Source organism: Microtus oregoni, unplaced genomic scaffold (assembly GCF_018167655.1).
Source record: "Microtus oregoni isolate MIOR12 unplaced genomic scaffold, Mior012 000030F_ref0000283, whole genome shotgun sequence".
Lineage (NCBI taxonomy): Eukaryota > Metazoa > Chordata > Mammalia > Rodentia > Cricetidae > Microtus > Microtus oregoni.
In genome coordinates this window covers 1,523,856-1,595,944 of record NW_024543089.1, presented here as the reverse complement: position 1 = coordinate 1,595,944, position 72,089 = coordinate 1,523,856, and the positions used below count along the sequence as shown (strand labels likewise).

The following is a 72,089-nucleotide window of genomic DNA, read 5'->3' as shown; positions in this document are numbered from 1 at the left end:
CTGCCATGTGGCAATACAGAGATTAATAAAAATGCACTAAATTAAGATGTAAGAGTTAGCAAATAAGAAGCCATAGCTAATGGGCCAAGCAGTAATTTAATTAATACAGTTTCTATGTGATTATTTTCTGATCTATACTGCCTGGCAGCCGAGAAACAAGTGGTCTCCTCCCTCCAACACCTCTGTTGCTAATCTTTCCCTTTCCAGTGTCTTCATTCTCATTAGGTTTAATTCCCCACTCAGCCCTATAAACATTATCAACCTTTTTCTGTGCTGAAGCTTGAATAGTTTAAAGAAGGACACTAAAAATCAATCCTACACTAGCTCAGAATTGAGTATAATAAAGGGTTATTTATTGAGGGGTGGACTCACAGATCACAGTCCTCTTCAAGAATGGGGGAACAGTAACCTAATCATGACGCGGAAATGCCCAAACACACACTTTACATCAGCATATATAGTATAAGAGGTAGCACCCAAGTGGGCGGGTAAATTAAAGGCTACTAGCTATAGAAACTCCTACAACAGTAGTGTATCTTTCTTTTTTATTTTATTTAACTTTTATTGCTTTATAAATAATACCATTCAAAATTTCCACTTCTTCCCCTCCTCTCATTTCCCTCCCATTCCCCCACTCACTCTCCCCTCTCTCCCTCCAGTGCTAAGAGAGGGCAGGGTTCCCTGCCCTGTGGAAACTCCAAGGACCCCCCATCCATCCAGGCTTAGGAAGGTATGCATCCAAGTAGACTAGGATCCCAAAAAGCCAGTACATGCAGTAGAGACAAATCCTAGTGTCATTATCATTGGCTTCTCAGTCAGCCCCAATTGTTAGCCACATTCAGAGGTCCCAGTTTGATCCCATGCTAATTCAGTCCCAGTCCAGCTGGATTTGGTGAGCTCCCATTAGATCAGGCATACTGCTCAGTGGGTGGACCAACCCCTCACAGTCCTGACTTCCTTGTTCATATTCTCCCTCCTTCTGCTCTTCAACTGGACTTTTCTTCACAATTGTATAATCATTTTCTTCTAACTCAGATTCTCCGGCATTAGGAAACCAACATTTGAAGACTCCCTTTATATTCTCATTAATAACCACTATATTTCTATACATTTAACATTCTTTTGACATTGCCCTGGTTATTTAGTCATGGCTTTGAGCTGCCAAATACAATGATCATTTTGTATATGGTGGCAAGTGACCTTTTAACCACATCCATGGTTGTGGGTGGGTCCTTAATCTTGTGAAGGTGAGTTCTTAACGCTGCAGCATGCTTATGTGTGATCTACTTCTAAATCCTGGTTGTATCTAATTTTCATTAATTCTTTCTTGGTTTTAATAAGGTTTCTTTTAAAATCTTCCTGAAGATTTGAATTGTTTAGACATAATTTTTTTATAAAGAAGATATATGCTATCACTTTCATCTAGGATATCCTTTGTTGAAGACTTTATCTCCAGATGCTAGCACTATTGGAATGTGGTAAAAATTTCTGGGAGTAAGGCCTAGTCAAAAAAGTCAGACACTCATGCTGTGCCTTTGAGAAGTATGTTGAGATTGCTCTCTGAAATCATTAAGCCTTTCCTTACTTCATATTCACCACACACAATGATAAAATGGCTTCCTCTCTTATAAGTTCTTATTCTTACACTTTACATCCTAGCATTTTAAAATATATTATTTTCTGTATTCTAACCTAAAACAAGGCTAGTCAACAAGTGAAGTAGGGAGGTCACTTGCTTCTTCCCAGCTGCCCAGAACTGAAATAATTGCACAGAAACTGTATTAATTAAATTACTGCTTAGCCTATTAGCTTTAGCTTCTTATTGGCTAGTTCTTCCATCTTGAATTAACCCATTTCTATTATTTTATACTTTACCATGAGGCTTGTGGTTTACTGGCAAGATTCCAGCATGTCTGTCCACAGCAATGGTTATATGGCTTCTCCTGACTCCACCTTCTTTCTCCCAGCATTCAATTTAGTTTTCCCCGCCTAGCTCTACTCTGCCCTATCACAGGCCAAGGCAGATTATTTATTCATTAACCAATAAAAGCAACACATATACAGAAAGACTTCCCACACCAAAAAAAGAAGTCCATAAGTTTTCTAGCTAGCAAGTAATGTGTATTAACAAGTAAAAGAATACATTTTCCTTTATGCATGGATTAGTATGAATAATAATGCAACTGCATGTTTGATAACGTCATTGAACCACTCTGATCTAAGGACTACTCTGTGAGAGCACATACTTGAGTTACAGTCAATAAGATGAGAGTGCTGGTTATATAATGACTCTGTTCTCCCTTCTTCAATACTGAGTCCTCAGTTTAAGACAAGTCAAAGTTAATAGATGTTGCTCAAGAACTATGTGATGTAATTTAGAAAATTCATGGATTTATAATGAAGCCATATTATCTTTTTTCTCGATTTTCGCAAAACAACTTGTTGGATGTTTTACAATAGCATAGTCAGCAGCCTCTCAGCTGTTCTTGTCTCAGAATCACCTTACCCCAAACTGCTTCTGCTACTTAGTTTTCTAGTACATTTTGTCACCTTATGCCATCTGTGCAATTCTGCACATCTGGAGGATATCCACAGAAGGTAGTGTCATTGACTCAAAACCCTAAGCCAGGAGAACTGTAGGCTGTTTATACCACTAAGGCATATTGAGAATAACTGTTTTCTTGGCAGCATTCTTATATGGTTCTTTTTTTTTTCTCTTATATGGTTCTAATTCAGGTATTTCGCTTCTATAATTTCTGATACCTTCAATGTACTGTTATTTACTTTATGTGTCATTTATTTTACCCATCACAACACTTTTTCCTTTGTATTTCTCATTGATTTATAACATTTCCATTGTTTCTTTGAAGCATTAATGTAATTTCTTAATTATCGTATGCATCTTAGGCAAAGTTTTCCAGAAACAAAATCAATAGCATATATATCTATATTATATATGTATCATATAACTCATATATTGCACATACAGTATATATACATATGCAATAATATATGTATATTTTATGTGTTATAAACATATGTGTGTCATACATAATATTTAACACATTACATTAAAATATATTTTATATTATAGGATATATCATATATAGCATATATTTTATGTTATAAATACAAAAAGATAATATACTTTGAATATGCTCATGATTAATGGACTTTATTGTCTTTACTTATACAATGTGCATGGAGTGGTTCAACAATGGCCAGCTGCACTATGCAGAGGCAGAGGACCAGTAACTTTTCAGTTCAATGAGTTCACTGTGTCAGTAGCCACATCTTGTGCTAAAAGCCTGGGAGTTCCCTCAATAGTCAGTGGTATAAGTGCACATTCAAAAGCATATGAGACTGGAGCATGATGTCAGGGAAGATTTCAGCAGCCAGTGGTTAGCACACTCTTTCAGAACTAGGAAGTAAAATAAGTGTGGACACTTTGCTCTCTCCTAGATGACCTTATATCTGTGATGTCATTGGAAGAGTCCACCTCCATGGATTGTAGGATGTCTTCAGGCATTTCTGTTAGGAAATGTTCTCAGGAATAACTAGAAGTGCATATGCTACTTAATCTGATCAAATTGATTATTATGTCCATCTTATGCTCTGACCTCCAACTTCTGACTCTACTCTGGTCTTAGTCAGGGTTACTACTGTTGTAATGAATCACCATGAACAATGCAAATTGGAGAGGAAAGGCTTTATTTCACTTACAATTCCGTATCACTGTTTATCATTGAAGGAAGTCAGGACAGGAACTTAAACAGGGCAGGAATCTGGAGGCAGGGGTTGATGTATAAGTCACAGAGGAATGCTGCTTCATGGTTTGCTCCTCATGGCTTTCCTAGCTTACCTTTTAGTGAAATCTAGAACCACTATCCTAGAGATTGCATTACCCACAATGGTGTGAGCCTTCTCCAATAAATCACTAATTAAGAAAATTCCTGATAAACTTGTCTACACCTTGCTCTTATGGAAGCATTTTCTAAATTCAGGTTCCCTCCTCTCTGATGACTCTAGCTTGGGTCAAGTTGACAAAAGACTAACCAGCACAAAACGTGAATTTAATATCAAATGACTTCTTATTACTTTAATTCAGTCAATACTGAGGGCAAATAAGGACTAAATCAAGTCAAGAGTTTCAAAGTCATCATTAATAAAGTATAAGAAAAAAAGATGTCAGAAACAGAAAGTCCCATGCCAGACTACGGTGGTACTTGAAGCCATAGGGGGGAAATGAAATTTCTTCTGAGATAAAACAAAAAAGAAATAAAGAATAACAACAACCTCTTTAAAACTTCCAAAAATAACCCTAAAAACTAAATGTATTTTTAAAAAATTATGGTAATAAAATATTTCATTACATATTATCTTTAAGCAGAAACTACATGACTCAGTCTAGAAAAATTAGAATATTTTTATTTTCCTATTATTAGTGCAAATATTATTTTGTACCAAAAATTGATTGAGACTTTTGTTCATAGTTGTTATCTTAAATATCTCTTGCATTTTTAAATAACATATAGTTTATATATTATTCAATCTTTCTAAACTCCGAAAATCCCTAAATTATAAAACACATCTAGCTTCATCATTTTCAATAAGGGATCCTAAATATGTAGCAATGAAGACACATTTACAGATATTAATATGGAGATCACTAGCTCAAATTTACAACACAGAAGAACTTGGCCCTGATAGAAGTATGGAAAGTAAATTAGAATGCCACATAGGAGCAAGCACGAGTCCTAGGTACAAACCCAATCACTGTGATCTGGTAAACTGTTTTATTGATCACAGTGTTCTGCTGTCTCCTGTGATATTATTATTATTAAAATCAGAAATATAAGCACAGGTGTACTCAGATAGGATATTGAGGAGGGTCTTTGAGAAAGTCTTAAACTTCAGAAAGTCACACAGGACAGAAAGGCCATGAAAGGTTGAAAACAGAGAGTCAACAGGTAAAGGTAACTTAAAACTGTGTTAAAATTACAAGAAAGTGTAGTAATAGGAGTGGTGGGCATGTCTGACCTGGCAGCTTGCTTCATGGCGTCTGGCCCAGAGAGGGAAAGCATAGCGTCTCTGCTCCAGAGAGCAGAGCTGTCTAGTCTGCCCGGGAGAGGGGAGCATGGGTCTCTGCTCCAGCATGGCGTCTCTGAGCTCACTTCCTCTTCCTCCCAGCATTCTGTTCTGTTTACTCCACCCACCTATGTTCTAATCTATCAGGGCAAGCAGTTTCTTTATTTAATTAACCATTGACCTTCCTCCATCAAGAAAGCAGCCAGGCAGAGATGGCATGTGCCTTTAATCCCAGCACTCAGAAGGCAGAGTCAGACAGATCTGAGTTCGAGGCCAGCCTGGTCAACAAGGTAAGTTCCAGGACAACCAGAGCTTCACAAAAACCCTGGCTAAAACAAACAAATAGAAAAAAATACAAATAAACTGTCAAAAATATTCAGTGTCAGGTGGAGGCCATGTATGCTGTCCCATTTAGACTGAAACAACTGATTAACCACTATTATCAGAACGACTCCCAACACATTTGTTTCTCTTCATCTAGCATGACTAAGTAGAGAGGGGTATTATCATTTATAGTGAATACGTGGAGGGACTGAGAAACACCTGTATCATTGAGTAAGGCATCTCCCAATTTGTCTCTTCAAACTGAGAAATATACTAAGACTGTAAGTTAAAGGGTGTCATTGTCCATTAAATTTAATCCCTTTATCAATTCTGAAAAATTCTTAAGCCAACATATGAAGCTTAATAAAGTCTTGGATCCTTAGCATCCTCTGAACTATTTTAAAATCTAGTAATGGTTTCTATAGGGAATAGTAACTCTGTGTTTAGAAGGTATATTAGGTTGTACATTTTTTCCTGATTCTGCAAATATTCTGCCCTAAATGTGATTTATAGATTTCTTTTATACATTAAAAAATACAAATACAAAACAAAAACCAAATAGCAATTTGTCATACTCAAAAGTGCAACCCCTAAGTTAATAACTAAGATGTCAAGGGAAACTGTTTATGTTCAAAGTACGTAAAAGGTTAGTTTGTTAAACAGAAAAAAAAATCATGCCATATTGTAGAAAATCCAAGAGGATAGACTCTCCTGTTTGCATGATGGAGGCAATGGGCAGATTATTCCAAACTAGAATTAGGGTTTGACCTGGGTAATTTGACAGGCTGTCAAGAGGGTTTCATGGTAAGATGGTAGGGCTGTAACCCATGTTTGGAAACCATTAGATATGCAGTGTAGGGATACGTATATATTGAAATTAAACTGTAGGACCCTTTTTCTGAGGAATAAGAGCTTCATTACTGGTTACTGATGGTCCTAGAATGATATGTCTGCCAGTCATTAGCCAGGAACCGATTTTTGTGGAGCCCAGAAAAACTGGGATGATCAGGGTTGATAATGAAGCCGAGATGAAAATAGATAAAAGATGAGACTGAGTCATCCAGGAGCTTTGTAGGGGAACAGTAAGCAAGGTGTCCAATACAGCTCCTCTAATGTACAACCACGATGTGCCAAAGAAACCCAGAGACTGGATGCTGACTTAGAAGTGGATGGGCTTTCATGCTGGGGCTGTGATTTCCTCGACAGCCTGCTTTGGTGCCTTCGTGCATGACAACTTGCAAACAAGCCTGTCTTTTGTTTTGTTGTCTGACTTCAACTGAATCAGATACCTAGTATTTGTACCTAAAAGCTAGCTGACTGTTTTTCGCTTACCTTCCAATGAGTGTTGTGTATTCACAGCATTTGACCTTGGTCCTCAATTGTAGTTTAAACCATGACTTGAAGATTTCATATTAGATGGTAAGATTCAGTTCTTTGTTTTCTTCTTGCTTATAGCACTATACCACACTGGGATTCCTTTCTGTCCTTCCTAACATGTTTTGCCACATTATAAAGCACTTGCTTACACTGATTATCAGCTAAAGCTGTGCATGTTATAAATGGTGCATTAAATATGAAGATATCACCCTAACATCATGATACACCACAGGAATCAATTGAGCTTTATGGAAAAATAATTTCTCTGACCCTCTTCACCAGTTGGCTATGAAATGCCTTGTATAAGTGGACTTAAATTATATCAGCTCAGAAGATGGAAATTCTGGTCCAAATACTTAAAGATGCAATCTGCTATCAAATTTATAGAGTGTGATTTTTTAATGGCTCCTTAGGGGCTGTTTATAAGCAGTAAAGCAAATATCAAATTATTTTCAAGTGCCAGGAATATTATTAAACTAATAAAAAAAAGAGTCTCATCACAACTAGAGACAGAGTCACATTCCAATATGATGTAGGAATGTGCAGTGTGTCTATGGTGAGCTGAGAGGTAACCAGATGCCTTAGTAGGGTTTCTATTGTTGTGAAGAGACACCATGATCATGTTAATTCTTATAAGGAAAACATGTAGTTGATGTGGCTTGCTTAGAGTTTCAGAGGTTCACTCCATTTTCTTCATGGAAGAAGCATGGAGGAAGCATGGTGGTATAGAGGCAGTGACAGTCATCTGACTTCCTGTTGCCTGCAAGATGTAGCACTCTCAACGCCAGAACCACATTACTGAGGGAAGCTTGGGCAAAAGTGACCTCAAAGCCTATCCCTACATTGTGACACTTCCTCCAACAAGGCCACATCTCCTAACAGTGCCACTCCTTTTGGGGGCCATTTTCTTTCAAACCACTACATTGTTTGTTAGTATTAGACAAGTAGACACTAGTTAGAAGCCCAACTTACATAACCCAGAAGGATCATGGATTAAGAGAATATGTTTACAAATGAATGAGTCAATGAGAAGGCTCAGTGGATGAAGGTGTTTCTAATGCAAACCTGAAGCCCATGTGAAAGTGAAATGAGAGAAAATACTCCACAGACATGTCTCCTTACCTCCTCATGTTTACCATGGTGGCTATGCACCTGAATGTGCTTTCTCTCTCTCTCTCTCTCTCTCTCTCTCTCTCTCTCTCTCTCTCTCTCTCTCTCACACACACACACACACACACAAAACACACACATACACGTCATAAACAACAATATATACATCATGAATGTACACGATAAAAATACTTCAAAGAGTGATTAAAAAAACACTAAGGAACCTGGTACAGTGGCTCTCAGAGGGTCAAGGTACTTGCTGTCAAGTATAATTAATAACTTGAGTTCAATTTGTGAGACCCACATGGCTGTAAGTGAGGACTGACTTAATCATAAAGTGCATGTGTACACACATGTACATTCATGTATACATACATACAACATAAATAAATATAGTAGAATACATCAAGGAGATGCCTGTTTAGGCAATACTCAGGACAACTTGGTAATATTAGGTAATATTCAGGATACATAAAATAGGAAGATTAAAACATGTATTTACATATTTGTGACATTTGTAAGGGAATGATGTATACTCTTTTATATATTTAAAGTGCTTGGGTATTTTGAAATAATATCTAGTCATATAACACATAAAATAATTTATTTTATGGCTCATCCAGAAGATCAGGTCATGGCATTCATGACCACTCAGCTTTAGCCCCAAGTTATATACATTTATTTTCTACCAGTTGTTAACATTTAAAAGAGCTTCTTTATTCAAGAAATTTTCCTAGTTGCTTCATGTATTATTTTTCTCCAGGTCATCCTGTGATATGACTATTATCATTACCTCTATTTTACATCCCTAGAAATTGGATTTTTGTTATGTTCCATACTTTGCAGAAGACAAATGCCATAATGCTAGAGTTGGGAATGTCAAAATATGTTTCTTTTTGAACTTACATGCTTGGATGATTTTAATATGCTCTCTGCCAGGGCAGACAGACTAATATGTAAGTAAAATGCAAATAATTCTTATTTATATGCTTAAATCTTTAAACGAATAAAGTACAGCGTTCTAAAGCAAAATATCTCAAATGTTCCGATAGGTAGAGATGCTGAATTAGAGATCCTGAGTATGGCATTCTGAAGGCCAAACATTCTGCCCCCTGGAGGACAACATAGGAACCCAGACATCACTTACTAGTGACTTAATAGACCAGGACCCCACACTCATCTATTTTTTCAACGGTGCGGTTCATCCAGACTGTACTTCCCCTGAGAACATCTGAGTGCTCCTAGCATTCGAGGAGAAGGAATTAATTTCAGACTTCTATTATGTACCCTTAAGAACCTCCATCTATGTGGACACACTGGGCCTTCTCACAGGTAGAATTTCATTGGACAATATGAATACTACATGGTTTTACCAGCTTCAGGTCAATGTATTTTCACTGTCTAGCCATCGTAGGGAAACTTTAATATACATCAGAAAAGCAGTCTAATGTGATGAATATTTATTTGGAGTTCATAAAATTATGACTAATTAAAAGTGTGGCTCTTGGTAGTTAATCTATATTCCATTGGGGGGCTCTACACCCAAGAAATTGTGTGTTGCACAAACTGGAGTTGGTGGGTTGTGAGGGAGAGGGTGGGGGACAGAGAGAAAGTTGAGGAATATAGGAAAGTCAGGAGGTCAGTTTAGGGAAAATATGGTCATAATATATTGTATTAAATTCTCAAATAATTTAAACTATTATGATAAGTTTATTATCAAAACAATCATAAATTGTTGACAAGTGTTTTTTTATATCAGGAACAGGCTCTGTACCCCAGGTAAAGGATGATTTGCTGATAACTTTACTTTGGCTTTTATCCCATGTTGCTGTAATGTACAAGATTCTCTCTTGGTATTATGTTTCAATAAACAAAACACTTCTGAAAACACTTATTTGTTTTTGTTTTACCTGTGGTGTTATGACCAGTGAAAATTCAGAAAAGGCTATAGATCCATTTTATTACAAATAAACTTTTTTTTAAAAAAGATTTATTTTCACCCATACCAAAGAAGGAAGGACTATTCTTGGCTTGAGTTACTGATGTCCTATTGGGATCTCAGCAGTATCACATTCTAACCTGTGCTTGCCTTGCTCATTCAGAGGAGAACAATATATATCAATAATTTGCAAACTTGTGATAATCATGTCAGAGAGATGGAACTTTAAATGGCAAATGTGCATAAGGCATAGCACTGTTAAGAAATTAAATTCGAGAACCACTCCATTGATATTACACAATTCCCATATGTATTAACTATTATTTCAATTTTCAAATAGAAAAATGAGATCACCCGATTTGTTTAAGAGTGTCTGCATTAGAAACTCATAAAACCAGAAAGTGAAACTGTGTCTGTCTGAACATATTCTATGACTCAGTCCAATATGGAAACTGGAAGTCAACTTCTAATATAGTTCTTCCTTACGAACTACCCAATTTGGTTTATGTATTTAGTTTTTTTGTTTTGTTTTTGTTTGGTGGGTGATAAGAGTCTTTAATTGGGGCCTGGTACTCACTAAGTAGGACAGGCTGGTAGACTGGCAAGGCTCAGACATGCTCCTGTATTCATCTTCCCAGAACTAGGATTAAAAGCACACTATATCCCATCCAAGTGATCTCTGGGTCCTGGGTGCTAGGTATCACACTCAGGACGCAAGAAAGCACTTTACTAACTGAGTCGTCTTCTCAGCCCTACCGCTAATACTCTTGAACCACATAGGCAAAACTAACAAATATGTAAAATGCAAATAGCCATTTTAAATGAAGTTTTAATTAATACAATATTTATGGGTTTTGGGGGGGGGGTTTGAGAAAGGGTTTTGCTGTAGCTTTGGAGCCTAATCTGGAACTAGCTCTTCTAGACCAGGCTGGCCTCTAATTCACAGAGATCTACCTGCTTCTGCCTCCTGCGTGCTGTGATTAAAGGCATGCACTATCACCACCTGGCAATATTTATCATTTAAAGCTTGAAGCTTTAGCATTCAAGAAAACATTTAGCATTCAAACAAGAAGGAAATGGGGGCAAAATTATTATAGATATGCCTGGGAAGATGTTCTGTGAGTAAGAAAAGTCCTTGCTTTGAAGCATAACTTCTAATCCCAATATCTATGTAAAAAGTCAGGCAAGGCTGTACAATACTTGTAACACCAGTGCTGTGGGGAGCACAGATAGCTCAACGGCTGTCCAGCTTAGCTGAACTGGAAAGCTTCCTGTTTATTGAGAGATTGTGGTTCAAGATAGAACTGAGAGCAGCAAAGAAAACAACCACTGTACAAAACATCTCTCCCTCCCTCCTTCTCTCTCTCTCTCTCTCTCTCTCTCTCTCTCTCTCACACACACACACACACACACACACAAAGAGAGAGAGAGAGAGAGAGAGAGAGAGAGAGAGAGAGAGGAAGAGAAGAGAGAGAGGCCAGGTCACTTTGGAATCGTGTATATCCTTCTTTCAATAATTTGAAAATGACAATGTTGCTAGTAACATCCATCTCATAACTTCAGTAAAGGAAGGTTTTCTGCACCATCATTCCTGTCCCCTGTGTTGACCATCAATTAAGAAAAGTTTCTACCTTTTTTCCCCAAATAAATTTGCAACTCCCAAGGACTTATTAAATGTGCTCTATTTGTTACAACTCTTTCTAGTGCGCTAATAGACCATAGGAAATCACCCTGAAGTTGTTGAAGTTAAAGCATTTTTTAAATTTGGCTCATAAGTTGGAGAATATGAACAACCAATAACACCTCTTCACCTTACAATATCTATAGAGCATGAAAATGAAGTCCCGGGAATCAATTTTACAGTCCAGACATTAACCCTGGTGGTCATTTGCCCAGCGGGAAGAGTGAGCTGTTAAAAGCACAGAGTCAGCTATTAGTCACTCCATTTTATGACCGCCAGTGTGATAACAGCTTCCCCTTCAACGACATGGCTAGAAATATTCTGCCGAGAAATTACCAAAACAAGAATGTGTGTAAGAGGTAAATTCTTACAGTTCTCTCTCCCTTTGCAGATATTCTTCCCTGAAATAAGAATAACTCATTATTTTATATGAATTTTGATGAAAAATTGTTTTTAACTAAAAATTTCAATATTATCTGGCTCTAAGAAATTGGGGGAACTGTATGTTTCAACTCTTGAGGGAATTATATGTTTCAAGTCTACTGTCTGTGAGCTGCAGAGCAGGCTGCATCTTTATGTGTGTACTCCAGGGTGTTACACATTTTCCTGACCCTTATAATAGGTGCTCAATAAATAATTTTTGAAAAACAAACAAAAACATATTCTTTTATGTCATTTCTCTTGGAAAAAAAATCACAAAGACTGGCCCATACTTTAAAACGTTTTTAAACCAAAGTTTAAAAGAGGAACCTAAATTTGATTGGCTTGGCTAGTCAATTATTAGGTGTTGAGGAATATTAGTTTAAGATGTTATACATTTATTTATGCTGTGGAGTGTTTATTTGGTGATGTAAAGATGTGTTGCATTCTTTTATGATGCATTTATTTAACTCTGTGGAGTCATGTTACTTTCCCTGTCTAAAACAGTTGATTGGTCTAATAAAGAAGTGAATGGTCAATAGCTATGCAGGAGAGGGACAGGAAGGGCTGCCATGGAGAGAGAACAAATAGGAGGAGACACCTAAACAAAGGCAAGTGAGGAGTGAGAAAAGGAGAAGGAGTGGAGGATGCCAGGGGCCAGCCACTGAGCCACACAACCAGCCATGGGTAAGAAGGAGAGAAAGATGTATAGAAAAAAAGAAAGGTAAAAAGACCAGAGGTGCTTGGCTTCCTTGAGCCTCCTTATTCCCCAGGGAAAGGTGAGTGAGCTATCCACCCATTCCCTCAGCCCCATGACACAGGACAATCAGACAGATAGCGAGTCAAGTCAAAGCAGGAACTCAGTTTATTACTGTGAGCATCTGTTTATAAAGGTTAAGCAATGCCCTGTGATGTAAGCATACCTTCAGCCAATGAGAGACAGCCAACCCTCCCTCTGGCTGGAGGGGCCTCTACCTAGTTTTTGCTGTCTCATCCTCACTCAAACGCGAGCCAGGCTTTTCTCTGCACTACAGGCCTCAGAGTCTAGGCCCTGAATTTGAGCCAGGCTTTTTTTTTTTTTTTCTGTCCTATAAGCCTCAACGTACAGGCCCTGTGATAATTTTGGCCCAACACAGAGGTAAAATGTAGTTAAAGATAAATGGGATAATTTATGTTAGAAAAGCTGACTAGAAACAGACCAAGCTAAGGCCAGGCACTCATAAGTAGGAGTAAGTCTCCATGTATTCATTTGGAAGCTGGGTGGTGGGCTCTCCAAAAAGTAAAAAAAAAAAAAAAAGGAAAAACAACAACGACAAAAACATACAAACAAAACAACCAACTGCAATTAGAAATAAAAGTTACATTTTATATAACAACTTAAAATTTATATCTAATACTATTTAATGTATATCGATGTTGGGAAGTAGGGGCTGGAGCAAAAGCAGTTTTACAGTTCCATCAAAACAAAGCAACAATTAAAGGAGAATTGATATCATATGTAACGTGTGGTAAATATGGGGGAAAATAATGAGGTCAGTGTATATTTTGACTCATTACCTCTCAATGCCACCTTGTTGGTTAAAGATGCTGTAACTCAGGGGGAACTATGTCCTCCTGCAATGACAGCAGAACTTACTACCCAGAAATATCCCCTACAAACCCTCGAACATACCTACTTTTTTCTTAACCTACCTTTCTTTAAAATTAATTTTTGTAATTATTACATTATACACTGTCAGGAAGTTGCAAAGTAGTACACTGAATTTTTCTAAACCCAGTACCCAGCTTTTACCATTGCTAACATATTTCCTAAGCACTACAAAATCAAAAGGAGGGCGTTGACTTTGCTACAACACTATTACCTTAAATCCAGCTTGCCATGACTTTTGAGTCTAAACATACATGTCTTTGTGTATGTTCATACATATATTAATGAATATAATTTATTTCATGTGTAGATTCGTGTAGTCACAGTCATGATCTGCCCAGAGAACTGTTCCATTTCTGGTCCACTTGTCAAATGAAAAAATTTAAAAGTAGAGCTATCCAAGTCATTTAAAAAAATTCATAGTGAGTGGCTAAATACCAGGCAATTGTTTCTCATAGTTTTGAAGGCAAAGAATGTCAATATCACAGCCTTAATATAAAGAGAGAAGCTTAGTCCTACCTCAAATGGATATAACATGTTTTGTTGCTATCCATTGGAGGCCTGTACATTTCTGAAGAGAAAGAGAGGAGGAGTGGATGGGGAGGGGGAGCAAAGGGGAGGAAAGAGGAGGAGAGGAGGGAGGGAAAATTGCGGTTGGGATATACAATAAATAAATAAATTTAATTAATAAAAAAATTAGGAAGATAAAAAAGAATGTCAACATCAAGACCAGAGTCAACTGGGTTTTTCTGAGGGACCACGGATGAGTACTTACCTTCATGTTGTCACTTCTTACAATAGAAAAAGAGCTCTAGTCTCCTCTCCTTCTCCTAAGAGCCCTGTGATGGTCTTATGTAAAATCTAAACTGTAGAGCTCATAGATACAGAGAGGAGAGACGTGGGTATCAGGGGACCAGAGAAGGGGTCAGGCAGCCATTGGCCAAGGTGTCTGAACTTGCAACTATAAGGCAAGCACGTTTTCTGACCTAATGCGGAGCGTGGAGCTATAGTTAACACTGCATTGCTCCACTTGAAAGCTGCCAGAAGAATTGGTGGGTGCCCACTACAACAAACAAATAAATACATTTGTGGTGGAAACTGTAAGAAGATGAATTTCTTAACTAGTTTTACTGTGATGACTATTGCATATAGTTTGTGCTTTTGTATTCATAGGGGAAAAATAAAATTCTGGGACAGTGACAGTAACCCAAATTCACATGCAATGATGTCTTCATATAAAATACCATAGTGTGTGCATACATCCCTGACCCAGCCATCTTTATGTATAGCATTATCTTGCAATTGTTACAAGAGCAAAAACAATGTACCTACTACAGAATTTGATTTTTATTATTTTTTTATTTCTGAGGTTATAATATAATTACATCAATTTTCCTTCCCTTTCCTCCCTCCAAACCTTTCATTTCCATGAACCTCTGCTTGCCTTCTTTCAAATATGTGACCTCTTCTTTTCATTATTATTAGATGCATACATTTATACATATATGTATTTAAGTGTAGGTATAGGCATATCATTTATATTTCTAAATACAGCCCAGTGGGTTTGTATAATGTGACTTCTTTGTTTGTTTCAGAGCTAACCATTTGCTCCTGGATGTTCAGTGGGAGTTGTCCTTAACTCTCACCACAGAAAGTTCTCTTTGCAATGGAATTAGTTTTTATACTGTATTATTTTGGAGAATAATGATGGGAAAATCTTGTATATTTATAGGCTATAAGCAATTTTGTCCAAGCATTTTCAGCCCATAATTGAATGCAACTATAAAAATAAAACCTGGGTGATACAAAAAAGGCATATTTTCTGAAATATATATTTAGAATTGTACATTGTATTTTTTAACCATCTACAGCTATTATGTCTCAAAAAAAAAGCTAAATTAAACTCTCCCAAATAGGTTATTTGTTTTTCATGCTTGGTTGAATGAATCTACTTCAAGAAATGTACCAAGTATTTATTTGCCTTCAAATTAAAAGATATTAATTTTTAAAAAAAGCTTAATTTGTCAGAAAGCAGAAGAGTAACTAGATAAGGTATTTTTTATTTCTAAATAGGTGGTTATCTATTTTACCATATGTAATATCTTAGAATAGAATGGAAAGGAAATGCGCATATCTGACAATGACTGACTGAATAGGGAGAATTTAACTTTAGGGTCATGAAAATTTTGTTTGAAATTCACTAATCTGTGCTTCAATTTGACACGTAATCAATACATAGGCAGTGTGCCTGACAACCAATACATAGGCAGCGTGTCTGACAAAACCTGCAAATAATTTTCAGAAGTAAGCAAATTAAGTAGTAAAAGTAGAATCAATAGAGGGAAAATTACCTCTATAAATAGAACGTGTCTGTCACAAAAGAGTGTGCTCATTGCCCTCCTCTGGTGCTGTGGGGATCTGGTGGAACCTTTGAGAACTGTGGCTTGCTGAAAGGGGGTTAATGTTATGTGCCCTGGTCCTGGCTGCTCACCACTCACAGGCCAGTATTCAGGCAGTGAGTTGATTGCTGATTGGAAGGTATTGGATTTAATTATGATCTTCCTTCTTGAAAAAAATTAGGGCAATTGTCTATCTTTAACTCAGGAGTGCAGTAGGCTTCTGGAGGCAGGCAGAGGAGGTAATGAGAGACAATGGCCCGAAAAACAACATCCTGGGTAGGGGCTTCAACATCCATTCTCTTGTTCTAGCAGGAGTCACCCACATGGCTTGGATGTTCTTGAAACAAGTTTCCACAATCTTTTCTTTTTCTGGGATTTTTATTGATTTTATTGAGCTATACATTTTTTCTCTGCTCCCCCCCCCCCCCCCCAGTCACTCCTCTCCCATTCAACCCTCTCCCATGGTCCCCATGCTCCCAATTTACTCAGGAGATTTTGTTTTTCTGCTTCCCATGTAGATTAGAACCTAATTTATTGATTTTTTTCTAAAAGTGAAATCACACAAAAATATATAGGCTTGGTTAGTTAGTGAACAGAATTAATAAATGTGTTGTTATTCTCTGAAAGTCACCAGATGTTCAAATCCAAAGAAATAAAATTTAACAGATAAAATCTGATTTGGTATCTCTTCATAATTCAGAATCTCAGTCAAATCTGAATGGAAATCATCTCAGAAGAAAGGGTAAGTGCAAACAATTCCAAAGTTAGCAGCCACTGTTTTGTATCACTGGGGGTACATGCTTGAAGAGGATTTTGGAAACCCAGCCCCTCATCTCCCTGCACCCTGCAGCCTTGCAGGGGTGCCAGGTGCAGCTCTTAGCTGGTGTGCTTTTGATAGTGAAAGGAGGAATCACAACTTGGCAGACATTTCACAGATTTATCTCTTGTGTGGGAAATCACACCTTGATTGTATCTGGCTGTCCAGATTTCACAGTTCAGTAAAATAAAAAAGGAGCATGGCATTTCCTGCCCATGACACAGGATGTTCTTCCAGGGCTCAGTCATGTGCAGTGGCTGCTTACACCAACTCTTTCCACACCCATGTTTCATACCAAAATCATAGGACAAAACCCATTCTTCTCTCATATATGAAACAATTCTTTAAAGAGAAAACCTTTTGTTTTTTTCAACACCCCACATTTTCCATAAAAGATTGACATACAAAATTAAAAGTCAAAACTTAGGCAAGGAGCTGAGTTCAGAACAAAGTGCTCTTACATCACTTGATGTATTGAGAAAATGGGTGCCAGAGTAAGAGCAGATAACTTAAATGGGGTTGCAAACATTTTTCCTGGGTGAGTGATGGATCCGTTACGTTCCTGTCACCATCATCCAATCAGCCAGTGAAACAATAGCAGTCTAGAGGAGAGAGAACACAGATGTGGAGAGAGAGAGAGAGAGAGAGAGAGAGAGAGAGAGAGAGAGAGAGAGACAGAGAGAGAGACAGAGAGACAGAGAGACAGAGACAGACAGAGAGAGAGACACAGAGAGAGAGACACAGAGAGAGGCAGAGAGAGAGGCAGAGAGAGACAGACAGACAGAGAGAGAGACAGACAGACAGAGAGAGACAGAGAGAGAGATTGATTTACTGAAAGAAGAGTTGAAAAAGATCAGGAAAGCATTGTGCATTAGAGGAAAACTATGCAAACAGGAGCTTCTAGGTACTCAGAGATCAGAGGATACAAAGTATCACCATGTTGTCTGATGCCTGAAATCCTAATCTTCTCGTTGTATTTATAACATCTGAGGCTGGGTATGTGGCTCAGTAGCAGTGTGTTCACCTAGCATGTGCAAAGTTCAGGGTTTAAGTCCCAGAACCAAATGTGGTGTTGCATAATCTGTTATTTTGTCGATTTTCAAGTATCCTTGAATTATGTGCAGAAAGCCCGTCAGTCTTGTCTTTGTCCCTCTATCTCTGTCTCACATGCCCAGGCAAATGCATTTTTCTCCTATATTTAAAGACAAACATAATAATTTCTACTGCCCTACATTCCATGTTTTATCTGATCATGTCAGTATATCATGGTGTTTCTTTCAAAATTGAATGGTTTTTTTGTTGTTGTTTAAGGTTTCGACATCTAGTTCACATCTTCTTGAGGAAGCTCTAACTCAATGTTGTGTAGAACATGTAAGCTAAAAATCAGCTATGATTGTCAGCATAATGTCTCATTGAAAACAGGAGTTGGTTGACTCTCCTGTGGGTGTATTTTCAATGATACTGCTGAAAATTCCAGCAGGCTTTTACCCATCACATGATAGTCAGTGGAATGCTTAGAGAATATATATATATATATATATATATATATATATATATAGTGTGTGTGTATGAGATATGTATATATGTATATATCTCTATATACATATGTCCTATGTAAATGGATTTCCTAGGGAAGATAGTCGGAGAGCACCTAGTCTCAAAGATAGATCACAAATCAAAACTTGAGAGTCAACAAAGAATCAAAAGACGGTATTTGATGCAAGGAAAAAAATGATTTTATTAGGTCAACTATAACTGTACTTCCATAAACAGTCTAAGAATTTATGAATAGGTAATCAACTGTTTCAAAAGACATTTGAATTTATATTTTGGTTATTCATTCATTTCTTAATTCAATAGATCTAGTCTTTCCAGAGAAAAGAAGCAGAGAGAGATTAGTCTTACTAGGAAAGCACTATGTTAACTCAGACCATTCACTTATAATCAGGAAGTTCAGCAACTTGATCTGTAGATAGCTGATCCACAGATGGGCCTGTGACAAGAAGACTGGAAGTTTCTGGAAATCACATAGGTTGGGTGGCAGAATCTAGATCCATAGCCAGAGCAAGGGTAACCACGGACTCCATAACTCACAGGTCTGAAGCCACAGCCTGAAGTGTAGAAGCTCCTTGACCCGTAGCCCAGGGAATGGCAACTGCTGGACCCAAAACCCAGAGAGCCAGCATATGTGGTCCTACAGGGGCGGCAGAAGCTGGAGACCCTTGGGCGATAGCAAGGCCGCTGGCAGGAGGTGTGCACCACACGGGAAGTCTGGCATCTGATGGGCTGGAAGCAGTTCTGACGACAGCCGCTGTGGAGAGAGGAGCCCAGATGGAAGATCCTGGGAGGGCAGAAGTTAGAGCTGTTGATCAGGTGGCGGGAGTAGGAAGAGCCACAGGAAGAGTAGGGGTAGTGTAGTTGACCCCCGTAGGATCTAGAGGAGAAGCTTCCGGAACAGCAGCTGTAGGTCATTTTGACAGATGTGAGATCAGTTAGGTGTCAGTGAGACAATGCTGTGCGTTTGAATGTCACGGTCTGAACTTCAAGTTATATATCCTCACGTTGGGTGTGCCCACATGCCATTGGCTCCATTCACCTCACTCACCTTTCCCATGAAAATATTTCCCTGGGTTATTAAGTTTAATTTATAACACATTCATATATTAATTGCACTTTAATCACTTGTGGCATATAGTAAGAAAATGCTCATCGTTTCTTTGCCCTGGAATTTGCTGTGGTTTGATTTTCAGTGTTATACTTTATTACATTCCCAAGTATCTTCCTGTAAGCACTCAAGAATTTACTGAGACTCTGGCCCAATAGAAGAATTACATGAACTCTTTCTTCATTTTATTGAGACACTAAAAGTACTCAGAGGCTATTACTCAAAATCAGTTGTCCCTTTGATTTACCACAAGCACATGTAATGGAATTCCTCAAATCCTGTATTTTGTTTGATTTATTCGTGTGTTTTAATGAGCCATTAGCTGAGCCCCCTCTGCCTTGTTGAGCGGGCAATTAAGAATGTCAGCTGTAGAATTTCTATCAGTGATTTTCCTCAGCGCAGCGCTTTCTTATACCATGTTCACTTCAAAAACAATAAACACCACAATTTGGGTGGGACTTAAAAAGAAATGTCTTCATAGATTTTCTGATGAGCCTGCTTGGTAGCTGACGACTGTAATATTTATCATGTGTGCATGTGGAAATCTCTTTTGTTTCATTATTTTGGTAGAAGGGGACATTCTTAAATGGTATCATTTATGTATACTTAAAATGCAGTTTTAGGGATTGCTATTTCTTTTCTAATGTTACTGACCAGGTTTTAGAGCTAGATAGTTGAGCAAAGTCTGGCTAACCATGTTTTTGAATAGCCAAAACTGCTCTTGGCCCCCATCACAGCAAGGCAGAAGACTTAATCCTTAGCTGTGGCTTCCTTAACCAGAGCTAATATTCAAACTCTGCATACTCAACTCTAATTTGTCTCTGAAAAGTAAACTATAATGTTTGATTATACTAATCTAGAAAAGTTTTATTACCCTTCCTGGTTATATTTGCACCGGATAGTGTCCAACAGGGGGTTCTAATGCCTCAGTTGTTTTTGCACATGTCAAGAATAGTTTATTTTCTAGCCACAGACAGAAAACGGTTGGAAAATCCATAGTCAGATTAATGGGGACACAAGCTTCGTGTTTGCTTAGTGTCCATTCTTCTTCTTCTGAGCCTGACATTTTATGGGGCTTAACTAAGGGAGATGACATTCCCAACTGTCATTGTATAGAAGGCCCCTTAAATGCCTGGGAATTAACTTGGGTTATGCTAAGCATGCATGCTCCTCAAAGCACTTACTTACTTTGTTTTATGATAATCTCTCCCAAGCAGAATCCAAAAGGTGGCATGCATCACACAAAGTGACCTTGTGCAAAGCTCAGGCCGTCGTTCTGACTCACTTAAGTAAAGTAAGCTGTGCTTTATGGATGGACACCTATTGAATTTCCCAAAGCAGTGATGCCATTCTCACTCAGCAGGTGGCCCTCTTTCTAAGGTCAGCTGTAAACTGAATTGATCTAGAAATATCTCTCTATTCATATTAGAAGTTATCACACACATACAAACACACACCACACACACACACACACACACACAGAGAGAGAGAGAGAGAGAGAGAGAGAGAGAGAGAGAGAGAGAAAGTTTTCTTGATATCTCAAAGTTATTGCTTTCCAAGCCAGTTACTGATATCAGAAAATAAACACTAGGATTACTTGGGTATAAATCAATCCTAATTGACGCTGCCTCTACCCATTTGTAATTACATTATTATTTTTCATTAGAGTTATGTGCACACTGGGTAGAAATGCTAATAAACAACTCATCAATGCTAATAAATATGTCCTTCTGAATGAAAGTAAGGACAGGACCAAGCATTGCAGTTTTAACAGCTCCAAAACGGATCCTGGAAACACTAAGGCACTCTACACTTCCTCTATACACAGGCAAGATGTTTAGGAAATATAGTCCCTGTTTAGATAGGAAAGGGAAAATGCTACATCTGGGTAGCATTCATTTTGGACTTAACGATCTATCTATCTATCTATCTATCTATCTATCTATCTATCTATCTATCCATCCATCCCTCCTTCCCTCCCTCCCTCCCTCCCTCCCCCTCTCAATATATATTTATATATAGGCATGTAACTTTGAACATAATGTTGAGAGGGGGATGGAAGGAGATCTGGGGAGTGCAGGATAATGGGGTATATATCAAAGCACACTGTATATAATACGAAATGCTCAGAAAATAAAGAGCAATGTTAAGATGCTTTCTGCTTCTCTCCCTCCCTATTTACTAGTTTTTCCTCACCTCTCCCCCATGTTTGGAGAAATGCCAATATACTACAATAAAGGAAACACTAACACTCTGGACAGTGCTGCTGGTTGAAAGTTGCCTGGTATTTGAACTACTTTCAAAATTATTTCCCAGATAACTACACAAGCCACTTAGCCTTTCTAAATCACAGCACAATCCAACCCTTTCTTATTGTAGAATTAACTATAAATTAAATAAAAAACTTTCAAATTAAACAAAGTTCTGCAACAATGAAAAGAATATAATATTTGTGCTCAAATCCCTGTGTATTTCCCTCGTGTTCACTTTTATTTCCTCAAAACTGACTTCTCAAGGCTAGAGAAACTTCTTGCTGCCCAAGCTAGGGAGGTTCTTTCTCATAATAAATCTGGTTCCCTACTGTGCTTTCTCCATGCTTGCCCCCTGGGATTTATGGGTTGAACGTTGGTGACAGATGGAAGGAAGGACCCCAGGCAGAAGTCTCGATGATGCAGAGTCACAGGCCCTGCCCTTATACTACCTCCCAGATCCTTCCTGGGCTTTCTCCAAGGTCCTTTCTTTCTTTCTTTCTTTTTTTTTTTTGGATTTTCTAGACAGGGTTTCTCCGTAGCTTTTTGGTTCCTGTCCTGGAACTAGCTCTTGTAAACCAGGCTGGCCTCGAACTCACAGAGATCCGCCTGCCTCTGCCTCCCGAGTGCTGGGATTAAATCCAAGGTCCTTTCTAATTCTCCTTGGCACCCATAACTCCCCTTGCAGTAGCCGTTCTAGCTTAGAGCAGATTCAGTTTAAGACCTCAGTCCCATTCCACTCACGGTGTGTCTGATGTGAAAATGTAACTGGTGTCTAAGTTGCTCTTTTTGCACATCTGCTTCTAAGAGCCTACACTTTCGTCGGGCAAACCACTTGAAGAAATTCAGGGGTCTGCATAGAATCCCACGGTGTAACACAACAAAAATCTATAGTTTTCTGTAAAAAACTTCAGCATTTTGCTACAACTCCATCATTTCTTATCTCTCCTTGAAATACAATGGATTAGACATCAAAGGAAAAGTTCTGTGTAGGACAACTTCAGTATGATTTTTTTCTCAGTTTTTCAAGGGCATAATAATAGTAACATATTTGTTTTTAAATGTACTCCCAGGATTTTATTTTACAAACATATATAGATTCTTACAGCTGATATTGCTGTTATTGTTTCCTTGATAATAATGGTGCCATATACATATATAACTTTCATTTTATATTGAAACTATTGTAAGCACAGTTAAAATATGTGTGCTTACATATTTTATATTTATTTTTCATCATTATACTGTCATATTTAAGAGTCATCTATAATCACTTAACACTTTATTATTACTCATAGGCCAATTAATTTCCGTGACTAATCCTACAAGAAGAGTACCATTTTATTGTTATTTTATAGTTGGAGAAGCTGAGACATTAACAGGTTGGGTAAGTTTCCTAAGGTCACCTTGTATAGTTAGTAGCAGAGATGGAATTTGAACCCAGATACTGAAATGTGGGCAGTTTGTGCAAAGAGCAGCATTGGTAGATACAGCTTCTCCCAGTCTCTACTATGTAGAGGTCTCCCACATAAAGCACCACGTACTATATGTTTATCAGCCTACTGCTTTTGACTTTCCCTGTTACAGATTGTGCTTGTGCATGGGTGCCTGGATCTTCTGCCTTGGGTAGATATGTACATCAGCCTGAGATTACTGGGTGTTTGTGATTTTTAAAGGTTCTGTTGTTGCTGACAAAAGGATGGTGACCATGGACTTAGACTGTCCAATTTGAACGCTAACACTACTACAAACAACGGAGATTTTGTTCTTTTAGTCTTATGCATTTTTTTTCAAAACTCACCCCTTCCTTAATCCATCTTTTTAAAGATTTATTTATTCTTCTTCTGTGCATGTGAACTGATGGAGGAAGGTCATTGGTTAATTATAATAAAGAAACTGCTTGGCCCTCATAGGTTAAAACATAGGTGGGAGGAGTAAACAGAACAGAATGCTGGGAGGAAGAGGAAGTGAGCTCAGAGGCCATTCTCCCCTCTCCAGGGCAGATGCAATGAAGCAAGCCGCCAGGTCAGACATGCTGAATCTTTCCTGGTAAGCGCACCTTGGGGTGCTACACACATTATTAGAAATGGGCTAGTCCAGGTGCGAGAGTTAGCTTAGAAGAGGCTAGCTATAATGGGCCAAGCAGTGTTTAAAAGAATACAATTTGTCTGTTGTTATTTCGGGTAAAGCTAGCCGGTGGCGTGAGCTGGGTAGCGTAATGCAGCCCGCAGCTCCTACAACAGTGACATGTGTTACAGTAACAGCATGCATGTGGAAGTGTATGCCTGATGCTTGTGGAGGCCAGGAAAGGGGGTCAAATATTCTGAGACTGGAGTGACAGAGTTCTGTGAGTGGCAATGTGGATTCTGGGAGCAGACTCCAGGTCCTCTGCAAGGACATTATTTGTGTTTTCTTTGTTCCATGACTTTGTTTTCTCATATGTGTACTTTTCTAGTCACCCATTTAACTCTTAATTTTATTCTGTTTCTTTAGATATAATTCCCATGTAGTGAAAGTCAGCATTGACTATGTGTATGTGTGTGTGTGTGAATGTGTATTTGTGTGTTTTTCTATAGTGCTTGTGGGGTTGCATCTTCATAGATGCCAGACATTGACACCTGTCATGTGTCTTTCTTAATCTCTCTTCTTCTTGTTCTGAGACAGTCACCAAACCCGGGCATCATCAATGAGGCTAGAATGGCTAGCTATGAGCCCCCAATCATCCAGTCTCTATCTCTTCAGCATTTGAATTATAGATGCAAGTCACCAAAGCTGGCTTTTTGCATAGAATCTGGTAAAGGAACTCTGGTCCTCTTGATTGTGTAGCAATTTACTCCCCAGTGAAAAATTCACTTTTTAAAAACATACCACTGTGTTCTTAGAAGCATATGTAGTTATATAATCAAAAACGAAACAAGATAAATTATTTTCTTTACTAAAAGATGTTCTCAGACTCCTTTGTGTCTCTGCTGATGTATTTGAAAACTCATCCCTATAGTTCCATATTGCAAGGAATTATAACTCATGAAGATATTTTGGTTTGGATCTTGCAACCACCAGAATAATTTTGAGATGCATCTTTTCATTGCATGTTTCAGTAGTGCATTTTGTTGTGTTACTACTACTACTTAATTTGCTATACATTGTATGGCCTAATTGCATACTAATTATGACAGGAACATTAGTGATTTACTGATTAGAGTTATTAAGGATACAATCGTTCCACATAGTTATTTTTGTAGACATACACTTTCACTTATCTTAGGTAAACACCTTGAAACAAGACTGGAGACTCATAAGGTTTCACACTTTGAGGAAGTGAGGGACTGGTTTCCACAGGAATGTAACATTTCACATTCTCAATGGTAATTCCTCAAAGTTCCTGTTATTCTGAGTCCTCAGCATCTTGCATGCAAAATGATTATCATAATAATATAATTACTGTTTGGTTTATTTCAAGTTGGTATGTAATGGCAAACAACTGCGGTTTTGATTTGCCTTTGTGTGAAGAGTAATACTGCTGTGTATTTTCCATGTGTTATTTCTCTTCTGCTTGTTAAAGTCCCTTGCCTTTTCTTTTTCTTTACCCTTGAAGTCTATCAGTTCTTACACAAGCAAGGTTCAAATCATTGACTATGGGCTTTTTCAATATGTTTGTCCAACTGTGACTCACATCATTATTTTCTTGTTTTTGAAAGTTTCATTGTGTGCATTCTCTGCACATGGTTCTATGTTACACAAGGATGTTTTTATGCAATTATATACCTTGAATAAATTTTTCTCATGCACACAACTTCCATTACATCACTTCTTCCCCTCCTATATGACCTTTTACTTCCTAGGACAGTTTGCATCTACATTCATGTCATTTATACAGTCATGATTTTACGTATCTATATACAATTTAAGACACACAACCATAAAAACCATGACTATTTGTCTTTTAGAGAAGACTTTAATTCCCCTAATGTGAATATCTCCAGTTGACTCCATATCCTGCAAATGGCATTACTTTGTTCTATTAGGCTAAAAAGGACAATCCACTGTGGAGAGAGGGAGGAAGGGAGGAGAGACAGAGAGGCACGGGGAGGAGGCAGGAAGAGAATGTTCAGAGAGTCATTTTAAGGATTTGGCAATACACTTGTAGAAATGTCAAATAAGAAATCTGCAATTCAGGCCAGCCCAGCATGCTGGGAAGAGAGGAAAAGGTTGGGGACTTGGCAGGTTTCTGTTACAGTACTGAGAATCCCTTCTTTCTCAGGAAATTGAATCTTACTCTTAAGGTTTTAAACTGAGGGATGCGAAATAGATCAATGGATAATAGTGCTTGCTGTAAAAGCAAGAGGGCATAAGTTCAAATCCCCAGAATTCTTGTGAAATATGAGCCCATAATCCTAGCAGCAGGGGACAAAGACAGGCAGATCATCTCATGTGTTCTCTTTCTGTAGAGCCTAGCTAAATCTTCCAGCAAGTTTCAGGTTTGGCCAGCCATGAAGCATATTTGCAAGTAACATGATGCAGACTGTATTGTATGTACACATGTATACATGTATGCTGGCAATAATTAATGAGGGAGAACAAGGAGCGGTATGTAGGTTAGCAGAGAAGAAAAAAACAGGGAATGATGCAATCACATTGTAATTGCAAATAAACAAAAGAAGTGATTTAAAAAAAAACTGGAAAAGAAATAAGATTGAGAGTGCTAGAGGAAGGTACCAGATGTTCTCCTTTGACCTCTGTACTCACACCCATGGCATGTACTCATATATACCTGTGCACAAGCAATATATACAACAGCTCCAATCACCAACAACTTCTTTTTTTTTTATTGAGAAAAGGAAAAAAAAAGTTTCCACCTCCTCCCAGCCTCCCATTTCCCTCCACTTCTCCCACCCTTTTCCACCTCCCCTCACTCCTCTCCCTCTCCCTCTCCAGTCCAAAGAGCAGTCAGGGTTCCCTGCCCTGTGGAAAGTCCAAGGTCCTTTCCCCTCCGTCCATATCTAGGAAGGTGAACATCCAAACTGGCTAGGCTCCCACAAAGCCATCACATTACATAAGATCAAAACCCCATGCCATTGTCCTTGGCTTCTCATCAGCCCTCATTGTTCGCCATGTTCAGAGTCCGGATTTATCCCATGCTTTTTCAGTCACAGCCCAGCTGGCTTTGGTGAGCTCCCAATAGATCAGCCCCACTGTCTCAGTGGGTGGGTGCACCCCTCCTGATCCTGACTTCCTTGCTCATCTTCTCCCTCCTTCTGTTCTTCATTGGGACCTTGGGAGCTCAGTCCAGTGCTCCAGTGTGGGTCTCTGTCTCTATCTCCATCCATCACCAGATGAAGGTTCTATGGTGATATGCAAGATATTCGTCAGTATTGCTATAGGATAGGATCATTTCAGGTTCCCTATCCTCAGCTGTCCAAGGAACTAACTGGGGACATCGCCTTGGGCTCCTGGGAGCCACTCTAGGTTCAAGTCTCTTGCCAACCCTAAGGTGGCTTCTAAACTGATAAGGCGAAGCTTACACTACAAGGAAAGATAATTGACATTATCAAAATCTTAGCAATTTAAATGAAAGACGGTGGCTCACATCTGCATTCCGCACTCAGGAAGCATAATCAAGAGAGTCTGAACTCAAGGCTGGTGTGCGTTATAAGTTGCAACTATGCCCTAGAAATTGTCTAGTGATTTAAAAGCTAGTCATATTTTAGAAGTAGTTTTACATTTTACAGATGCATTTTCTCTGCTGATTGGCAGATGAAGTTGTGTACTATACATGACAACCATTGAAGGTGGTAACTCGGTGTCAACAAGGTCAGCAATAAACAGCAATAAACAGCTTTACAAATAACCTTTAATAAAAAAATATTATCCACCTTCCAGCTCATTTTCTTCCTGCCCCCCCCCCCCCATAACACACCTGCAGTTTGGAGGGAGCATAAGAAATTGTAGAAGAATAAAAGTTTCAATGACACATACAAGATAAAATAATAAGTAAGTATTAACACAGTGCTTTAAACAGTAATTCTATTATGTACTCTTTTGTTGGATTATTTCTTCATTTTGGTTCAATAACATTTAGATATATCTGTGTCTTTGAATCATCCCATATTAGCTATTATTTACATAATTTAAAACCTTATGAGCTTTCATGAGCCTTGCTGAATAGGGGAGGGATATTTATTGGAGTATAGGCCACACCCTAGTGACTATCTACTGCTGAAGAGAAGGACATCACTTTCCTAGCAACTATTAGCTGCAAATCACCCCCGAGTGGGTCATTGGCCACTCTGCCTTGAGTTCAGCCCCTCTTGATTATGCTTCCTGAGCCCATTTGCTATGTGTCCTGGCAGGCCCAGTCTCATTGCAGGATTTGAGCAAGAGACCACTGATACTATGAGTTTATTGAGGTAACAGTCACACGGTGGTCAGAAGACGTGATTTCATAACACTCTTTTCCACCTTCCAGCTCATTTTCTTCCTGCCCTCCCACAACACACCCTGCTGTTTGGACGGAGCATAAGAAATTGTAGAAGAATAAAAGTTTCAATAACACAGACAAGATAAAATAATAAGTGAGTATTAACACAGTGCTTTAAACAGTAAAAGCACCATCTGGGGAAAGCATCGGTCTTATTTATAAGAAAGATCATTACAGAGTATTCATTAACCAGTCCAATTGAATGCATGCTAAGCCTGTGAATGTTCTATGCTTCATTGTAATGTTGAGATACTGTCAAAATTTATGTACAGGAAAGCACATATTGATTTCATAAACAGTGAAATGTTTATGGTAATAGTTCTGAGGACTCTTTGACTTGATGCATGAGACAATGGATCCTAGTAATGAGAAGCCACATTTCCTCAGGAAATATTGGTTCAGTTAAAGTTGAGAATTGTATTTGCCATACAATGTGAATTTTCACTGCTAAACTTCTGGCTATTATTAACTTCTTAACCATGATGTCACTATATTTAACTCAGGGAGTTTGAAAGTTCTGGAGATCACTGAGGAGCCAAAACCTTTTATTAAAATTTCTTTTAGTACTCTTCCTTCTTCTAAAATCTTAAGTAAAATAGATTTTATGGACTATTGCTTAATTTTTGAGCAGAATACAGAATTGCAATATTCTTTTTTAAAAAATCACAGGAATAATGTGTATTTAACCCAATTCCCATGGGTCAAACATTGCACTAAACATCCCAGTGCATACATATATATATATATATATATATATATGTATATGTATATATATATTCGATTTGAATTTCAGTAATAATGCAATCATTTTCTATCCTTAAAAGGAAAGAAATAAAACAGAAGCTAAGTTAAACCATAGTTTTATTTGAGATTTCAAGTGTATTTTTGGCTTTTACTATTCATTATTGACAATAAATTTGAATTTCTCTGTTGTCCAAGTATGATGAACCAAGACCAGAAAAATCAGCGCCTTAGATCTGCTACATGCTACCATCATAGACTTAAACTTCAATATCAACAAAAATGTTCCAGCAATTTTCTGACATTTCTCTCTGAAAATCACCTCCTTTAATCTACAGTTTGATGCTGTGGGATGATGAATATTATATCAAGCCATAGAAAGGCAACAGCAAGAAACAAACAAAATTAAACTCAAAGGAGGAAGCAAGTATAATGCTATGCTGAGAAATATCAATACAAATGAGCTGCATGGATGAAAAAAATGTCTTCAAGGCAATGAAACAGCAGTAACAAGGTAGACAGAAGGGAAAGAGGACAATATAACAAATACCTATTTCAAATGTGTAGGAGCTCCTTCTGGTTATGTGTTGCTTTCATTGGTTGAATAAAGAAACTGCCTTGGCCTTTTGATAGGGCAGAACTTCGGTAGACAGAGTAGACAGAACTGAATTCTGGGAGGAAGAAAGTAGAGTGAGGGAGAGCCACCATGGAGCTGCCAGCCCTCTCCTCCTGCGGTTACAGAGTGGTGCCCAACATTGTAAATTAACTCCACATAAAACCTGAGGGGGCTTTAAAAGAAATTCTATACACAAATATAGAGTTTAACACAGCTCTTTTCTGTTTGTTGGCAGGGTGCCACAGAGAGATTTTCCTGACTCAGCAATAGCAGCAGGAAAAAAAAACTGTGATATTTTTTAAAAAAAGGCTTCCTAGGCCCTGTCGCTGGTGCAAACTCTGGCTATGGAGCATTTGTGGACTTGGGTGTTTGTATGCCTACCAAAGATCAGGAGGAAAGTATTCTGAGATCATGCCTGTGGCTCAGCTCTTCCTGCCTGGGCAGACAGCAGGATCAGGCTTGGGCAGGCAAGAGAGCATGGTGGATTCCTGCTGCCATGCATAGAGGTGTTTTCAGGCTGCACAGTGCTCTGCATGGCAGATTTGGCTGTAACTCAAATAAAAAGAGTTTATGGACTGCACACTCATTCTCAGAGTTAAAGTGCTGAGTGCGGCTCCTACCTGGTGTCCCCAGAGCGAGTAGGAATGGTACTTCCACCAGTTTGAAATTGGAGAGAGGTGGAGCCAACATCCAGAGCAGCTACAACCAAGTTGCTTAGCATTTTAAAAGCTCTTCAAGACAGAAGAAAATTAAAGACAATGCAATAGGACAGATGCAGATATAAAAGACTTCTAAATGGGTCATAGTATTGGATAAATGTACGTAGGCTTGAGAGAAAAGATAGAGTATACAGAATCATAAAATAAAGTTAATGCTTTAAAGAGACAGAGTAAGGAAGTAAAAAAAAATAAGCCATGTAAAAATGAAAAATTTACAAAGTCTGGATTCTGTATATTATTGTGTTTTCTTTAAATTTTTTGACTGTGAAGGAGCTAAATACAGAGAGGCTTTTCATTGTATGTGCTGATAAGATAATCCAGCATGTATATTATAAAGGTATCTTGACTTCAGAATTTGGGTCTAAGTACATGATGCTTTTGTTCTTCTTTTGTTTTCACGGAGGATGAGACTCTGTGGATTGCTTCTAGACCAATATGATTTGATAGACCAGGTCCTCCAGAAAGGTTGCCATAAACACCCTCAAAAAACTACTTCACTCAACTGCTGACTGAGATGCATCTAGCATACAGGATACACCATAAAAGACCTGATTAACAGTGCCCCCATAGAGCATGAAGCAGTTTGGAGAGAAAAAAGCTCTGTCAATATTCCCAAATATTGTTTATAAATGTTCTTTAACATTTAAAGGGAGATATGATATAGAGATAAATAATTTGCATTGGTATAAATGTTGGTTTATTAATATAAATTTAAGGTCAATCTTGCTATATGTATATGTATTTCTGCTCTTGATTAAGGTATTGTGATTGTGTAGTTCATTTAAAAATGTAATGTATAATTAAGAAACATAATTAGGTTAATAGATAATCATCTGTAATAGTCAAGTTTGTAGTCATGTTAGTTAGATTTTCTAGATATATAGAGATATATTTCAGTTAGATAGGCATTCTTCCTATCTTTCAAAGACTACAGAATATGATGTTTAAAATGTTTTAATAACTTAGGACTTTTCATGACAATGAGACATGTCTGCTCTTGGCAGCACCAAGCTACTTCCGAGGAAGATGGGCATCAAAGAGGATCCTTACGGATTTGGTTAGCCATTTAGGCAAGAAACTGGACTGATGCATAAATTAGACATGAAGAACCCACAGAGAGATTAACGCTGAACTTGCCTAAAGGTGAGATGATCCTTAGGGGTTGTTTCATAAAAGAGACTGTGAGACATTCTGCAGGATACAGAAGAAAGCTAGTGAACTCTCTTTAAAATTTCCTGCTTCATGGAAATGTATGTTGGATACTATGGGCCAGTAGGCTGAAGATGGATTCCCTAATGGTACAGAAGAACTTTGGGTAACCTGTCCAAGCAGTGAGGTGTCTTTGTCATTTCTAGAGTTTTAGAAGTTGCTTACAATGCACTTCCTGTTTACTTAGGTAATATTATAACCTTCTGGAGTCTTTGATGGATTTGAAGAATAATATAGTTAGAGTTTTCCTTTGTTATGATAAAAGATAAAATAGATATGAATATTGCAACTGTAATTCTTGCTTGATAACTGTTTTGTTGTATTAATTTTACTATGTTAAAGCCTTCCTTTCTGTTTAAACAGAAAAGGGGAAATGGTGTAGGAGGTCTTTCTGTTTATGTTTTGCTTTCATTGGTTGAATAAAGAAACTGCCTTGGCCTTTTGATCGGGCAGAGCTTAGGTTGGCAGAGTAGACAGAACTGAATGCTGGGAAGAAGGACAGAGTGGCAGGTGCCATGGATCTCCTGCCTGAGATGGATGCTGGTTAGAATCTTGCCAGTAAGTCACAGTCATGTGGCGATACACATTAATGGAAATGGGTTAAATCAAGCTGGCTTTGTGGGAGCCTAGCCAGTTTGGATGTTCACCTTCCTAGAAATGGACGGAGAGGGGAGGACCTAGGACTTACCACAGGGCAGGGAACCCTGACTGCTCTTTAGACTGGAGAGGGAGGGGGAGAGGTGTGGGGGGAGGGGGAGAAGGGTGGGAGGAGGGGGAGAAGGGTGGGAGGAGAGGGAGGGAAAAGGGAGGCTGGGAGGAAGTGGAAACTTGTTTTTTTTCTCCTTTTCTCAATAAAAAAATGAAAAAAAAAAGAATTAGCCAATAAGAGACTAGAGCTAATGGGCCAGGCAGTATTTAATTAATACAGTTTCTCTGTGATTATTTCGGATCAAGATAGCTGGACAGCCAAGAGGACAAACAGCCCGCTCCTTCCTGTTACAGTGTACCAGTAACTTGACATGCATACCATCTAATTCTCCTTAAATATAACATAAATGAATATAAATGGGTGGTTACGTGTTTTTGTGGGGGGATTTTTCAACTATAGAAGTGGAGAAACCATAATTAATAGTACATATGCAGTAACTTCTATACGTTATGAAATTAACACTCAATTTCAGACTTCTACTCTAAACTTCTTTTCTGATACTCCCTCACTCTTTCTTTCTGCTGTACTTGGGCTTCTGAGTATGAGTATTCAATTTTTTGTCTTACATATTTTTATTAATACTTCAAGAATTTGTTATATTCTATTTTGATAATATTCTCCCCTCCATTTCTGCCTTTCCATATTAATTCAACATTGTAACCTCTAAAAAAAATCAAAATTAAAGCCCTCATTTGTCTTTACTACTTCTTATAGATTCTTGAGTGTGTGATTGTTCACTGGAGCTTGTTAGTCCTACCAAGGATCACACCCTTAAATAAAACGAACTCTTCCTTTCTCAGAAGTTGTCAACTACCAATACTTTCATGCCACTTACCCTCTCCATGCTAGGATTTTGTCTGCCTTGAGTTTGTCTAGATGTATGTGCAATTGCCTTATTTAGTCCCCCCAAAACACTGTTTCCTTGTAGTCATCTACTACCTCTTATTCTAAGTATGAAGTATATAAATTATGTATCCTGAAAAGGCATCATAGGCAGATGAAATAATTTAAAGGTAAATACATGGGCAAGGTCTCTGAGTTCACTCTGTCTGAGTTATTATTAGAAAATCCATTCTCTGATTCTTGCAAATACTGATTCCTTCAGGAGGCAGAAATATATTTCTGGGTTGGAAGAGCTACACTCTGCCAGTTGAATTTGGCTTCTGCTTCTTTGAGATAACACTTAGTCCTCAAGTGGAACAGCTGGCAGAGAGAAAGATCTTTTGTCAGCAAGTTCCTTTGTTGTACCCTTTGCTTCATCTTACAAGGGATGGGAAGAAACAAGAAATCATTGTACAGCTCTTTACAAAGTGTCATCCTTGGGACTCCAAGTTTGGATGAAAACCAAGAGCAAAGAGAACACAGGAGCCAAAGGAGCGCTAATTGAGGATCTGATGACAGCAGTTATTTCAGAATCTGGAGTGCCTCATTAGAATGGTCTGTACTTTGCAGGTAAATGGTGTTCTGTCTGGGTGATGGAACCAGCGATTTTCCTGTCGGGGCAACTCACTAAAACTACACAGAGCACACTTAAATACTGAGAGCTGATTTCTTTGTTAAAGAGCTTATTTTAAAACAAAGCAACATTCTCTATTTCTTTATGGTATACACGAAAAAATACAGAAGGTGTTATTGTAGCCCTGCTGTAGGAAAGACAAAGCAGATGGGAGATGAGGAAGAAAGTGAAGCTAGGTGGAAAGGGAGAGGTGGGCTCTTTAGAGTGGATAAGCTGCGGATTTCTAGTTGTGGCACTGGTTACTAGTGGACTGTAAAGCTCTGGTTGGCATTTGAAATTGGCTTGTGAAAGGTCTGCTTATTGGAAATTGATAGAATACTCTAGGGGTATCAGGTCTACAATATCCTTAGAAATAAAGTTAAGGAAACAGAATGAGGACCTAGAAATGTGTCAAGTTGACATGCAGGCCTGTGATCATGAATCAATTGAGATGGAGTAGGAAGGATCTAGGAGTAGCTGGGATGGAGAAAAGATGATCAAAGGCATCCAATTCTCAGGAAGTAAATTTTAAAAAATTGTAAAAGATTATGTTAATGGACATTAGTCAAAAGATTATTTAGAGGCAGCAGATAACCCTTCATGAGAGAGGTCTCCTTGCTTATCACATGCATTCAGAGAGATCTCACAATGCAGGATCAGGTCAAACAGGACAAAGGAACACAGACTTGTTGGTTAGCAGCAGAGATTTGGTAGATATTATATAACGGAAATCATAGAGCCCACAATATTTTCAATAAAGAGTCATTTTTTTGAAATTAGAATATGCAATAGGTTGCTGGGACTGCCATAGAAGATGATAAATTAGACAAATAATTGTTTCTTAATTGAAAAGTCTGTGGGTCTGAGATCAAGATGTCTACAGTTCCTCTTTTTCAAGGAATTGTGGATTGGTTCTGTGCTACATCTTTGGACTTGACTTTTACTGCCCATCTCTTTAGTTTTTCCTCCAGGTTTTCTTTTATGTGTGTCTTTCTCTGTGTTAAAATGTTTCTGTTTTAGAAATACGGTTATATTGTATAACAACCCATCTACTGACCAACATTTAACCTAATACCTTTTATAAATAAATAATGTTGTAGCCTGAGATACCAGGAAAAATACTTGAGCATAAAGAACTTAAAATTTGATAAAACATGATTTGTTTTAAAATTATAAAAAAAGTTATTTAAAATTAGGAAAAGAAATGCTTTAGGACGTTAGTTAGATACTATTCGCCAGTTTTAATTTTTCTTTAACTTAGTGATGATTTTTTTCATATTTTTCCATAAATTTTGTCATAAAGAGCTTTACGAATGTTTATCACTAGATGTGTTATGTGAGGAATACATGATAGGATTCCTGGGTGTTCTCTGAGGCTTCATTACTCATATCATTGAATTGAAATTGATTTTCTCATTTGAAGATTTGGCTGAATGCATCTTCTTCATTTAGTTAGGAGACAGAAAAACCTTATATCTTGTGTAGTTTGTGACAATGCTGTTTACATGATTCATAATCAAGCATTCCATATGCAACGTCTCTGAGTTTCACTGGCTATTCCTGACATATGTAGCAATAAGATACTTGGGTGTTAATGTTTATTTTCTGGGAACCAGGCAACAAAACCTCACAGTTCACAGAGTAATAACACTTATTTCCAACTATTAGCAAGGGAAAAATATGATGTTAATATAGAAAATGTCTGCATCCATCATTTTCATAAATGTATTGAAAGTCTACTGAGACCCTGTAATGACGAAGAGATTGCCCTTTCCTATGAGGTCATTTACCTTGTGGAGAATGAAGATGAAATGCAAAGCTGAGGTCCCTGGAACACGGCCAAGAATAAACTAACTTAGACCTATGGGGGCCAGTCATACATAATTGCACCAAGGTCATTGTCAATTACATAGACTACTGAGGTCAGGAGTTCATGCTGTTTATCATGGAGAAAGCTAAAACAAGAACTTTAACTCAAAGGGTAGATTCCCAGTTATGAAAGAAGAGGAATAGAATCTGTGTGTTGCACACAGCACAAAATCAGAGTAGAATGACTCTATTACCCATAATTTACTGCATGTTTCAGAAGGGCTAAATAAGAATTCAAAATGTAATCAACAAAATGAAGTGATACATGCTTAAGGATGTTGTTATGCTAATAGCCCTGACTTGAATATCATACATTGTATACCTGTGCGAAAAAACTGCACTGCACCCCCATAGATATGTGCAAATGTTATGTGTCAATTAAATTTAAAATATGTGATATATCTGAATAAAATGTTTTTGTCAAACATTTTACTATATATGCTTTTTATAAGAAAATAAATTTGATCATGACAAAAATTAAAAATAAGCCATTAATAAGTGAATTTCAGGAGTGGAAGGCTGGCTATTGAAGCTTTTCTTGGTCTTCAGTGTTCAACAGACACCGGAGTGTTCTTACCACAGAAGTGCCTCCACCTCTGTTCTCCTACCTGCCACAAAGCTCTGTCAGTGGAGCAGGAAGACAAATACCACAATGTAGGGGAAATGGAGCTCTGTTCCCTGAAGCTATTCCAATCTAGGAAGAGATGAATGGGAAGCATCCTGCTGAGGTTTCTGATTTCAACCCTCCTAAAACCCAGAATTACCTTGGAAAGTCCTTCCCTCTTGTTCTGTACCACATTTTTTTCTGTTTTCCCATCCATGTACACTCTCATCCCCCCTTCCTCCCTCTCTTTCTCCCTCCTCCTCCCGCTCTCTCCCTCCTCTTTCCCTATACTCCCTAGTTTTCTCCACATTTTCCTTCTCCTTTTCATCTTCCTCCTTCTCCTCTTATTCTTCTTCCTCCCACTTCTCTCCCTTTCCCTCTCCTTCCTTCCTCCACCACTCTCTTTAAGCTCATCTATCTTCCTGTGATAAACACGGGCAGACTAAACATGGACTTGCTCTCTGTGCTGATGAAACTTGCCACAATTCCATGCAATGGCATTTAAAAAGGGGAGCAGATGATGACACCCCAGTGTCAGGAAAAGGTCAGATTCCCCAGAGTGTGAGAGCATGAAAGACCTTCAGACAAGCAATGTGTCATTGCTTCTTCTAAGACCAAGTAGAATACAGCTCTTGGTTCTGCCATGACCCCTGCTCAAGCATCTTGCTTCTAAACAGAAGTTATAAACACATTTACTAGATACAGCCAACCTTTCCTCAGCTGCCCAACCGGGATGAAGAAACGCAAAATACCCGATATCGAGAGAATCATCATGCTTTATGTCACTTGAGACACGTGCAAGTCTTCCCTTTTTGTTCCATGAATCACTGGAAAGCCTACTGTACACCAGGATTTCTTTATGTATCAGTCCTGTACTCTAAATACTATTTATCTGACCTAGAACCCCAAAGCTCTTTATATTCTGCCTCCCATTCTCAGCTGTCACAGTGTGTCAAAACTGCTATTCTTCTCTCTGGTATTTATGGCTAAAGGAGTCATTACTTGCCATCAGGGGGCCATCTGCACAGTGTCATTGGGTACTGACACACAGCCCCTGTTTAAACTCCGAGATATTAGATTTCTCAGGATGGGTATTAACACTATACATCCATCTTCCACATTCCCCAAACAAGAAGATGGTTATTAACTGTTAGACCCGCACAGCCACAGCAGCAGTGGGTGTACCATGTTGATATAGAGAACTGCCCTTTACAACGGAATCACCTTGTTACAAATGGAAATTAGATGCATTATTTCAAATTTTGACTTTGTATTTTATTGTCTAGGATAGACAAATGCTGAGCAGGTGTGGTTAGAGTCAGGAACAGAGTGTCATGTCTGCACTATAAGGGTTCTTTTACAGGGCTACAGGCTAGATGCTGACCCTATGACATAACAGAATGATGGAAGTCATCTCCAACCACAGAGAAATATCAGCATCACAAGTAGAGCAGTGATAGTAGGTGGGAATGTTACATTTTGTTTTAAGGTCCCTATTTATGATTTATTTATTTTATCATATTTGGCTTATTTTATAACCTATATTACCCCTTGGTAAATCTGCTGTATAATCTATAGCAATACTGCTAATGACATAAATGTTTTTCAACTCAGATTCTACTGGTTTATGAACCATTTTAAGTCAGAGTATAACTTCAAACCACTAAAAGGTCTAAGGAGCAGTTTGTAAATATAAGTAATGCTGACAGATGGACAGACAATCTCTATTAAGGCTGTTGGTTCCTATCCTAATCCATCAATGCTGGCATTTTGTTTTAAGCATGGAAGATGGAAAAAAAAGTATTTGTGTTTCTTTCTCTACAATTTCTTTTTTATTGTTCTGGTAAAACACAAGTCCCTTCGTTCTGCCACTGATTCTTTTACTAAGAATATAAATGCTAATGAATACAGTGACTAACCATGAATGGGGTGTAGTCTTGGATCTGAGGACAATGAGGAGAGCTTAGAGTGGCTAGGAGTGATGATGCTCACACCCTCATGCTTGTGCTGGGCTCCAGACAACCATGAGTGATAGCAGCTGGCTAGCATGTTTTAAAAGAAGTCTGAAGTCCATATCTCATGTGTATTCTTTTCAACTTTTAGGTATTGTTTAGAGTTTGACAAAATGTCCTTAGGAACTATATGTATAAGACATAGACTGTGTGGGCTGGATTTGATAGAGCACACGATTGTGCTCTTATACGCCCATCATGCTGGATGGAGGACAGGGTGTATGTAGAATGAAAGGGACACCAGCACATACCTGAGAAGATAGCCATAATGTTGTGCCATGACGGGCAATGATGCTGACTTGATTAATTTGGTTAATACTATGCTTGCTTCCAATGATTGAAACTTACACCTGACAGAATATTTGCTTTCAGAAGGATTTTAGAAAGTGTTGATTTGTAAACAAAATTCTGCTCCTAGCAATAAACCTAAGGTGAACCCAAAGAAAAACATATAAAAACCCACCTGGAAACTGGAAACAGACAAGATCGCCTGGCAAAATTGGGAGCATGGGGGCAGGAGGTAGAAGGAAGGAAAGAAGGGGAGGGTTGAGGAGAACTTGAGGAAACGCATAGTTGAGATGGAGGAAGGACAGATATGAGAGCAAGGAAAGAGATATCTTGATTAAGGGAGCCATTATTGGTTTAGCGAGAAACCTGGTTCTAGAAAAATTCCCAGGATTCTGCAAGGATGACCCCAGCTAAGACCCTAAGCCAAAGAGAAGAGGGTGCCTGAAATGGCCTTGCCCAGTCATCAGACTGATGATTATCTTAAATATCACCATAGAACTTCTGTCCAACAACAGATGGAAACAGAGACAGATTTCCACATCGGAGCACTGGACTGAGCTCCCAAGGTCCAGTTGAAAAGTGGAAGGAGTGAGAGTATGAGCAAGGAAGTCAAGACCATGATGGGTTCATTCACTGAGAAAGTTTGCCTGAACTAATGGGAGCTCACCAACTCCAATTGGACTGGGACTGAACAAGTATGGGATCAAACTAGTCCCTCTGAATGTGGTTGACAGACGGGGTAGACTGAGGGGCCGCTGACAGTGGCACTGGGATTTATCTCTACTGCGTGTACTGGCTTCTTGGGTCCTATTCTCGTTGGATGCATACCTCGCTCAAACGAGAAGTAGTAGGGAGGAGGGTCTTGGACTTCCCAAGGGCAGGGTTCCTTAGCCTCTCTAAGGAAGAGGGGGGAGGTGGGAGGGTGTGTGGAGGGAGTAGGAGGAGGGGAGAAAGTGGGAATTTGGGTTGGTATTTTTTAAAGTAATAAAATATAATAATAATAATAAAAGACTTTTACTCCAGCTATTAGGAGCCCAGAGAAAGACATTTAAAGATTTAGAATCTTATAAGATAAACTTTAAAATAATAGTTGTTGGGTGCCTCTGAAGTTTCTTGTCACTCAAATCATGTAGTGAGGTTTTTAAACAAGTTACAATTAAACAGATTTTGCAGAACAGGCTCTGCTGATTTCAGTATCTGTCACTTAACCCTATCACATTTTCATTAAATGAATTCATAATTCAGTGATGGAAGCCATTCTTCCTGCAGAAAGCATGTTGAAAACTCTTGTATATAGATGTGACTGTTCACTCAGATATTAAATACAGAGATGCATTGGCAAGTTCATAGGTGAGGATGGAGGCAGCAGCCAATATTTGAGGTCAGAGGGTAAATAAGGAACTGACAATCAGGGAATGAGAGGATAATTCTTCCTGGTCAAAGGGAAATAACAGTGGCCAAAGATCCCAGACTGGGAGACAGCCGTCAGCAAGATTGGAAATCTAGAAAGAAGATCAGTAGAATCCAGATCCAGTGCCACAGCTCGGTCTGTAGCAAGAAGCCTGGCAGGTTCTCTGAGGAACATAGGATGGGCGGCAGAATCCTGATCCGAAGCCCAGTGACGAGAAGCCTCAGTTTTATTCAATCGCCTAACCAGAGAAAACCAATTCCCATGACAGGACAGGGAGACTGAGCTTTGAATAAGTTTGGAACCATCCTTCAGTTTGAAATGATGTTTAGTAATATGAACTGGGTTGGTAAACTAAGAGCAGAGTACCCGTCAATAGGTTAAATCAAAAATAAATCGACACACAACCCCTCCTGCTGCCATTGACCCTCGCACACTAATGCCATGTCTGCTGTTTTGCTCCACAGGGCCCCATAGTGGCCAATATTTTTTTTATTTCATTATTCTAAATAATCACTTTCTCTGCACAGTTTTTCAGCACTAGGATGATTTTGTACAATGTCTCAATTATTTTGACTTATTTTATATAGCTCATATTGACGGGATAAAATAACCACTGATAATAATGTAAAAGAAACAGAACACTATCCTGGAGAGTATGAACCCATGATTTCATGTTGGAGCCATTTTTTTTATTTTTTAAATTTATTTATTTATTAAGGATTTCTGCCTCGTCCCCACAACCGCTTCCCATTTCCCTCCCCCTCCCCCGATCAAGTCCCCCTCCCTCATCTGCTCGAAGAGCAATCAGGGTTCCCTGACCTGTGGGAAGCCCAAGGACTGCCCACCTCTAGGAGACGGAGCACGAGCAAGGAACTCAGGACCACGAGGGGTGCACCCACACACTAAGACAATGGGGATGTTCTATTGGGATATCACCAAGGCCAGCTGGCCTAGGTCTGAAAAAGCATGGGATAAATCCGGACTAGCTGAACATAGCGGACAATGAGGAATACTGAGAATTCAAGAACAATTGCAGTGGGTTTTTGATCCTACTGCACGTACTGGCTTTGTGGGAGCCTAGGCAGTTGGAGCCATTTTTGAAATGGCTTCTTGTCAGTACAAGACTCTGACTTGTATCCAATGAGCAATTGGGGATAACGACTTTGTCATCCCTGAGATTATTTCCCCTCCCAACACAAGAGCATACACAAGTCATAGACAGAGAAAATAAAGGGGGTTTCCTGACTATAATGGTAGAGGCACTAATTAAATACAGTCATAGCATTTGTAACATAAATGTATTTCATTGACTCAGACATATAAAAAATGAGTTCTGCCTTAAACGTAAGATAAAAGGAGTTAGCTAACTGCAATTATGAAGCAAATTGCTGAGGTCCAGACATGCAGATGAGTCTGGCCACAGACAGAAACAATGATCATGTAAGAAGCCACTCCCATTGCTGAGAGTATATAAAGGTCCCAGAAAAGGAGTGATTTCACATTCAGAATCTTGTTATACTCAGCTCAACATACACCTGCCATCAACATGTCCTACGGCTGCTATTCTGGAAACTTCTCCTCCCGCTCCTGTGGAGATCACCTGAACTACCCTTACCCCTCCTGCGACTCTTCCTACTCCAGGCACCTGATCCAGAGCACGAACTCCTGTTCTCCCAGACCCTGCCATCGGGGCTCCTCTCTCCTCAGCGGCTGTCATCAGAACTACTTCCAGCCCAGCAGATGCCAGACTTCCCATGTAGTGCAGACTTCCTGCCAGCGGCCCTGCTACAGCTCCAGGGTCTCCAGCTTCTACAGCCCCTGCAGGACCACGTGCAGTGGCTCTCAGGGCTTTGGGTCCAGCAGCTGTCACTCTCTGGGCTACGGGTCTAGAAGCTCTTACTCCCTGAGCTGTGGAACCAGCGGCTTTAGACCCCATGGCTTCTCGTCACTGGGCTTCGGATCAGGATTCTGCCGCCCATCCTATGTTCCTCATAGAACCTGCCAGTCTTCTTGCTACAGACCGAGCTGTGGCACCGGATGTGGATTCTACTGATCTTTCTAGATTTCCAGTCTTGCTGACGACTGTCACCCAGTCTGGGATCTTTGGCCACTGTTATTTCCCTTTGACCAGGAGGAATTATCCTCTCATTTCCTGATTGTCAATTCCTCACTTACCCTCTGACCTCAGATATTGGCTGATGCGGGTCCATTGAGAAATCTGTCATTAATCTATTAACTCAAGAATAAAGTATGCATTGCAAATTAAATTTTTAGTGTTGAATTCCTTGCCAAATTTATGAATACTAAAATTTCAATCAAATGAATGAACGGAGTTGACATCCAGTTACGCCTGCTCTTGTGAGTTGTGTTGTGCATGCTTGCTTTTGCGACTGTGAAACAGTAATTGACTAATGTTGAATGAGCAGCAGGTGTGGGAGTGTAGGGTTTGTACTTCCATCCAGTTCTAAATTAGATACAAGTCCCCTGGGCCTCAGAGTTTTCTTACTTAAGAACATCAAGCAAAACCTGACTGTTTGAAAGTATAGATTTCTATTAATGAAATCCCAGATGCAGAAAGTAAATTAATTTCCCTAAGTAGTGGTTTTTCAAGTCTATGCCAACTGGTCTTACTAAGTTCTATTAAGAAGACAGAAGTCAAAATGTATTTGATTTTATGACTATGGATTTCCTTGTGTACTGACAATGTTTTACTTTGAATCTGACATGACTACCATGGGATCGTGTTTTGAATGCCAGTTTAACAGGTGATAATCTATTTTAGGAGGCTGTGTAAACCTTATTAAGTGGGGCCTACCTTGAAGATGTGCCTTTGAAGACCATAGCCCAGCAATTGTGTCATCTCTGCTGTCTGTATTTCCTTGTCTTCTACAGTGAGCATACTCACCATCTCATCCTCCTAACACCGCAGGTCCACCCCCTCTGCTGTGCTTCCCTGCGATGCTGGGTTTACAGCCCTATGAAATGGTGAGTCTGTGTGAATCTTTCCCACGCATTGTTCTGTCAGATATCTGGACATGGCAACACTAATATAAATACAGAGAAAATGAAAATTACTACATCCGTTATGGGAAACAGTAGAGATTGTCCGAAATGTTAAAACTGCCCCATGGTTTAGTAATTTCACAACCAGTTCTGTAGCTTAGCTAAGAGGATACAATAGTGTGCATGGAAGTCCTGAGCACAATACTGTCCACAGTAGCTTCAGAATAGAAAGCTAGACCAATAAAGGGCTGTAGAAAATGTGGTATATATCCACAGTTGAAGTTTAGCCATTAAAATGATGAGATCCTATCCTTGAAACAACATGGATAAAAGTGGAGATCAGTATGCTAAAGGATGTATGTCAGACTCAGAAAAGCAAGTCCAGAATGACGTCATCTGCATGTGCAATCTGAAAAGTTTGCTCCCACAGTAAAGTGGTGATTCCTAGAGATTGTGGAGGGAAGGGTTGGGGTGGGGAGCCAGATATGGTAAGGTTAACCACATGTTAATTTACAATTTGGTAAGCTATGAAAGTCTGGTTTGCAATTCGATAGTTGTTAGTTACCCCTAAGTCGTGAGTGCCACTGTGGCACAGCTGGGTTGATCTTGTGTAGTGGTAATTTTGTGCCCATCAGCTGTACTGCTAAGTGGGATCCTGATTGCTTTCCTCCATTGGCAGATAGACCTACTATGAGATGTAGTCTTCGGAGAGAGGGCTTCCAGGTCAGTTCCATCTCACTTACTCTAAATCTTGTGTCTGAAACTTGAAGCATCTTAAGCAATAACTTCTTACCTTCAAATTAAGGAAGGTGACCAAAGGCATTAGTGATACATGGTTTTCAGGAGTGTTCTCTTATACTCCTTTAGCAACACAAAGGGAGGCTTACCTTGCCTGGCACCAGCAAGTTTATTAGTCTAGGGCTCTGTGTGAGAGCCTATTAACCCAAAGGTTATTATTTCATTTAAATTATTCATGTATGTAGACATATACACTATAAATCATACATTTATTTTTTTTATTTAAAGCCTGTAAATTAATAGGGAATTCATGCCTGGGACTGTAAACATGGCTGATCATGAAGTCATGGACTCTAGAAGAGAACCTCCTTTTCTCAGTTTCCTAAATCACTATAATTCCCAAATGTATTCTAAAGATTTACACTTATATAAAAAATAAGTGTACCTCTCTCCCTGTAACACCAAAGACATTTGCAGCAGACCAAGACTTTCACAGAAATGGACAACTGGTCAAAATGCAGAGAGCAAATGACTGTGGGAAGCCCATCCCAAATGGAAACATCTACAGGGTTGGGGAACATCACAGACTTCATGTAACACTTAAAACAAATTTTAATGCATACAGAGAAGTCATTTCCACCAGTTGCAGTCAACAAAGATGGAATTAGACTATGTTTTAGTAAATTAAATGACCAGACTTGGAAAGATTCCATGTGGAATCTGAAAATGTTGATCTCCTAGAATTAGAGATCTAAAAGTTATAGACATGAAGAAGAGGAAGAACACACTAAAATAGAAGATGGCCTACAATTTGATAAACAGGAAAAATTGCTTTTCATGATGCATTTCACTGAATGATAACCAAATCTGATACATAGAATATTATTAAATCTTATAATTACAATTGCAGAAAGGTGTGTCCTCTTTGGATTTCATTTAAATTATTACCTAACAAAGTTGAAGATAGTGCCATTTATATCATTACCAATTAATATACATTTGAGCAAAAAACACTTTTTTCATGGTAATGTTGTCTAATTTATGAGTGAAGGAATTCCTGAAACAGATGTGAAGATAGGTAGATTTAGATAAGGTGCCTGTAACTGACAAAATAGGTGATTCACACAAGTTCCCATAAATGCCTCCACCATTATTCCTTTAATCTATATAGCTGTCTTAGTCACTGTTCTATTGCTGTGGAGAGACACCATGACCAAAGCAGCTCTCACAAAGAAGCAAAGAAGCATTTAGTTAATTAAGTGCTTGCTTAGAGTTTCAGATGGCTAGTTTATTATCATCATGGATGGCAGCCTGTCATCCAGGAAGGAAGTCATGGTGCATGAGAAGTAGCTGAGAGCTTCATATTCATATCTGTAGACAGAGTGGAGAGAGAGAGAGAGAGAGAGAGAGAGAGAGAGAGAGAGAGAGAGAGAGAGAGGAGAGACTGGGCTTAGTTTGGGTTTTTGAAATGTCAAAGTCTATTCCTAGTGACATATCTCCTCCAAGAAGGACACACCTCTTAATCCTTCAGAACAGTTCACCTGAGGACTAAGCATGCAAATACAAGAGCCTGTGGTTGGGGAGGAGTGGTTGTTCCCATTATATCTACCAAAACAGCCCTAGAGAAAAACAAATAGTGTAAGTACTTTAGAGACATCTTTATAATTTATATACAAAATTCTTAGTAAGAAGCACTGTAAAATGGTGGGAGTATCTACCATGCATTAAGACTCAAATCAACAAAAAAAGTGAAATCCAAATTTTAAAAAATAGTTCTGCTCATATCTGTGTTCCCAACACAGAAATATTGAGGCAAGAGAATTGTAGTAATTCAATACAAGCTTGGCTACATAGTGAGTTTAGAACTGGTCTGCGAAGTGAGACCCTGTATTAAAAAAGCAAAAACAAAAAAAAATCAAAAGTAAAAGAAACACTATGTTATTTAAAAATTAAACCAGCTTATTTTGAATTTCCCACAAATGGAAAAACCCCCAAAATCACTGTATATCTTCTCTCCCTCTACCTGACTCTTTGAGTCTATTCATCCATATTCAAACTGATAACCAAATGACTTTGTTTCAGGTCAAAAGTCTTTAGTCATTTTGCCTTTAAAGCGTATTTGTTTATAACTGTGACCCACCGTGTTTCTCATTCAATTTTTTCTTATCTGTTTTTCCATTATACTGGTTTCCAGAAAAAATATATTCACATAATATAAGCCATAAAACATGATTTAGAAATGGAAAATCATTGTTGGTGGCAAATGGAATGTCTTTACTCAACTCAAATAAAAATGATGACATCATTGAAGTCTTCATTGTAGGCATACCAACTTTTTTGTCACAAGATAGATAAATACTCAGCCAGGTTTCATCAAGGACATTATAGGGACATTTATTTTTATCACTGAGTAGCACTGAAGCTATAAAGTACCAATGGTTCTGGCCTAGGAGCAGCTAGTTGGATCAGTGCTAAAACAATAAACTGGCCCATATGTAAAAAATCAAGGATGCTATTCATCTGCTATTTCAGAAAATGTACTGAGGGACACATTTAGAAATGAAAAATCGCATATCAGATGTGATAGCATGTACCTTAAGTCCATAATTGGAATACAGGGATAGAAGGATATTGGTTTATAATAAATTTTGTGGGATAAATATTGAGATGTTGTCAGAAAGAAAGAACGAATGAAGAAAGGAAGGAAGGAAGAAAAGGAAGGAAGGAAGGAAGGAAGGAAAAAAGGAAGGAAGAAACACAGAAATAAAGAAAGGAAACTTAAATAATGCAAGGCCATACCTCTGGTTAAGACCATAAGTGAGTCCTGGTTCAGAAGAAGTCATTAAATTCAGAATCTTAGTTATATCCAGCTGAGCTCCCCCCTCCTCTCAAAAGGTCATACAACTACTAATCTGCAGACTATGTATCCCCCACCCTTAGATACTCCCTGGCTGCCTCAGGTTCCCCCAGAGGTACTCTACCCCAGCAACCTGGTCTACAGTACGAACATCTGCTCAGCATGACTAAGATCATACCATTCTATTCTGATTCCATTTTGTATTTACTAAGACAGTTCTCAACCACCCAGCTCCCTCCTCCAAACACTTGCGTCTGCCTTGGCAACACATTTGACATTTGATATTTCCATGGCCTAGACCATGATTAGTACATGACCCATGTACTAACCCAAATAATTGTCAAGCTATCTCCGAAATGACTACTAAGCTCTGCCAGGAACAAAAATTTCAAGGTTATGCTGACCCTCATCTAACTTCGATATATCCTTGTGGGTTTTTCCTTTAAAAATTCTTTAAGCTTGAACTTGGCACTGGGAGACTTTTCAGAGGCTCACATCAGTTCTTAGTCAATCCATTAATAGATAGAACTTAAAACTCTCAACTGGTTTAATCATCATGCTTGTCATTAACTATCGCTCATAGATCTTGAGGTATGTTGTGTCATAGGGCTTTGGATCCAGAAACTGCAGTTCCCTAGACAATTGATCTAAAAGCATCTGCTCAGTTGCCTAAGGTTTGAGTGACTTCAGATTTTTTTTTTTGAGCTTTAGAGTTTATTAAGTTTTAAAAGTCAAATTCACATTGGGATTCTTTATTATTATTTATTTTTTATTAAAAATTTCCACCTCCTCCCTGCCTCCCATTTCCCTCCCCCTCCCCCCACTCCACTCCCCCTCCCTCTCCAATCCAAAGAGCAGTCAGGGTTCCCTGCCCTGTGGGAAGTCCAAGGTTGTCCCCCCTCCATCAAGGTCTAGGAAGGTGAGCATCCAAACAGACTAGGCTCCCACAAAGCCAGTACATGCCGTTGGATCAAAACCCAGTGCCATAGTCCTTGGCTTCTCATCAGCCCTCATTGTTCGCCATGTTCAGAGAGTCTGGTTTTATCCCATGCTTTTTCAGTCACAGTCCAGCTGGCCTTGGTGAGCTCCCAATAGATCAGCCCCACTGTCTCAGTGGGTGGGTGCACCCCTCATTGTCCTGACTTCCTTGCTCATGTTCTCCCTCCTTCTGCTGAAAGAAAAACATATAGTTACACTCCAAGATACTGGAAGTAGACAAGACTGCTGGGCAAAAATTAGGAACTTGGGGGTGGGGGTAGGATGGGGGTAAGGGGAGATGGGGAGAGAAAAGTGCGAAGGGGAGGATGGGGAGAGTTTGGGAGAATGGGAGGGTTGGGATGGAGGAAGGATGGATATGGGAGCAGGGAAGTATATATCTTAATTAAGGGAGCCATTTTAGGGTTGGCAAGAGACTTGACTCTAGAGGGGTTCTCAGGTGTTCGTGGAGATGTTCCCAGCTAGATCCTTGGGCAGCTGAGGAGAGGGAGCCTGAAATGGCCCAATCTATAGCCATACTGACGAATATCTTGCATATCACCCTAGAACCTTCTTCTGGCGATGGATGGAGATAGAGACAGGGACCCACATTGGAGCACCGTACTGAGCTCCCAAGGTCCAAATGAGGAGCAGAAGGAGGGAAAACGTGACTTCACATTTTTTTTAAGGTTTATTTATTATGCACACAGTGTTCTGCCTGCATGTGTGCCTGCAGGCCAGAAGAGGGCAAAAGATCTCATTACAGATGGCTGTGAGCCACCATGTAGTTGCTGGGAATTGAACTCAGGACCTCTGGAAGAACAGCCAGTGCTCTTAACCTCCAAGCCATCTCCCCAGCTCCATGACTTCAGATTCCTAATCAGAGAGGACATACTTGTTGCAGGGGAAGGAGCCGCTTGTTAGTCCTGGCCACCTGGCTAGTTTATACCTGAAATAACCACACAGAAACTGTATTACTTAAATCACTGGCCAATTAGCTCTAGTTTCTTATTGTCTAATTCTTTTTTTCCCCTTTTTTAAATTTATTTATTTTTACTTAAAAATTTCCATCTCCTCCCCTCCTCCCATTTTCCTCCCCCTCTCCCCACTCTGCTGCCCCTCCCTCTCCAGTCCAAAGAGCAGTCAGGGTTCCCTGCCCTGTGGGAAGTCCAAGGTCCTCCCCCCTCCATCAAGGTCTAGGAAGGTGAGTATTCAAACAGACTAGGTTCCCACAAAGCCAGTACATGCCATAGGATCAAAACCCAGTGCCATTGTCCTTGGCTAACCCATTTATATTAATCCGTATATCACCATGTGGCAGTGGCTTACTGACAAAGATCTAACCAGCGTCTGTCTCAGGTGGAGGATCCATGGCTTCTCCCTGACTCTGCTTTCTTCCTCCCAGAATTCAGTTCTATCTTTCCAGCCTACCTAAGCTCTGTCCTATCAACAGGCCAGGGCAGTTTCTATATTCATTAACCAATGAAAGCACCACATTGGCAGAAGGACCTCCCACACCACATACTGTCTTCACCCCAATCTATGACCACACTGTTCTCTCAAGGGTTACATGCCTCTAGAAGCTATCAGACTTCCCCAGGGCAACCAGTGGATCTAGTTTCTATGAATTAGTATGTGAACAGGCTAGTGTAAACAGAGACTTTCATGTCCTGGCCACCCAGACCTGAATAATCACATAGAGACTATATTAACTATAACACAGTTTGGACAATGGCTTAGGCATATTTTAAGATAGCTTTATATCTAAAATTAATTCATTTTTATTATCTTATATTTTACCATGAGGCTCATTGTCTGTTACCACATATCTTGCTTTTTGGGCAGCTACATGGCATTTTCCTGACTGCACCTTCTTTTTTTCTTCATGCAGCTTAGTTTTCCCACCTAGTTATATTCTACCCTGCCATAGGCCAAAATAGCCTCTTTTTTTAAATCAATGCTAATAAAACTTGTTAAAAGCATACAGAGGGGAATCCCACATCATCTTCCCTTTTCTATTTAAATAAAATGGAAGATTTTATCTTTAACATACTAAAATTACATATACAAAACAGATATCAAGAAAGAATTACAGTTACAATATTTCGTGTATTTGTATCTGGCAAAATTAAAGAAAATATTCTGTCATCTATTTTGTCTTTGTGAGTCTAAAGTTTTATATTTAGTTTATCTTTTATCATAACTAAGGAAAAATATAACTATCTGTCTTCAACTTTATCAAAGACCCCAGAAGGATATAATATTACCTAAGTAAACAGGAAGGACATTGTAAGCAACCTTGAAAACTCTAGAATTGACAGAGACATCTTGCTGCCTGTACCGTTACCCAAAGTTATTCTGTAATGTTGCAGCATCCATATTAAGCCTAAAGTCCCATAGTATCTGGCAGACTTTTCCATGAAGCACAAAAATTGGAAGACTGTTTTGCCTATATTGGATGTTTGTCAGTTACTTTCTTCTGTGTCCTGCTCAATGTTCAGCAGACTTTTTTACAAAGCAGGAACTCTGAAGGACTAACTCTCTCACCTTCTTTTGGGAAGTTTAGCAATCACTCTTTTGTGGGTCCCACATATCCAGTTCATACAGCATGTCATCAAGTCTAGGCAAGAGCAGTTTCTTGACCAAATGGTTAGCCTTGTCACATTGAAGGGAAATTTTATAATGAGTTTCTTTAATGTCCACCAACCTCTCTGATGTAATTGGTACTGCCAGAAGAAGACATGTCTCACTGTTGAAAATCATATAAGTTCTTAAAACATTTAAAATGTCATATTCTGTAGATCTTTGAAGTGTTGTAGATTATCTAACTGAAATATATCTCTGTACATCTAGGAAACCTAACTAACATAACTACAAGTCTGACTATTATAAATAACTATCTAGGGCTGGAGAGATGGCTCATAGGTTAAAAGCACTGACTGCTCTTCCAGAGGTCCTGAGTTCAATTCCCATCAACCACATGGTGGCTCACAACCATCTATAATGAGATCTGGTGCCCTCTTCTGGCATACAAGCATACATGGAAGGAATGTTGTATACACAATAAATAAATCTTTAAAAAATAAATAACTATTAATATATAATTTTAATATACATTACATTTTAAATGAGTTTTATAAGCATAATATCTTAAATAAGAATGGAAATATACATATAACAAAATTGATCTTAAATCTGTACCAATAAACCATAGTCCATATCAATGTAAAGTATTCATTTCTGTATCATATTTCCCCTTTCTAGAAAGAGATTGACGTGACCATTAACCACTTATAATCAACTCCCTTTAAATAAAAACAAATGTCCATAAATAATCATTTTGGAAATTTGGGTGTTGTTCTATTTAAACTGTTTTCTGCCATTTGTTGGATGAAGTACATTTAGGGTAAATGGAGACATTTTAGGGGTTCATTTTTTATCAAACCACACTAGGCTGGAAGTAATCCACAGGTTCCCAACCTCTGTGAAAACAGAAGCAGAATTTCTTTTCCAAAGTAACATAGCCTTAGACTCAAACTTTGAAGTCAAGATACCTTTATGTTTTTTTTTTTTTTTTTAGCTTAGCAGTCCCCACAATCAGACGTTTATCTGGAAGAAAACACAATAGTATACATAATCTAGACTTTATATTTTCATTGACTTTTTATATTCTTTTTACTGTTTTATTCAAAGACTTTTATTTGTTTTATTTTAAAAACTATTTTTTTAAAAACTGTCTATACCTATTTTTAAGCCTACGAATATTTTTAAAACACACTATGACTTATTTAGAGGTTGACTTTGTTTGACTCTGTTTTTGTTTTGTACATGTAATCCTTTTGTGATCACTGGTGTAAACTGTTAAGCCGAATGGCTAGAACAAGCATGGCCACTTTAGCCGTTGGTTCCACCCTGCTTGGCTTTTCAATATGGCAGAGGTAGGTTTACTGACAGATCTGGGAGCCATGATTACCACCCCAATTTTGGGAAGTAGTTGGCTCTCACTACCACCCAGTAACTTGTAGCAAGCTGCCAACAAACCCCATTCAAGTGCTTCACAGCAGGACCATTCAAAAAAATCCTTTTTGCAGCCAGCAAGAAGCAGGATGTCATTTTTAAAAAGGGCCAGGCTTCTATTTGTCACCAACAAGCAGAGCCTATCTGGAAAAAAATGAAGCTACCAAGAAGCTGCACTTGGCTCCTGTTTGTGGGTCTAGAAACCTTCTTTTCTTTTCTTTTTTTTTTTTTTTGGTTTTTCGAGACAGGGTTTCTCTGTGGCTTTGGAGCTCGTCCTGGAACTAGCTCTGTAGACCAGGCTGGTCTCGAACTCACAGAGATCCGCCTGCCTCTGCTTTTTTAGGTCTTATATGGATCTATGCCTGACAATGGGTACTATTTTAAAGTAGAGACTGTGCTTTCATTTCTTGGCTATGCAGACCTAAATAATCACACAAAACAATATTAATTACAACAGTGTTTGACCCAAGGCTTAGGCATACTTTTAACTACCTCTTACATCTTAAATTAACTCATTTTTATTATTTTATATTTTGCCACAAGGCTCATTGTTTGTTACCTCACATCTTGCTTCTTGGGTGACTACATGATATCTGCCTGAGTTGCACATTATTATTATTTTTTTTTGCATTCAGTTTAGTTTCCCCACCTATCTATATTCTGTACTGCCATGGTCCAAAGCAGATTTTTTATTAACCAATGGAAATAAAACGTATTCAGTGCACAGAGAGGGGAAACTCACATTAGGTTAGACCTTCTAAGTAACCCTTACAGGTCTAACCTCTAAGCATATCACTAGCTTCACTGTTTTGAGAAAAATACTCCTCCTGGTATCTTCTAAACAGTTGTTACTTATTTTTTCTTCAGTTGCAAACTATTAGCAAAAAAAAAAAAGGCATGGAAAATACATAGAGCTTAGTGAATGATCTGTTTGGTAAATTAATGGAATCAGTGGAATAAAATCGTTAGGCCATTCAGTGAAAAATTGTGCTTATACAATGTGAATTAACTTTAGGGAAATAACATAATTTATACTCATACATCTTATTCACAAATAGCTGAAAAAAACAAATAAATATTAGCTTAAAAAGCATACATTCTGGCTTCAAAATACATTGTTAGTTTCTTAGTTTTATCGAGGGAAGCATGTGTGTGTGTGTGTTTCTTATTTTGTTCTGGGAAGCTATGTTTAGTCTTGCTAGGCCTCTTAGAGAAATTTTGTAAAATCTGACAGATTGATGTATTTATCTTAGACTTTCAATATTTTCTCTCTCTAAAACTTCTGGTTTCTGTCTCTATTTATATTACAAAGCAGACTCTCTGTGAATAATGTCAAGAGAAGCATGTATTATATTTTCTTTAAATATAGAACATTTATGTTTTTAAGGAAAACAGGACACCAGGAAAATACGAGTGGGAAAATTTGGTCATATGAACATTTGTACAAAATCAAAAGTAGCTTTCCTGATTTAGTGTTGAGTGGGTGAAAGGAAAAATACCCTTTAATTTAAGTATTTCACCTCTTACTAACTTTTGTATATGTATAAGGAGGAAGTCAATTATCCTTTGTAAGAATTACTTTTGGTTGAGGAACATAAGCTTTCACCTTATGTGATCTAATGCTTATATTAAACATGGCTGGAAATAAAAGTACTCAAATCAAATCTCATATTTTTTGTTTGCTATTTCAAAGTAGACTTGTAAATTTCATTTTAGAATTTTATTTTGTGATTCATGTGATTTATATATTTAATATAGAAAGTAGGAAATTGACATGATAAGTAGCATATTGATTATATTTATAGTTAGTTACAAAATAATTATCTTTGTACACAGATAAAAAAACATAGCGCAAAGAATTTCTCTATCCATCAATGTGTAGAGCCCCACAGGAATTATGACAAAGAAATCTGACAAACTGAACTAACTTCAAACAAGAAGAAATGAAAACTCAAGGGAGATCAGGAGTTCACAGTTGGTCCCAGCCCTGTGAGGACACCATCAAAGACTATGAGAGAGGGAGAATTTTGCAGGAAGCAAAGATATCAATGCAATGAGAAAGAATAAGGAGAATTTTGAAATTGTGAATGAAAAGTTGACATATTGTGGTGTGAGAAGTCCTTCTGTTTATGTGTTGCTTTTATTGGTTAATGAATAAACATTTTGGCCAGAGGTTTGCATAATAGAGCTAGGCATGGAAAACTAAACCAAATGCTGAGAGAAAGAAGGTGGAGTCAGGAAGACTCCATGCAGCTGTGAGGGGAGAAAGAGACAAACCACTAGGTAGGCCACGAGCCTCGTGGTAAAATATAAAATAATGGAAATGGGTTTATTTAATATGTAAGAGATTTCTAGGAATATGCATAAGCTAACAGGCCAAGCAGTGTTGTAATTAATACAGTTTCTGTGTGATTACTTTGGGAGTCTAGGGAGACTGGAACACACAATCAGACTCCTACTACAATGCCAGAGGAGTATAAAGAGATTTGTAAACAACAAATTCAGAGAATTATACTGGAATTATATCATAGCAAAAAGTCAGCCCAGAGATGCTATCTAGGGACACAGCATCTCTGTTTATATGTCACATTCATCTTATACCTTACCCAGGTTGTATTCCTTTGCTACTAAAATTGCTTTCTCTTTGATCAGTCTCAACTTACTTTGTATCTCTTTAAATATCTTCATATGTTTTATAAAGCCAATTTTACCAGATACCATATAAATTAGATTTAGAACAATATTAAGTTATTTAATATCAATATAAATGTTCCTGCCAACTTGTAATTTGCTCTGATGTAAAAATATGTATCCATGTAGATACTAAAATCCTTGTACCACACATGACAGATAAGGTATTAGAAGACTTGGAAATTTCTTGGTTATTAGTCAAGTATGTTCTCCCCCTTTTTCTGCTGAGTTAGGAACTAGTTCAGGACCAAGTGGAGCAACCTTTTAATGTGTATAATTACTATAAACAAGCCTTGCTTTCAGGAGAATATTCTAACTAATGTTAAGATAGTGAGTGCATCCTGGGTGCCAAATCGTCTAGCTGTAATTTATGTTAAGTCTCAAAAAAGAATCATAGTATGATTAAATACAGTTATAGAAGGAAGTCTTATGCTCTGCAGAGGGAAATTAATCTATCTTTGAGAAGTCAATCCCTGAGATACTAAGGGGGCCTTGTAGATAATCCAAACTTGATCAAGGGACTCTATTTATCTACACACTTATTTATAACTGCTTCTCATTGCTGATCTTTTCAATCCGCATGTCATAAATTCATCTGGCTGCCTAGTAGAGTTAGTTTATAGGAAAAATCAAGGCAGAACAAGAAATCAGACTGTAAGAACAGAAGCCCAGATCCTCGTATGTGAGCAACCTTAAAAGTCCTGAATAACCAGCTGAAGGAGAATATAAAACATCCCAGCTAGGTTTAAAGATGAACTCTGTTTAATGTGACTGTCTTTAAATAATGCAATGAGAGAAATGTGTTCTCTGTGCTTGAAGCTTTATACTGAACACTGCGTTATAAACTTGGAATAACTGAACATGAGTTTCCAGTTGATGGTGCGTGTAGATTCCTGTAAAGTGGAAATTGAACTGACAAGCTCCTTCAGGACACGGGAGAGAGAATACTAGAATACTGACTTGAGGAAATCAGGTAGAGAGACAGTGAGATCGGTACATACAATGGAATTGACATAAAATGAAATCTTCATATTTCATTCCAAAGCTTACTGGAGTATCTACTGTGGAAGAGAACATAAAATATCAAGGGCACAAGATGATACTGCCAGGTAAGTTTATTCGGGCTTTTCCAGGAGTCTCTTGGAAGGAGAAAATTAAGAAAAAATAGGAAGAAAATCCATCATTTTAGAAGTCGAAAACAAGAGTTACTTAGCGTGTAGACTGCCTTTTCATGATTCCCTGACTCTTCTGTTTCTTGCTATTCTTTCTTTTAATTTAAATTTTTTATTGATTTTTGGAAATTTCATGCCCTGCACCTCAGTTCTACTCATCTCCTGGTCCTTCCATAGCCCCCTTCACACCTGCAGCACCGACCCCCCCCCCCATGAAAGACTACAAAACAAAGCAACCAAGCAAACAAACAAACCTCTTTATTTCTCCTTCTTTTCCACCTCTTCAGCATCTCTTATTCTCTCTCATGGCACTGGGGGCCTCAGTGTGTCATATAGCATATTATTTTTTCTCTATCAGCTTTACTAGCAAAAGTTCATTGGAGCGAGTTACTGGTCTGGTTCAAGGCCACTGGTTTCTGGTACACACAATCATCACCAGATCGTCACCAGAACTACTCTGGGCTATCCCATGGATGCCCTGAGTCTTGGAGATTCTGCTGGTATATTGTTCCACAGAACCATGACCTTCACAAGCTCCAGCAGGTTCTAGCTGGGATAGATGTTACAATGGGTCAACCCAAGGTCCAGCTGTGGGCCTGAGTGGTACCTAAGTTGATCAGGTCACCACTGGGGTTACACACCTCTGGCAAGGAGTCAGCTCGCCTGTGTCCATGTCCTCCGGGTAGGCTCACCGACGCCCAAGGTGAAGTCAGAGCTGGCTTTCTTGCTGCAGTGTCCAGTGAAAGGCAAGGCCAGCTTTCTCTGGGCCAGCAAAGGGTAGGGATGGCTCAGCATTGCCCACTGATTTCACCTCACATGGTTCCTAAGGACTCCCAGAGTGACGTGGGCCACAAACCTCAACACAGACTGCTACTGCATCTGGACCACTAATTCAGACAAGGCCCTCAGCTGCAGCTCTGGACCAGATGTCACCGGACATTGGGTAACAGTGCAGGAAACTCAGATCTGCATGAATCATGGCCCTTGGACACAAGCCAGGACTAAGATGGCTGACCTGACCCTGGGCATCCTCATGGCCTTCAGTGGCAAACAGAAATCACATACATTCATTCAGATCATGGCCACTTTAAATCCATGAATTCAGACATGGCTCTTGACATCAGACTGGTCTTGGGAGACACCATGGCCCTGGATATCAACCCAGGCCACCCAGATCTGTTGACCCCTGCTGTGGCACAGCCCCAGGCTCCAATAAGGCCCCAGGCTGCTTCCAAGATCCTGGGTCTCTTTGTGGGCCCTAGTGACAACTTGGGTCACAGACTTCAACAAAGACTCCAGTTACATCTGGAACATGGACCAAGACATGGCCCTTGGCAGTATTGCAGCACAGACTTCAGCATATAACCTGGTAGCAAACAGACCTTCCCCATGAGCCTCACCGCCTTCATTTCTTCCTTTCTGCCTCTTTTCACAGAGCATGAACCATTCTGCTTCTCTTTGTCTCCCATTTCTCTACCACATATTTGTTTATCATAATGGGGCCCACCTTACCAGTAGCACAAGGGGGGCCCATGGATGTCTTCTGTCAGTCAGGGCCTTGAGGAACCCTGCTGGCCTGTAGCTATCTAGTCTTGGTCTGAGCAGAACTGCATCAGGCGAGTGTGGATTTCTGTGCTACCTATTCTTTAAGTCACACTTTTATTTAGTCTTCTAGAGGTGAGAAGCCCTGTATGACACATGAAAATATGAATGATAGTGAAAAATAAAGGCAGTTACTAAATACACCTTTCAAAGAACAAAGTGTCTGCCATGACCAACATATTTTAAAGATAAATAAATACTCATCGTATATCAAATGTCTTCACAGTTCTTAATTCTAAAGTCAATATCTAAAATTTTTCTGAAGCATAGGAACTCTTTGATTGGCAAAGCCAATAGGAAGACAGAGCATATCATGAAATTTTCAGAGCTAAAACTGAATGAGCCAGAAGAGAGAACTGGTGTCTATTAGCGCTGATTGTATTCTGGAAAGTTGGTACGAACTGTGAAATAGACAGTACCAGACCTTTTCTCCTAAGACAATGTGATGATATATTCCTGCAAGCCTGGGGTTAGGGTTAACTGTTCAATGCATTGACTTGCTATATATGTGCTTATGCTAATGTATCACACACACACAAACACACATGGACACACATGGACAAACACACACGTACACACACACACACATAACACACACACATACACACACTACTTATTTACAATTCACATGAAGCTACCAGTCAGTTACACCTCAGCTTATCCTGAATTAAGTTACCTAACAAATATATGCTTTTTCTCAACCAGAATTTAATGAGAATGAGTGGGTTAATCTTTATAAAGCCTTTAAATTATTTTTATCTGTATATTTATTTCACAAATATGAGCATTTTATCTACATACATGTCTGTGTACCACATGCATGTCCGGTGTCAGCAGAAGCCAGAACAGCATGTTAGTTCTCTGGAAGTGGAGTTATAAACAGTTTGAGTCACTATGTGGATGCTAGGAATTGAACCTGAGTCCTCTAAAAAAGCATCCAGTGTTCTTAACAGTTGAGCCATCTCTTCTGCCCCATGAAGCCTTTTAAACAAAAAAAAAATGCTCCTATAATGTGAAACAAAAGGAATTCAATCTCAGTGTATTCTTAGAAGGAATTTCTGACCCAAAAAGCAGGAGGATGATAAGCATGGACAGCACACCAGAGGAGGGGTATTTCTGGCCAGATTGACAAATTGATTAATAGAAACAGTCATGATATTTCTGACAGAGGATAGTTAATTGTTTTGCATAATAATAAGAACATTATACACCCATAAGTACTATGTGTAATGAATTAAAGGGCTGTAATCATAAACAATTGGTAGATTTGCTAGTATGCAAATGGTAGAGTACAAATGGAGGAATGGTGACCTTGTAGATTTCTTGCCCTGTGGTCAAGAGTACATAAAGACAAAATCATGGAGATATAAATATTTATAAATATAACTCAGAAGTACTCACATTTCCTGTAAAGATGTCCCACACAAGTGCTCCTGAGCTGTTTTCTTGTAGTTTTTTCAGGGTTACCTACAAAGCCTTGCAGTCCCCCAGGGATTCCTCTGCCTGTGTGTCTTCCTTCTCCAGAAAGCTGTTGTATACGACTGACTAACTGCTGATATCTTGATGTCTGCCAACTGGACTTCTGTCCCACAATGGTAGGCAGATTGTTCATGAGTACACGGGCTGCCAGACATCCTATGTGCCATCATCCATGGTCAGACCAAGGACGATGCCACCCAAGGATCTTGATGTCTTATTGTCTCTGCCAGATTGCTTATATAAGACTTCTGTTTTTTGGTGAATGTGGGGGCATTGCCTGTCTTTAGACCTAGAAGTTTTTACTCACTGGGCTGTGGGTCCACAGAATTCTGGTATTTGAGTAATGGAATCAGTAGTTTACTTTATTTGAACTATGAATTCTGTTTCTGTCACTCATCTTCTTTGCTTATTATAATTTCCAGCCATCTTGAGACCAATCAGTCTATAATCTCACTTCTAGTGGTGTACACACTAGTATCCAGATCTTACATAGAAATGTCAACAATTTTATTTTTATTTGTTTATAGCCAAATGGCTGAAAGGCAATAATAAGTTCATTTTCACTAGAAGCAATGACCTTCACCCTTTCCAAAAATGAAGTACATACTCATTCTATGACCCCCAAAACATCATTGTTCAGAATATAAAACTAAGTGCTAAAGAAAATTAGATGACAGGTCTAAAGATGTAGGGGCAGGAAGTGCAAGGTTTCATGGCCTGTATGGGCTACATAGAAAGACCCTGTCTCAAAATAACAATACCAAGAGCAGCACCAATAAAGAAAATAGTATAAGGCCAGCTGGCCTAGGTCTGAAAAAGCATGGGATAAATCCGAACTAACTGAACATAGCGGACAATGAGGAATACTGAGAATTCAAGAACAATCGCAGTGGGTTTCTGATCCTACTGCACGTACTGGCTTTGGGGGAGCCTAGGCAGTTTGGATGCTCACCTTATGAGACCTGGATAGAGGTGGGCAGTCCTTGGGCTTCCCACAGGTCAGGGAACCCTGATTGCTCTTCGAGCAGATGAGGGAGGGGGACTTGATCGGGGGAGGGGGAGGGAAATGGGAAGCGGTTGCGGGGAGGAGGCAGAAATCCTTAATAAATAAATAAATTAAAGAAAAAGATCCTAAATATTACCTGGTTTAATATTCATATCCATAAACCTAGGTTCCTGCTTTCAGCCTTATAAAATAACTATATCTAGTACACAGTGGCATAATAATAGGAAGGAAGTGTGTTAGAATTGCAGGGATTAAGGTAGTGATAAAATAATACTGTAAAAAGTATTGATAACATGTATAATCTGTACAATGGACATGTATCTATTTTATATATAACATCATATGCCTATATACACACATATTCTATAAAACAAATTGAAATCATCTACCACAATTTCAGCTCTTTCCATAAATCAGAATGATGTTTGTGTTTCCCTGTGAGTCAGTATGGAGAGGGAGGGGGAGAGGAGTGGGGGGAGGGGGAGAAGGGTGGGAGGAGGGAGAGAAGGGTGGGAGGAGGGGGAGGGAAATGGGTGGCTGGGAGGAGGTGGAAACTTGTTTTTTTGTTTATGTTTTTTTTTCTTCTTTTCTCAATAAAAAAAATAAAAAAAATAAAAAAATAATAAAATTTATATGTTAGTAAAAAAAAGAAGAAAAAAGAAAAGAAAATTAAAATGTACATGCGTGCATACATTATTAAATTTTGTCGTAATGCAATCTTGATAATTATAAACTTTGAGGTTTCTAAATTGGTATTTTGTTTTGTCTGTAATGTTTTTTTCTACTTTTATAAGGTTTTCACCTTTATCTTTTTTCCATGGCTTAAGGATCCTTGTTGAAGAGGACTGGACAGATTATGGAGGCCAAAAACTGTGGATATGAAAAAAGAAGCACTATTATTTCAGAAACAGCAGGGCAATTGCATAGTGATAGCAGACATATAAAAAGACTGTACAAGTTCCAGAAAGGAAGGTCTAACATTGTGCAGGAAGGTAGCTATGGAAGCCCCACCCATGGTTGAGCAGTTACTGGAAATTAAAAGTATCTGGAAGAGAGAGAGTCAATTTTCATTAAGAGTATAGCCCATGATAAATCTGTCGTGCTCCAATGGAAAGGAATACATGCAACAATTTATGGGCAGCACCAGTTGGCCATTTTGGCTTTTAAAATAAAAAGGATACAATATTAGGTGGGAAAAGAAGGTATGTGTGTCTGTGATTGGAGTAAAAGGAAGGGGTACATATGATAAAAATATATTTATGAAATTCTCAAAAAGCCAATATAAAACAGAACTGCCAAAAATTGTACATAACATTTCAATAGCTAAAATGTAACAAGTATTTATTTTTTTTTAGTTTAAGGATTCATATAAAATTTATTTACTGTACACATGTGTGTCTCTAAGTGCACATGCATACTGTTGCCCTCACAACTGGAGTTACAGATGGTTGGGAGGCATTTGAGTATTGGCCACTGAATTTGGGTCTTATTCTAGAGCAGGAAACCCCTAAACTGTAAAGTCACATTCTCCAGCTATGGTATCCAAGACTATTAAAATAATATTCACATTTACATCACTCTTCATAGACCAAAAATAAAAAGTGGGTAGGTGTGTGTGAAACACAGAAAGAAGTAATTATGTTAAACAGAAATTCCGTTTTTATAAAGATTGAAAAAAATCTCATCATGGTATTATATTTTCCCAGGGGTAGGAAAAATATTATTAGCTTCAAGTTTTATTTATTTAGTTAACCTGATGTTGCTTTACAAAACTAAATAAGTTCTTAAAGCACATTGAACAATTGTCGGGGATTATTTTTATAATTTATAAGAAAGAAGCCAGTAAATTCTTTATATAAGAATTTTGGATCAACATTAATGACAATTTAATGGTACTCTCTCTAATCACCTAAACAATGTACCTGAGAATTGCAAATGCTTATATCAACAAATATGTGCAACTTAAATTTCTACAAGAAAATGAGAGTGAGCAAATACAGACATCACCCTTGATAATATGACAATGATTACTCTTATCCCAGTTTATTAAATCACAAGTACACTCCTCTGAAAATACAGTCCATCAGTTGCAAATAACCATTGGTAATTGATCAAACATTGACAAAAAGGCAAGAGAGACCAAAGCATTATATAATATAAACAGGCTTTGATCACTGATTAGTCATTCAGCACCAAATTGCCATCCCTGAAAGCATGCATGTAAGTGAATTTATACATACTGAGATTAAATTTAAGAATATATATGTGCAGTCATATACATCTATGTATGTAACAGAAATTAATGGAATAAGACATAAATTTGAAAGATGGCAAGGCAGGATACATGGGAAGGTTTGGAAGGAGGACAAGTAAGGAAGAAGTTAGGTAATGATTTTATAATCTTAAAAATAAAAGAAAGAAGTACTAAAGAAAAATGTTGTGTATTGAAAAGGTACGGGAATGATTATGCTAGTCATAAGAGACATAGGTGACTTAGAGATCACAAAGTTAATCATGCAGAAATCATGAGGCCCTTGAGAATGAGAAACTTCTATGTTTGGGCATGAAGAAAGCTAAGAATAACCATTCTGGTTCCTAAATTTCATCTTGACATGGTTTTGTTAATACAATTGAGCCCATCTCCCTTCTCCCCATTTTTTCTTATTTTCTTCTCAATCATCATCTCCCCCAACAACAGCAATAATCAATCCACAGTGACCACTTCTACACTTTTACTGAAAATATAAAAGGACTGAAATGATGAGAAAATTCCATTTAACTTTCCCCAAGAGAAATTGAAACAACAGTACCGGGAACCTCCCTGTGACCTAAAATTTATTTTGTTCTTAACATATATGTTTACAAAAAGATACGTTATCTCTGTGTGTGGTAATATGTTGTGAACATTTTCAAAGCAATCTTGAAAATACTGCATCAATATTAAGGAATACATTTTGTCTAAACGGGAGTCATCACTGATGGTTAAACTTACACCAGACAGAGTGGTTTGTTGGCCTATGGAAAACTCTAGTGAGAAAAATCAAATTCCTTTGGAGAAGTAGATGGAATAGTAATCACAAAGTACCATAATAAAGTCCTCCTAGACAAATGATAATTATAGTACTGTGGACAATGTATATGTATCATCTCAATTGATACTGCAGTTAAATGCCATACTACCATATGCAATTTGTAATGAAATCATCATCTTATGATACATGAAATTCTATTTTCACACAAAGATCTCTTGAGAAATAGCTAACCCTAGCCTTGTTCCAATGATTTAAACTTCATTATAGTCTATATTTTATTCTACAGATGAAATCCAGGGTTATATATATGATCAGATACCTCTACACTATTGAGATGTACTCTTAGCTCTTAGATCTCAAGGTTTAGCATTACTTTAACTTCACCAGGATGAAGATATGTTTCTCTTTATAAATTATGAATCTGGGTGCTCAGATTTAGAAAAATGCAGCCTTGCTGCAACCAGACACTCCACCTCCAATAGGTCCTCTCTCTACCAGGCCTCCAACTTTCTCCCATCTTTTCTAGCATTTATCACTCTTACTAGTTCTGTGACTCTCAAACCCAGTGGTTTAGGTCTTTAACTGCTATTACCCAGGCAGCAGTGATTCCAGGAATGGCTAATCCTCTTGTTCCTGGGAAACCCGCAGCCACTTCTAGGGAACAATGCATGTACTACATGTTCCGGGAAACGGCCTGATTCATTTCTATTCAAGGGATTTCACAATTTCTATTTGTGCATTCTTGTCACATTAGAGATTACAGATAACAGCTTTACTCCCCCTGAACTGAACTCCCATATTTTGCATTAGTCATGCTTCAGTAACACATTGTCAAATTTCTTATCAGTGCCAGTCAGTATTCCCAACAACATTCATCTAATGCTGCTCTTGAGAATGCATATGAGCAAATGTTTTACTATTTTCCAAGAAAATATGTTCATTCACGTATTAGTATAAAATGGCAAAATTAAAACATTTTAAAATGTACCTGATGTTTCTCTGAACATACCATTTAGCAGCATTAGTATTACTTAAGTAAATAATTATATTTTTAAAGAATATAAAGCCTGTGATGAGCCATTCTCAGCATAGAAGAACATTTCAGTTGACCTTCATGGTGCCTGCGTATCATTATGACACAGAGAGATTGAGGCAGGAAGATCATGAGTTCCAGACCATTTTTATGTATTGAATTTAAAGCAATTATGGGCTACTTGGTGAGATATTATTTCAGAATAAACAAAAAGAAACAACCTCATGAGGTACTGTCTATCTTCAAAGTCATTTTAATCAAAATAGAGATCTTCAAATTCAGTGAGTCTGTTTTTTTTTTTTTTTTTAATAAAGTGGAGAGAGATAGGGTTCAATATCCAATGTTGAATTCTGGCCTGCAGATGCACCTGCGCACATACCCACAAATATACCACATGGACTCCCCTTCAAGGAGCCTCCCATGCACAAAAAAGACTGCATAGTAGTTGACTGTGAGGGCAGGGGGCATTGAGGTAGAAGCACAAGGGAATGAAGGTCCTAGGTGAGGTCCTGTACCTTGACAGACAAAGGCATACAATTTTCAATATTGTCAAATCTTGCTCCTTAAAACCAGATTTGTTCTGTTACATCTATGGGGTGTTTTTTTTTTTTTTTCCTGAATGTGACCTTTAAGACTTCAGAGTTTCATTTTCTGTAATCTCTTTCAGCACCAGTGACTTAACTCACGGACATTTGCTATGAATAACTATTTGCTTGGTACTTGATTTTTCTAGTAGAGTCTTTGTCTGATTAGCAAAAAGATGCCACATTTTCCTAACACTATTCTTCATTTCATAGAGAGAGGAGTGGCTGTCATTTACAGAAATATGTCTAAATCTCTTGTATAAAAGAGATCCCATATAATGGTAAAGTTCCCATGCTGAGGTGAAAATGAGGATGTGTCTTGATTGTACCTTATCAAATGTTTTTTTTTTTTGGAATTAGAAGCATTTTAGATTTCAAAAATTCTCAGATTTCAAAGTATTTACACATACAATATAAGAATATCTTGGGAAATTCCCAGTTAAAGCATGAAATTTAATTATGTTCCTATTTGCGTTATATATACAGATAGAGGGTAACTTATATGCAACATTTTTACGTCATTTGTACATCGACTGTAGGTTCAGGGACACCATGGTGACTCTGAGAAGTATCAGGAGTGAAATTCAGAGTAGTGATGCTAATTTGTATAATAATAATAATGGTAGTGGTGGTGGGGTGTGGTAGTGGAAGAAGTTTAAAGGCATACCTAGCAAAAAGTGCAAATAGTTTAGCACGATGGTGGAAGACGACAAAGGAGCGTTGGTAGTCACTGATAACCTAACCTCAACAGGTAGAAAGAGTAGAAGAGCAATGTCTGGAAATTACTCATGAGAGGATTTCTGGAAACTGGTCGCAGTAATTCTTGGAAACCTGCACAGAAAACCAGTCGGCTAACAGACAACCGTTAGCCTTGGCGGTTGATTATAACTGAGAGCAGCCAATGCTTTGTTTGCCAGCCTCCGTGTTCAAAACCTTTGGCCGTGCCTGTGTGTGTGTCCGTGCGCATTAGCAGGATGCTGGAAGAGTAGAAGCGACCAGCTACAATCCTGAAAACTGCTAGCTGGCTTCCTGTGAACTGCAGAAGGTGGAATTAACTTACAAATTAGCAGACCGCAGTTCGCTGTCATTCATTTCATTGCTGGGATAGAAAGGGACTAAGTTCTGTATGCTACTTTAGTCCTACAGAACTGAAAGATAATCACATTGCTGGTACTAGTTTGGTCTAATTTGTGGTGGCAGCGATAACATACTAAGATATGGCTGACGTGTCCTGACTGGCACAACAGTCTTCTACACTCGTTGTAAACAAAACAAACAGGCAAAAGTTTCTATAATGACTACATTCTAATAATATTTTAAAAACTCAAAGCAGGAGTTTTACTGAATGCATATCCCTTTTATATTTTCTTAATAAAATGATCATAATTCAAAGATTGTGTATTATGGACTCCCTATACTATTCTTCTGAAATGCAGAAAGCCGCACCTGTGTCTGAAATCTTGGGACAATATCCGGTTAACCTCAGGCTGGCCAGGAAGCACAAGAGCATTTCTCCAAATCTTACGGCTGCCCGTGCTTTGAGGAAGGGAACCTGACGATTTCTCTTAGGTAACGATTATAAATGTAGAGTGGCAAAATCATGAAAACCTAGAGACATTATGCAAAGGACTGAGAAAACTATTTCCCATCACAACTTGCATGATAATAGTGGTAAATTCTTTCCCCCAATCTTACCTAAATTTCCCCTGGAACTATAAAGACACCATAACCAATTTGCCAAAAATAGTCATGAAGGAAGGAAGGGGAGAAGGTCATAGTGGAAGGAAAGTGTCAGTTGTGGAATAAAGGACATCAGAGAGAATCCTAGGTGAATCAAATCAGTGGACAACCAAGCAAAACACTACAATAACCCTAACTGTAATCTTTTAACATTGATGTACTTCTTCTGTTTCTGTTTCTGCCACTGCAGAATAAGTGCATGGAATACAGGGAACTCTGCCTGCCACTGCTTTCATAGTTTACACTTAGTTACTGCACCAGCAAAGAGGAAGGGAAATGATGAAATGGATGGGAAATACACATAAGATTAGTATTTGACAGGTGTCCAATACTCCGCACTCCACGCCTAATTTCAGAGAATGTTTAACAATCTCAAAGAACAAGGCTAAGTAAAACATGTGAATGTTGTTTGATATGAATATTGATTCCTTATATTAATTATAAAGCTAATATTTTTGCTATACTTCATGTGATCTTTATTTCTTTTTTCTAAGTATTTGAGCTAGAAAGAAGAGGATGGCATAATTCCATATTATTCAAGTGTTTTAAAGGGATCATTAAGTCATTTTCGATAATATTTAAAGATCTAGTGTTTTCTCTTAGATTTAATTAGCATAATTGCCAAGAACCCAGGTAGAACTTCACACCTGCTCAACCTAGCTATTTTTACATCTGTTGTCTTCCTGTATATAAACGGGAATAATTTTAACAGATTGAAAATATTAATTGGGCTATGGGGACTAATTTTTTTTTAAAAAAGTGATACTCCTGCATGCTAACTTCACAAAGTTGAGAATTATCATACAGATATTAATCTCTACTGTTAATGTCCTTCATGCATTGACCTTACCATGTAAACTTATATTTTTCTTGCATTCTTCAAATATCTAAAACATTCTGCCCTTTGAAATGCATGCTGTAGAAACTAATTTAACTAGGATTGTCAGTTCTTCGCATCTTTAGTTAGAGAAAAGCTTCATGTAAAAACTCAGACTGCTCAGGAATATCTGCAGCAAGAAGGAAACATACTTAGAGAATAGTGGCATTAGTGTGACAGCCCTCTTAGCCTTCCAAAACTAATTTGCCAAAGAAATCACAATCAATGTTAATTAAGGGATTGAATAATTTTTTTTATGCCTATACCAAATGTCTGACCCAAAAAAGAGAGCAACACCATGAAGAAAAGCTATTTTGGCCCATGCTTAGAGGATCTATTTCACCATAGTTAGGAAAACATCACAGCAGCTGCCATGGGAGGCTGGTTGTTCACATCTTGGTGGTCCAGGGAAATACACAGAACAGGAAACAGGACAAGGCAAGAAACCTCAAGCTCTTCCCCCAAAATAATCTCATTTTTCCAGTTATATTCTACCCTGTAAAGGTTCCACAAATTTCCAAAGTAATAACTTCATTGTGAAACCAACTGGAGAAAAGACAAGCCCTTAAATACTATTTGTCATCCAAACCATAATGCATTCGATTTACATAATAACATTAAACATGTACTTATGCAACAGGAAGAAGGTTTTATTAAGATAAAATTATTTGACTTCGTAATTTTAGGAGAAGTGAAAAATTATCAATTTTATCAGGAATGTAGTTAAATTTTTCCTTAGCCTTCAGTTTGACAGAGAAAAATTTTAGGATTAGAAAAGAAAGACAGCAGAAGATCAAGAAAATATCAATACTTCTTAAGGATAAAATGAAAAGACAATATTTTACTACAGAATCAGCATTCAGTATTGGCATTGGAAAGTCAACAGAATAATCAACAGAAGTCAGATGTATAGAATGGTTGGTAACAAGATGAATAGAAACCCCTAGAAGGAAAATAGAGTGGACTACAGACAGAGGATCTGTAAAAACTGGTAGGAAAGTGATGGACCCTGTAATTCAGGGATCTGAAGCCACTGGATCCACAGCCTCCTGAGTAGCAGCTTCTAGATCCATAGCCTAGGGAACGGCAGCTGCTGGATCCAAAGCTCAGAGATCCAGCATATGTTCCCTGGCAAGGACTGCAAGGTGTGGAGCTCCTCGGGTAGTAGCAGGCTGTCTGGCAGGGCTTGGACACCTGGCAGGGCTTGGACCCCACGCAGAACCTCTGGCAGCTGGTGGGCTCAATGCAGGTCTCCTGACAGCCGGTGTTCACAGAGGATTCCACCTGGCATGGACTGGACACCACGCAGGACCTCTGGCAGCTGGTGGGCTCAATGCAGGTCTCCTGACATCTGGTGTTCAGAGAAGATTCCACCTGGCAGGGGCTGGGAGAGCAACTGGTAGTGGTGTAGACCAGGTTGCTGGGGTAGGAAGAGCCACAGGAGGAACCTGAAGAGGGCAGGCAGTGCCTAAAGGAGCTGGAGGAGAAGTTTCCAGAGCAGCAGCTGTAGGCCATGTTGAGAGAAGATGTGAGCTCAGCTGGATGCAACTGAGAGGATTCTGAGTTTGAATGTCACCCTGTGGAGAGCTGGGTTTATATACTCTCAGCAACAGGTGTGGTACCCAACAGTCTCATCCTTGATGCATCTATGTGTTTCCTGGTTTTAAAATGTGGAATAGTAATCTCTGTAATTGTAGTTGTGTTTGAATAGTTTTCAGGACAGTATATTTATGAGTGTTGTAACAAAGGTCAAAGAGATCCTCCTATCTACAAAATGCTATGACTATTTTATATTAATGCCTGCCCCATCATAGCTATAGCAGCCTTTCCCATTCCTCCACTATGGGCTACCTTCTCTTAATTGGTGGTATATTCTTGCTTCTGCTAGTGAATGCTTTTTCCCTAAAGCTGGAAAAGGAGATGATGTTAGTTATCTGGATACTGGATCTGTTTCTATATGAATGAGAACATTTACAAGAATGTTCCATCTTATCAACCTCTATTGCCATCCTGTCAAACTTCCATATTGTAATTCAGTGTGTGGGGTAACACAACACAATTATACCATGGAATACAGTTACACAGTGTGTAACAAATTGAATAGACACCCATTCAAAATAGACAAAAGCAGCATACTCAGAAGGGCAGCAAGAGACTGGGGGTGGGTATGGCTTATTTACAACGAAATTGTTGAATAGTGTCTCACCTGAAAGATCTCCATTTGTTCAATGAAGGGAGGAAATAATCCCACTGGTCAGGGAACCCTGATTGCTCTTCGGGCTGATGAGGGAGGGGGACTTGATCAGGGGAGGGGGAGGGAAATGGGAGGCGGTGGTGGGGAGGAGGCAGAAATCTTAAATAATTAAATAAATAAAAGAAAAACACCTTTTAAGTCTATAATTAGAAAACAATAAAGGAAATTTAAAATCTTCAAAAAAAATAAAAATAAAAACGAAGGAACAGGGAGGGACCTCACAATCTTGCCATTGAGCTATTTGTTTTTGTTGTTTTGTTTGTATTTTTAAAAGCTTGACTTTGGAATATTTTAAGGCTATGTTGAAATGTGTGATCTCCCCACTGCCCTTTCTTCCTCAGTGATGAGACTGACGTATACGCGATCTTGTTTACTGCACTTTTACTCTGTGATCTGTCTACTTTCAATGCCTGAATAATCTTTTCTTTTAATTCAGCATGCTCAAATTTTCATATTCTTTTTCCATTACCTTAATTCATAATCATTGAGATTTCTAGCCTTTGCAGTATGCTGCCATTTCTCATGGTATTTGGATATCCTGTGAACATTTTTAGGGCTATATCTTTGTATCTATCAGCACTTATCTGCCCAAGTATGAAGTACATGAATGTGTAAAGTTGTCTCCTCTTCCTCCTCTTGCTTTTCTTCTTCTTCTCCTCCTCCTCTTCTTCTCCCATCTGTTCTTTCTTCCCTCCTACCTCTATTTACCTTTTTGTTTGCTCTGTGCTTAAATTTTATTTTGCTGTCCATTTTCATCTTTGCTTTCTTTTACTTTTATTTGCTAGTTTGTTCTTTCCTAGTAAACTATAAACTTAAAGTTGAAAATATCTTTAATAGGCTTATTAAATTCTCACTGTATAACCAGCTTTTCCTATGCTCACTGATGGAATATTCTGTGTTAAACTATATAGAAAAAAATATTCAGAGAGAATAATGATGTACTACTAGAGTTTATGGCAAATTTTTCAGGTTTCTCTATTAAACACAATCCATTTTCAATACTCATAAAGATCAAATGTATAGTAATATGGAAAATAGTGCAATGGTAATATAGATTTTATGAAATTTAAGAAGGAAAGATATGAAGATAAAAAATAGCTATTTTAGATTTAATTTCTGTTCTTCAAGAACAAAATTTATATTTTGCTATTTTGTGCTTCAGGCTGAAGAGCCTATCAATAAGATAATGATGGAAGTATTCTTTTCCACTTAGTCTTTCATCATTTTTTTATAAATAATTCTTTAATTATTCTTGAGAACAAATAGGGGTTAAATACAAATAGTAATTCTATAAGGTGAGAAATAATTTGTTAAGTTCTTTCTCAGGTAACCTCAATGTTAACTAGTTAATGTGAATAGTTTGTTACTTTTGTCTCTGCAGATATATAATTTTGTCCTCATAAGTTGAGATATTTAAAGTTATTTTTTAAAAAATCCCTACCTTTGAACTAAATTCACCTGAGATTGTATTGTTTCATCTGTATAGCTCTCTATGGTTATTTTACCTAATTTTCCATAGAAACAGAGAAACTAGAATAGTTCACATAAAATGTAAGACTTGGAAGGGTGCTCAACAAGAACTTCTGATAATTGATTTTGTATTCTATTAAAGTAGATGATAAAAATTTGTCTTTTGATCTTTGAGGTATTCCCAAAGAAGCCCATCCACATAGAATGTCATGGCTTCTGATATACCTATATAAAATGTCAATGAATCTGCCACTCACAGTCCCAGGATCTAGCTTTCAAAGCTGATTTAGATTGGACTCTCCATAAACAAAACTATTATCTCTTGTATTGAGATTCTATTGTAACACTTTTAAGGGTTGCAGAATGTATTTTTTCATCATTCATCACTAAATTAGAACACTTTAATTCAAAGAACATCTGACTCCATGTGATCAAAATTTGCTCATGACAGAAAGACTCCTACATGTCATTCTGAAGCTCACTTCTCCCTTTAATAAATTCTTAACATTTTTCTCAAGATACCACTTTAAAAATTTTATAAGAGATCCAAGGTTTACTGCTTGGTATCTAATAAATATATTAATAAATACTTTGGGCTGGATAGACAGGTCATCAGGTAGGAGCACTTGTTAGACATTCAGAGAACTAGTTTGACTCCCAGCGCCCATGTCAGGCAGCTCACAACCACTAATAGCTCTAGCGCCAGGGAATCTAACACCCTTTTCTGGTCTAGAGGGCTACCCACATCCACAAGCATGTGAACATATGCCCACACATATAAACACATCAACTAAAATAAAAGTTAATCTTAAAACATCATTACTTTCTTTAATTTGTTCTAAAGTGAATTGTAAACAGGGATTCCAAAGCTAGAGAGACTGGTCATGTTTTAGAACACTTTTTCTCATCCAAAGGAGAGAGTTCAGTTCTCCGGACACACAAGATTGTTCATAACTGTCTGTAACCACAGTTCCATAGATTCACAGCATCATCTTCTGGCCCTCTGAATGCGCTGTCAACACCTGAGCTCAATTCCAATAAGCTCTTTTACAGGGATTCAGCATACTTTAATGAAGGTAAAGGTATTTAAGAAGGATTGTATAGACATTTTGTAGTCACTGTTCAGGGTGTACCCAAGATGTCTCAGTGTTCGGGGTGTACCCAGATAGCTCATGTTTAGGGTGTACTCAAGGCATCTCATGGGGCACTAGCAAGGTGCTAAAAGATGCTCACACAGCATTGATTCAGTCAGCAGCACATTGCATGGATGATGGGGACCCTGTCAGATTATGTTGTCTAGTGATAAAGCATCCAAATTTGTTTAAATAACCCTGACATTAAATTATGAAACTTGATAGCAACACATGTTCCAATACCCACACCCGTCTTTCAGGAACACAGGACTACACCTATGTGAAGAATCTGACAATACGAAACAGGAACATTTTGTGTTCAAGAAATAATTACATGTGGGAACAAAAGATATGATTAAGAAATTAGAGGGGAAAAATAAAAATAATTCAATTGAATTTAACTAAAATTTTAAAAATAAGCAACTAATTTGAAAAACATATGGATGGGCTTCATCAGGATCCTAAGCACAGTTACAACACAGTGAACTAAATTATGAGTACTGGGAATTTCAAAACTAAAGGTCGTGACAAAATGATTGAAAAGGGAGAAAGGACTTG

The 72,089-nt window shown here is 38.3% G+C and overlaps 3 protein-coding genes across 4 annotated transcripts; 1 reads left to right on the top strand and 2 right to left on the bottom strand.

The window, feature by feature from the left end:
- Nucleotides 1-18,756: 18,756 nt before the first annotated feature.
- Nucleotides 18,757-19,287, bottom strand: LOC121465239 (keratin-associated protein 13-1-like). The gene has a single exon (XM_041678427.1). The coding sequence runs from the start codon at nucleotides 19,273-19,275 to the stop codon at nucleotides 18,757-18,759; it is 519 nt and encodes a 172-aa protein (XP_041534361.1). The 5' UTR covers nucleotides 19,276-19,287.
- A 20,684-nt stretch (nucleotides 19,288-39,971) lies between these two features.
- On the bottom strand, nucleotides 39,972-68,240 carry LOC121465399 (keratin-associated protein 13-1-like). Of its 2 annotated transcripts, XM_041678640.1 has the most exons (4): nucleotides 67,959-68,240; nucleotides 67,683-67,850; nucleotides 49,264-49,270; nucleotides 39,972-40,087 (listed from the first exon to the last, which is right to left on the bottom strand). In XM_041678640.1, exons 1-4 carry the CDS (start codon nucleotides 68,187-68,189, stop codon nucleotides 39,972-39,974), a joined length of 522 nt encoding a protein of 173 aa, XP_041534574.1. In that variant the 5' UTR covers nucleotides 68,190-68,240. The 2 variants fall into 2 exon arrangements, with proteins under 2 accessions (XP_041534574.1, XP_041534573.1); XM_041678639.1 differs by lacking the exons at nucleotides 39,972-40,087; nucleotides 49,264-49,270 and having other exon boundaries at nucleotides 67,566-68,189.
- Nucleotides 41,394-41,921, top strand: LOC121465400 (keratin-associated protein 13-1-like). The gene has a single exon (XM_041678641.1). It carries the CDS (start codon nucleotides 41,415-41,417, stop codon nucleotides 41,919-41,921), a length of 507 nt encoding a protein of 168 aa, XP_041534575.1. The 5' UTR covers nucleotides 41,394-41,414.
- Nucleotides 68,241-72,089: the final 3,849 nt, after the last annotated feature.

Excerpts from the sequence above, each read along its gene's own strand:
- LOC121465239 (XM_041678427.1), bottom strand. The coding sequence starts at position 19,275 with ATGACCTACAGCTGCTGTTCCGGAAGCTTCTCCTCTAGATCCTACGGG.
- LOC121465400 (XM_041678641.1), top strand. The coding sequence starts at position 41,415 with ATGTCCTACGGCTGCTATTCTGGAAACTTCTCCTCCCGCTCCTGTGGA.
- LOC121465399 (XM_041678639.1), bottom strand. The coding sequence starts at position 68,189 with ATGGCCTACAGCTGCTGCTCTGGAAACTTCTCCTCCAGCTCCTTTAGG.